Genomic DNA, 69,495 nt, shown 5'->3' with positions numbered 1-69,495 from the left:
GCTGGTTGATGGATTGAGATGAGGGAGGCAATATAGGGGGGTGCTGCGTTGTGGATGAGGGATACAATATAGGGGGGCGCTGCGCTGTGGAGGGCTTTGTGGATGAAGGTGGCGAGTTTAAATTGAATTCTGTATTTAACGGGCAGCCAGTGCAGTGACCGGCACAGGGCAGAGGCGTCCGAGTAGCGGCTGGACAGGAAGATGAGCCTGGCTGCCGCATTCAGGATGGATTGGAGAGGGTAGAGTCTGGTGCAGGGGAGGCCGATCAGCAACGAGTTGCAATAATCGAGCCGGGAGTGGATGAGGGCGACAATAAGCATTTTTAGTGTGTCCACAGTGAGAAAAGAGCAGATTCTTGCGATGTTCTTGAGGTGCAGCTGACATGTTCGGGCCAGAGATTGGATGTAGGGGGTAAAAGAGAGATCAGAATCAAATATGACTCCAAGGAAGCGGGCGTGTTGTCTAGAAGTTATGGTGCCACACACTGAGATGGAGATGTCAGGATGAGGGCGGTTAGTGGAGGGTGGAAATACCAGCAGGTCAGTTTTAGAGAGGTTTAGTTTTAGGTAGAGAGAGGACATAGTGTTAGAGACAGCGGACAGACAGTCGGTGATGTTTTGGAGTAAAGGTGCAGAGATGTCACGGGATGAGGTGTATAGTTGGGTGTCATCAGCATACAGGTGGTATTGGAGGCCAAATCTCCTGTTGGTTTGTCCAATAGGGGCTGTGTAAATAGAGAAAAGTAGTACAGACTGCAGCCTGAGAACGCTAAAGCTGTAATGGGGCTGCACGCCCGATATAAAAAAATAAATAAATGCAAAACTGCTACCAGCAGCCACAACAGTAATGCAGACGGTCAGATGCAGCTCTAAGAAGGACCGTTGGGGTTCTTGTACACAGGTTCCTACACTAAGGGCTCATGTCCACGGGGAAAATATGATTTAGGATCCTCAGCGGATCTCCCGCATGCGGATCCGCATCCCATAGGGATGCATTGACCACCCGCGGGTACATAAATACCCGCGGATCGTCAATAAAAGTGATTTAAAAAAAAATGGAGCATGAAAAAATCTGGACCATGCTCCATTTTCATGCGGGTCTCCCGCGGGGACGGCTCCCGCGGGCTTCTATTGAAGCCTATGGAAGCCGTCTGGATCCGCGGGAGACCTAAAATAGGAATTTAACCCCTTAATGACGCGGCCATTTTTCGTTTTCCATTTTCGTTTTTTCCTCCCCCCTTTAAAAAAATCATAACTCCTTTATTTATCCATCCACATCGCTGTCTGAGGGCTTGTTTTTTGCGGGACGAGTTGTATTTTTCAATGGTGCTATTTAAAGTACCATATAATGTACTGAAAAACTTTTAAAAAATTCTAAGTGGAGTAAAATGGAAAAAAAAACGACATTTTGTCATCTTTTAGTACGTCTTGCTTCTACGGCGCACAAATGGCAACAAAAACGACATGATAACTTTATTCTATGGGTCGGTACGATTACTACGATGCCAAACTTGTTTAGGTTTTTTTTTACTATACTCCTCTTTTTTTTTTTTAAAGACATAAAATTTTTTTCAATTATTTTCTGTCGTCATTTTGTGCGCGCGATAACTTTTTTAATTTTCCGTCGACGTAGTTGAGCAAGGTCTCATTTTTTGCGGGATGTCCTGTAGTTTCTGATAGTACCATTTTGGAATACATATGACTTTTTGATCGCTTTTTATTGCGTTTTTTATTGGAGACAGGGTAACTAAAAAAGTGCATTTCTGGCGTTCTTCATTTTTTGTTTCGGACGACGTTCACCGTGCGGGAAAAATTATGTGCTACTTTGATAGATCGGACTTTTACGGACGCGGCGATATCAAATACATATTTTTAATTTATTATTTAGATTTTTTAATAATAGATATGGCAAAAGGGGGGTGATTTAAACTTTTACAACTTTTTTTTTTTTCAATTAAAAAAAAACTTTATTGATTCTTTTTTTTACTTTACTTTGAAGTCCCCCTGGGGGACTTTAAGATGCGATGCTTTGATCGCTCCTGCAGTATGACGTAATGCTATAGCATTACGTCATACTGCTTTTTGACAGGCAGCCTATGAAGCCACCCCACGGGGACGGCTTGATAGGCAGTCTGCTAAGGCAGCCCTGGGGCCTTTCATTAGGCCCCCGGCTGCCATGATACGTGCAAGGCTCCCCCGATCTCACCGCGGGGGGGCCGCGCGGGACCCCCGAACATCGTTCGGGGGATTTAAATGCCGCTGTCAGAATTGACAGCGGCGTTTAAATGGTTAATAGCCGCGATCGGCCGCGCGGCCGCTCGCGGCTATTGCCCGCGGGTGTCAGCTGTTATAAACAGCTGACGCCCGCGCTGTATGAAGAGAGGTTGCCACGCAACCTCTCTTCATACATACCCCGACGCTCTATGACGTACCAGGTACGTCATTGGTCGTTAAGGGGTTAAAGCATTTACTCACCCGCAGCGGACCGGGAAGCTCTGCTCTTCCTCACGGCCGCATCTCCCTTGCTTCGGCTCGGCGGATGTGCCGGCGCATGCGCGCGGCACGTCGACGACGTGCCGGCGACGTGCCGCCGGCGTCAGGAATTCATCCGCCGGCCGAAAATGAAGATCCGGCCGTGAGGAACAGCTGATCTTCCCCGCCCGCGCCGGATAGGTAAATGCTTTTAAATTGCTATTTTCGGCGCTCATGTCCACGGGGCAGGAGGGACCCGCTGCAGATTCTACATTGAGAATCTGCAGCGGATCTGATTTTCCCCGTGGACATGAGGCCTAACACTCTCCCTATAGCAGCAGCAGCACTGCCCCTGATCTCTCTCAGTGTGTGACTGTGGCGAGCCGCAAGCGGACCCACTTTAAATACTCGGGGGTCACTTGATCTCGCCAGCCACTCACTGCAGGGGGGTGGGATAGGGCTGGAACGTCACAGGAGGAAGTTGTAATGCCTTCCCTGCATGTCTATTGGCCAGAAAATTGTGCTAACATTTCAGGGAAGGAAATTGAATTGCCTCGAGTACCGTGTGGTGCTCGTCTCGAGTAACGAGCATCCCGAGTGCCCTAATGCTCAAACGAGTATCAAGCTCAGACGAGTACGCTCGCTCATCTCTATTAGTTAGAATATTTAAAGCGGGCCCGCTCGCGGCTCGCCTCAGACACACACTGGGAGTGTATAGGGAAAGTGCTGCTGCTGCTACTATAGGGAGAGTGTTAGTGTAGGATCCTGTCCTCAATAACCCCAACGGTCCTTCTTAGGGCTACATCTGACCGTGTGGATTTTACCGGGTGGCTACTGGGAGTTGTAGTGCTTCCATTTTAGTATTATGCAGCTAGGCCTGTTTGCAGCCCTCCGTAATGTTTTTTTTTGTTTTTTTTTTCTTTTTTTTTTTTTTTTCTGGCCGGAGTGTGCGTAAAAATACCGCTCTCAGCGTGGAAGTGTACGCAAATAATTCCTTGCTTATTTATAGGGGTCTGTGTCTGCAGTAAATTAGACGCACAGCGTAGGGCCACAGCCACTTCTAGAGGGAAAGTGATATACACTATACGGCCTGTATCCTCTGCGCAAAAAAAAAAACCCAAAAGCTCCTTGTTGGGCTACATCTGACCGTGTGCATTTTACTGGGTGGCTGATGGGAGTTGTAGTGCTTCCATTTTAGTAATACGCAGCTAGGCCTGTTTGCAGCCTGCCGTGTTATTTTTTTTCTGGCTGGAGTGTGCAGTAAAATACCACTCTCACGATAAACAGTACTGTAATATCACCGGGCTATTGCGAAGCACTTCAGCTGAGCCGCTGTGCAGAGCGCCTCACAATACCCTTTCCTTGGTGGGGTTGAGATCGCCGCAGTTACCAGCACTCTCCACTGGCTTTACAGTCTTCTCCCACTCCACACAGCCTCTCTTATCTACAAGTCTCTGCGAGCAGTAAATTACCCCTAGGTATCAGCGCAAGACAGCGGGTTACTTTTTTCAAGCCACAGCATAGAGTCTCCGCTACCTACAAGTCTCTGTGTGCGGTGAATTAAGGCCAAGTCGTCAGTGCTGTACAGTGGGGTAATTTATTTAGACCCTGCTTTATTTGTAATCCGCCATGATAAGGAGTAGGTGTAAGGGTCAAGGAGGTGGACACGGATGTCCAAGTGAGGGTGTGGGCACAGGCCGAGTTCCTGGTCCAGGTGAATCACAGCCGGCTGCTGCGGGATTAGGAGAAAGGCAAGTTTCTGGGGTCCCCAGCTTCATATCACAATTTATGGGTCCACATGGTAGACCTTTATTACAAACAGAGCAGTGTGAGCAGGTCCTGTCGTAAATGGCAGAAAGTGCATCCAGCAATGTATCGACCACCCAGTTTTCTACACAGTCCACTACTCCCAGATAGGGACTGCAACTCTGATTCCTCTGGCTGCAACTCCTCCTTCCTCCCAGCCTCCTCACTCCATGAAAATGACATATTCTGAGCAGACAGACTCCCAGGAACTGTTCTCGGGCCCCTGCCATGAGTGGGAAAAAATGGTTCCTCTCTCACCTGAGGAGTTTGTCGTGACCGATGCCCAACCTTTGGAAAGTCCCCGGGGTCTGGATGATGAGGCTGGGGACTTCCGGCAACTGTCTCAAGAGTTTTCAGTGAGTGAGGAGGATGATGATGATGAGACACAGTTGTCTATCAGTGAGGTAGTAGTAAGGGCAGTAAGTCCGAGGGAGGAGCGCACAGAGGATTTGGAGGAAGAGCAGCTGGACGATGAGGTGACTGACCCTACCTGGATTGCTAAGCCTACTGAGGACAGGTCTTCAGAGGGGGAGGCAAGTGCAGCAGCAGGACAGGTTGGAAGAGGCAGTGGAGTGGCCAGGGGTAGAGGCAGGGCCAGGGCGAAGAATCCTCCAACTGTTTCCCAAAGCACCCCCTCGCGCTAAGCCTCCGTGCAGAGGGCTAGGTGTTCAAAGGTGTGGATGTTTTTCAGTGAGAGCGCAGACGACCGGTGAACAGTGGTGTGCAACCTGTGTCGCGCCAAGATCAGCCTGGGAGCCACCACGACCAGGCTATGGCATATGAGGGCCAAGCACCCCACAAGGTGGGACAAATGTCGTTCACCGCCTCCGGGTTACACCACTGCCTTGTCCCCTGTGCCCCAACCTGCCACTCAGATCCACCCACCCCCCCCCCCACCCCCGCTCAGGACACAGGCACGTGCGCCTCCCGGCCTGCACCCACACCCTCACCTCCAGTGTCGTCCACCCCATCCAGCAATGTCTCTCAGCACAGCGTCCAGCTGTCGCTAGCAGAAGAGTTGGAGCAAAAGCGCAAATACGCTACCACGCACCCACACGCACAAGCTGTAAATGTGCACATTGCAAAATTAATCAGCCTAGAGATGCTGCCGTACAGGCTTGAGGAAACGGAGGCTTTCAAAACACGATGGTGATGGCAGCGCCGCGCTACTCGGTCCCCAGTCGCCACTATTTTTCCCGGTGTGCCGTCCCAGCCCTACACCAGCACGTCTCCCGCAACATAAATTGTGCCCTCACCAACGCGGTTACTGGTAATGTCCACTTAACCACGGACACGTGGACAAGTACTGACGGGCAGGGGCACTATATCTCCCTGACGGCACATTGGGTGAATTTGGTGGAGGCTGGGACCGAGTCAGAGCCTGGGACCGCTCACGTCTTACCCATACCCAGAATAGCGGGTCCTACCTAAGTGCTGGTATCTGCTTTGCACTATGTCACCTACTCTAAACCCTCCCCCTCCTCCTCCTACGCAACCTCTACCTCTCATTTAAGAAGTGTGAGCAGCACGTCACCAGCAGTCGGTGTGGCGCGACGCGGCAGTACAGTGGTGGGCAAGCGTCAGCAGGCCGTGCTAAAACTGCTCAGCCTTGGTGACAAGCGGCACACGGCCCACGAACTGTTACAGGGTCTGACAGAGCAGACCGACCTCTGGCTTTCGCCGCTGAGCCTCCAACCGGGCATGGTCGTGTATGACAACGGCCGTAACCTGGTGGAGGCTCTGCAGCTCGACAGCCTCACACACGTCCCATGCCTGGCCCACGTCTTCAATCTGGTGGTTCAGCGGTTTCTTAAAAACTACCCTCACTTGCCTGACCTGCTCGGCAAGGTGTGCCGGCTCAGCGCACATTTCCGCAAGTCCAAGACGGACGCTGCCACCCTGCGCACCCTGCAACATCGGTTTAATCTGCCAGTGCACCGACTGCTGTGTGACGTGCCCACACGGTGGAACTCTACGCTCCACATGTTGGCCAGGCTCTATGAGCAGCGTAGAGCTATAGTGGAATACCAACTCCAACATGGTTGGAGTCAACCTCCTTGATTCTTTACAGAAGAGTGGGCCTGGTTGGCAGACATCTGCCAGGTCCTTGGAAACTTTGAGGAGTCTACCCAGATGGTGAGCGGCGATGCTGCAATCATTAGCATCACCATTCCTCTGCTATGCCTCTTGAGAAGTTCCCTGCAAGGCATAAAGGCAGACGCTTTGCGCTCGGAAACGTAGCCGGGGAAAGACAGTATGTCGCTGGATAGTCAGAGCACCCTCCTGTCTATATCTCAGCTTGTTGAGGAGGAGGAGGTGGAGGGGGGCAGGAGGAGGAGGGGGAAGAGACAGCTTGGCCCACTGCTGAGGGTACCCATGCTGCTTGCCTGTCATCCTTTCAGCGTGTATGGCCTGAGGAGGAGGAGGAGGATCCTGAAAGTGATCTTCCTAGTGAGGACAGCCGAGTGTTGTGTACAGGTACCCTGGCACACATGGCTGACTTCATGTTAGGATGCCTTTCTTGTGACCCTCGCGTTACACGCATTCTGGCCACTACGGATTACTGGGTGTACACACTGCTCGATCCACGGTATAAGGAGAACCTTTCCACTCTCATACCCGAAGAGGAAAGGGGTTTGAGAGTGATGCTATACCACAGGACCCTGGCGGACAAACTGATGGTAAAATTCCCATCCGACAGCGCTAGTGGAAGAAGGCGCAGTTCCGAGGGCCAGATAGCAGGGGAGGCGCGGAGATCAGGCAGCATGTACAGCGTATGCAGGGGAACACTCTCCAAGGCCTTTGCCAGCTTTATGGCTCCCCAGCAAGACTGTGTCACCGCTCCCCAGTCAAGGCTGAGTCGGCGGGAGCACTGTAAAAGGATGGTGATGGAGTACGTAGCCGATCGCACGACCGTCCTCCGTGACGCCTCTGCCCCCTACAACTACTGGGTGTCGAAGCTGGACACGTGGCCTGAACTAGGGTGTTTAGTGAGGCTGGGGGAATCGTCACGGACAAGCGTACTCGCCTGTCAACCGACAGTGCCGACAGGCTTACACTCATAAAGATGAACAAAGCCTGGATTTCCCCAACCTTCTCTTCTCCACCAGCGGACAGCAGCGATACCTAAGCAATACGTAGGCTGCACCCGCGGATGGAAGCATCGTTCTCTATCACCATCTAAAACGGGGACCTTTTAGCTTCATCAATCTGTGTATAATATTCCTCCTCCTCCTCCTGCTCCTCCTCCTGAAACCTCACGTAATCACGCCGAACGGGCATTTTTTCTTAGGCCCACAAGGCTCACTCATATAACTTTTGTAAACAATGTTTATACGTTTCAATGCTCATTAAAGCGTTGAAACTTTCACCTCAACAATTTTTATTTTAACTGGGCTGCCTACAGGCCTAGTAACAAATTAAGCCACATTAACCAAAGCGATTAATGGGTTTCACCTGCCCTCTTGGTTGGGCATGGGCAATTTTTCTGAGGTACATTAGAACTGTTGGTACACCAATTTTTTTGGACCCTCGCCTACAGTGTAATCCTAGTAATTCTTATGGGCTTCGCCTGCACTCATGCTACAGCAAGGTGTGTGGGGTTGGCCTACACTTTTGCTACATAAATGTAACTGGGGCCTTGTCTATACTGCAACTACTGAAATGTGAAAGATACTGTTATCTTCCTAAACAGCTGCAACGGGAATGTTACGGTGGCCTGTCTTGACTGCTACTACTGAAATGGAACTAATACTGTGCTCCCCCTATACTGCTGCTTCAGAATTGTTAATGGGGCCTGTCTTGAGTGCTACTACTACTGAAATGGAACTAATACTGTGCTCCCCCTATACTGCTGCTTCGGAATTGTTACTGGGGCCTGTCTTGAGTGCTACTATTGCTGACATGGAACGAAGACTGCGCTCCCGCTATACTGCTGCTTCGGAATTGTTACTGGGGCCTGTCTTGAGTGCTACTATTGCTGACATGGAACGAAGACTGCGCTCCCGCTATACTGCTGCTTCGGAATTGTTACTGGGGCCTGTCTTGAGTGCTACTATTGCTGACATGGAACGAAGACTGCGCTCCCGCTATACTGCTGCTTCGGAATTGTTACTGGGGCCTGTCTTGAGTGCTACTATTGCTGACATGGAACGAAGACTGCGCTCCCGCTATACTGCTGCTTCAGAATTGTTACTGGGGCCTGTCTTGAGTGCTACTATTGCTGACATGGAACGAAGACTGCGCTCCCGCTATACTGCTGCTAGTGATATGTTAGTGGGGCCTGTCCTAATGCTACGGCTGAAATATTACGAATTCTGGCCTCTGCCTATACCGCTGCTAATGGTATGTCCCTGGGGTGTGGAAACAGAGGCTTCCCAAAGACATGATGGCGGCGAGGCCATTTCCCACCAACGCGGTTACTGTAAAGGTGCATATAACCACGGACACGTGGAGAGGACACGTAGTGCCTCAAAAACATCCCCCTCCTCCTCCAACAGGGAAAACATTCTTGGCAAATGTCTTTGCATTGGTTCGTCTGGTGGCAGTCCAAGAATTTCACCTTTACCGACACAACGAGAGCCCCCACACCATCCCCCCGCCACGGCCCACTTAATCCTGGCCGCATTCCGAAAACCAACAAAATACAACCGTGCTACTAGGTCCGCAGTCACCACCACATTACCACCAACGCGGTTACTGTAAAGGTGCATATAACCACGGACACGTGGAGAGGACACGTAGTGCCTCAAAAACATCCCCCTCCTCCTCCAACAGGGAAAACATTCTTGGCAAATGTCTTTGCATTGGTTCGTCTGGTGGCAGTCCAAGAATTTCACCTTTACCGACACAACGAGAGCCCCCACACCATCCCCCCGCCACGGCCCACTTAATCCTGGCCGCATTCCGAAAACCAACAAAATACAACCGTGCTACTAGGTCCTCAGTCACCACCACATTACCACCAACGCAGTTACTGTTAAGGTACATATTACCAGTCTGACTGGGGCATGCAGACACCTTGACAGAATGAATAGTGTGTGGCACATAGGTTCCCCATTGCTATGCCCACGTGTGCAGCTCCTGATGGCGGTGGCACAGGATTCTATTTCTCATTGCTTCTGTACAGCATTGTGGGCTATCGCCCCGCCCCTTTTAAAGAGGGCCACTGCCTAGCCATGCCAACCCTCTGCAGTGTGTGCCTGCGGTTCCTCCTCATGGCAGACGCACTTCTAAATAGACATGAGTGTGGCGTGGCAAGAGGGCAGCTGAAGGCTGCGCAGGGACACTTTGGTGTGCGCTGTGGGGGGGAGGGGGGGGGCGGTTGGTCAGCATGTAACCCAGGAGAAGTGGCAGCGGAGTGTCATACAGGCAGTGATTGTGCTTTGTTGTAGCTAGTGTGGTGCTTAGCAAAGGTATGCCATGCTAATGAGGGCTTTTCAGAAGTAAAAGTTGTTGGGAGGGGGGGGCACTCTTGCCGGTATTGTGGCTTAATAGTGGGACCTGTGAACTTGAGATGCAGCCCAACATGTAGCCCCTCGCCTGCCCTATCCGTTTCTGTGTCATTCCCATCACTTTCTTGAATTGCCCAGATTTTCACACATGAAAACCTTAGCGAGCATCGGCGAAATACAAAAATGCTCTGGTCGCCCATTGACTTCAATGGGGTTCGTTGTTCGAAACGAACCCTCGAGCATCGCGGGAAGTTCGTTCCGAATAACGAACACCCGAACATTTTGGTGTTCGCTCATCTCTAGTGTTTAGCCCTCCGAAAAAAAACAAAAAAAAAACAATAGTTTTTAGAGAGCCGTTTGGCCTGTAGAAAAATTGGCTGCTCAGTGTGATGTCATGCTGGTTTAGGAGAAGGTGGAAGAGGAGGAAGATCAGAGAAGGATAGGCCAAGCTACTTCCCTCCATTTTTGGGGGTGATATAGGATGCATGGTTCTTTAGTTCCAGCTTAAATAATCTTTATGCTCGGCTGCTCCCCATCAGTGGATAAGAGAAGTCAGGGTAAATCCAGCCTTTGTTCATCTTAATGAGTGTAAGCCTGTTGGCGCTCTCAGTCGACAGGCGGGTACGCTTATCCGTGATAATCCCTCCAACAGCACTAAACACCCTCTCTGATAATATGCTAGCGGCAGGGTAGGCCAGCACCTCCAGGGCGTACAGCACCAGTTTGTGCCACGTGTCTATTGAACCAGTGTAAAGCACTGACATCTAGGCCTAATTCACCGCCCACAGAGACTGGTAGATATGAGAGGCTCAATGCAGTGCTAGAAAAAAATTAAAGCAGTGTAAAGCACTGAAATCTATTCCTAATACACCGCCCACAGAGACTCGTAAATTTGAGAGGCTTTGAGCAGAGCCAGAAAAAAAACAAAAAGCAACTAGTGTATAGCGCTGAGAAGCAGGGCTTATTCACCACCCACAGAGACTTGTAGACTTGAGAGGCTTTGAGCAAGGCCAGAAAAAAATGAACCAGTGTAAAGCGATGATACCTAGTAGTAATTTACCGTACACAGAGACTTGGAGATTTGAGAGACTCTGTTCAGGGACAGAAAATCAGTTACGGTTCATTTCATCACTCCAAAGACTGGATGAACCACAAAGAAATTCCACAGGCCAAGCTTGGCACAGTTGCCATCACCCAGGACCTTGGCCTCTCCACCCACCCTCAACAAACGCGGGCATAAAGTGGACTCAAATGCTAGTACTTCTGTGAAAGTCTCATTAAATCAGTTATGGTTCCTTTCATCGCTCCAAAGACAACATGAAACATGAAGAAATTTTAATGGGCAAAGCAGGGCAATTCAATCTGTGTATGTGTCAGATTGCTGAACACCATGCTGGGAAACCGTTGTGTAACAAGAGTTTAGATGAACCACTGGAAAATTGGTGGACCAAGAGTACAGGCGAACACCTGGAAACATTTGTTTAGCAAGACTATAGGTGAAGCCCGAAAAAAGAAAATAGTTTGCTAAGAGTAAAGGTGTAGGCCTGAAAAAATAGTGTACCAAGAGTACAGGTGTACCCCTGAAAAATGTGTTTAGCCCTCCGAAAAAAAAACCAAAAAAAAAACCAATAGTTTTTACAGAGCCGTTTGGCCTGTAGAAAAATTGGCTGCTCAGTGTGATGTCATGCTGGTTTAGGAGAAGGTGGAAGAGGAGGAAGATCAGAGAAAGATAGACCAAGCTACTTCCCTCCATTTTGGGGGGTGATATAGGATGCATGGTTCTTTAGTTCCAGCTTAAATAATCTTTATGCTCGGCTGCTCCCCATCAGTGGATAAGAGAAGTCAGGGTAAATCCAGCCTTTGTTCATCTTAATGAGTGTAAGCCTGTTGGCGCTCTCAGTCGACAGGCGGGTACGCTTATCCGTGATAATCCCTCCAACAGCACTAAACACCCTCTCTGATAATATGCTAGCGGCAGGGTAGGCCAGCACCTCCAGGGCGTACAGCACCAGTTTGTGCCACGTGTCTATTGAACCAGTGTAAAGCACTGACATCTAGGCCTAATTCACCGCCCACAGAGACTGGTAGATATGAGAGGCTCAATGCAGTGCTAGAAAAAAATTAAAGCAGTGTAAAGCACTGAAATCTATTCCTAATACACCGCCCACAGAGACTCGTAAATTTGAGAGGCCTTGAGCTGGGCCAGAAAAAAATAACCCACTGTATAGCGCTGAGAACTAGGGCTAATTCAAAGCACACATAGACTGGTAGATACAGTATGCTCCAATACAGCAACAGCACTTAGAGCCTCCCAAAAACTAAATATAAAACCCTAGTAGTACACAGCATAAAACCTCTAACAGTGGGCAGAATACAGCTGGGATGCTTGGGGGGAAAAATGGTGCACTACTGGTCCCAGCCAGCCAAAATGCTAAAGCACACACTAAGAGTAGTCCAAGAAAGGACTGTTGGGTTCATGTAGTCAGGATCCCTGCTTAATTGCTACCTAATCCCTACAGTAACACTTTCTCTATCTGCTGTAGATGTGCACAGGGTTGGAAAGTCTCAGCAGGAAGTGGCAATGCCGCCCCTGCGTGTTTAGTGGCTAAAATAAAAATGGCACTAAACATGTAGGAGGGGACATTAAAGTTTTTCGAGGAAAGGAAGGGAAATCTTTGTGTGGTGGAAAGTGGGCCAGGTCCCACAATTAAGCCACAATGGGGACAAGAGCCTGCCCCCCCCCCCCCCCCCCACACACACACACACTCATTAGCAAGGCACACCTTAGCTAAGCACAACACTACCTGCAACCAAGGACAACCACTGCCTGCAGGTGACACTGCTGCCTCTTCTCCTGGGTTACATGCTGCCCAATCCAACGCACACTGCACTCCTGCGTCCACAGCACACACAAAAGTTTCCCTGTGCAGCATTTAGCTGCCCTCATGCCACACGCTCGCTGCATAGCTACACCTCCCTCATGCCTATTTATAAGTGCGTCTGAGATGATGAGGAACCGGGGGCACACACTGCAGAGGGTTGGCAGGGTCAGGCAGCAACCCTTTTTGAATTCCAATCCTGTGCCACCTCTGTCGCAAAATTGTCAAGAGTCGCAAACGTGGGCATAAAGGGGACTCAGGTGCCAGCCCAGCACTTCTACTCATTTCCACAATGCAGCAATACTCTGCGTGGGAAGTATGTGAGCGGGCCCTGGGTCAGGCTTGGTCCCAGCCTCCATTTTGTGTGACCCAAGGTACCGCCAATGACATAGCAGTGGGGACTCCATGTGTCCACACACTACTCCTTGTGTTTGGGTGTCGGGTACCTCATCGACAACGTAAGGGGAAAGCCATCTGCACTCTGCAGCCTACCCAAGTCAGTCAGTGTCTTTGTGCCAGACAGGTAAATCACCGCTATGGGAAGTCTGTGTGCACCCAAAGCATAGGTGAGTCCAAGGAATCCCAAGGCATGAACCATGAAGAAATCAGAGTGCCCAAACATGGCAGACTTTCACTGCACCAAGGACATAGGCCTCTGCACAAACCCTCAGCAATCGTGGGCATAGAGCTGACTCCGATGCTAGTACAGCAGTGAACGTCTCATTTAATTTGTTGCGGTTGCTTTCACCGTTCCAAAGACTGGAATAACCAGGGCCAAGTTCCACGGGCCCAACCTGGTGCAGTTGCATTTCCATCATGAACTAGGCCTCTGCACAAACCCTCAGCAATGGCGGGCATAGAGCGGACTTCAATGCTAGTGCAGCTGTGAACATCTTATTTGTGCAGTATCGCTCCTCTTGTTTGGCCCAAACCAGTCCCGCTTATAACTGTGGTAACGCGAGAGAAAATACATGTTGGCCTCAGCCCACAATTCATGCCCTAGTCAGTCAGTGTTTTTGGGCCAGATAGGTAAAACACTGTGATGGGAAGACTTTGTGCACCAATAGTATAGACAGACCCCTGTAACATTCCAGTAGCAAAAGTATGGGCAGACCCCTGTAACATTTCTGTAGCAGCAGTATAGGCAGACCCCTGTAACATTTCTGTAGCAGCAGTATAGGCAGATCCCAGTAACATTTCTGTAGCAGAAGTATAGGCGAACCCCTGAAACATTGGTGTACCATTAGTGTAGGCGAAGTCCGGGAAAAAAAGTTAGATCATAGAGATGAGCGAGCACCAAAATGCTCGGGTGCTCGTTACTCGAGTCGAAATTTCTGCGATGTTCGAGGGCTCGTTTCGAGTAATGAACCCCATTGAAGTCAATGGGCGACCCGAGCATTTTTGTATATCGCCGATGCTCGCTAAGGATTTCATTTGTGAAAATCTGGGAAATTCAAGAAAGTGATGGGAACGACACAGAAACGGATAGGGCAGGCGACAGACTACATGTTGGGCTGCATCTCAAGTTCCCAGATCCCACTATTAAGCCACAATAGCGTCAAGAGTGTGCCCCCCCCTCCCAACAATTTTTACTTCTGAAACACCCTCATTAACAAGGCATACCTTAGCTGAGCACCACACTACCTCCAACAAAGCACAATCACTGCCTGCATGACACCCCAATGCCACTTCTCCTGGGTTACATGCTGCCCCCCCCCCCCCCGCACGACCCAGTGTCCACAGCGCACACCAAAGTGTCCCTGTGCAGCCTTCAGCTGCCCTCATGCCACACGCTGGCCTCATAGCCACACCACCCTCATGTCTATTTATAAGTGTGTCTGCCATGAGGAGGAACTGCAGGCACACACTGCAGAGGGTTGGCACGGCCAGGCAGCGACCCTCTTTAAAAGGGGCGGGGCAATAGCCCACAATGCTGTACAGAAGCAATGAGAAATCCAATCCTGTGCCACCTCCATCAGGAGCTACACACATGGGCATAGCAATGGGGAACCCATGTGCCACACATTATTCATTCTGTCAAGGTGTCTGCATGCCCCAGTCAGACCAGGGTTTTTTTTATTAATAGTCACAGGCAGGTACAACTCCGCAATGGGAATTCCGTGTGCACCCACAGCATGGGTGGCTCCCTGGAACCCACCGGCTGTACATAAATGTATCCCATTGCAGTGCCCTGGACAGCAGAGCTAACGTCAGATTAAATGCAGGTGGGCTTCAGCCCACACTGCATGCCTCAGTCAGACTGGGGTTCTTTATAAGTGGGCACATGCAGTTACAACTCTGTGTGGACCGACAGCATGGATGGCTCCCTGGAACCCATCGGCGGTACATAAATAGATCCCATTGCAGTGCCCAGCACAGCTGAGGTAACGTCAGGTTTAATGCAGGTGGGCTTCGGCCCACACTGCATGCCCCAACCTGACCGGGGTTTTTAATTCATAGACACAGGCATGTACAAATCCCCAATGTGAAGTCCCTGTGGACCCACATCATGGGTGGCTCCCTGGAACCCACCGGCGGTACATTAATACATCCCATTGCAGTGCCCAGCACAGCTGAGGTAACGTCAGGTGTAATGTAGGTGGGCTTCGGCCCACACTGCATGCCCCAATCAGACTAGGGTTCTTTAGAAGTGGACACATGCAGTTACAACTCTGTGTGGACCGACAGCATGGGTGGCTCCCTGGAACCCACCGGCGGTACGAAAATAAATCCCATTGCAGTGCCCAGCACAGCTGAGGTAACATCAGGTTTAATGCAGGTGGGCTTCGGCCCACACTGCATGCCCCAGTCAGACTGGGGTTCTTTATAAGTAGACACATGCAGTTACAACTCCGTGTGGACCGACAGCATAGGTGGGTCCCAGGAAGCCACCGGCGGTACATAAATATATCCCATTGCATTGCCCAGCACAGCTGAGGTAACATCCCATTAAATGCAGGTGGTCTTTGGCCCACACTGCATGCCCCAGTCTGACCGGGGTTTTTAATACATAGACACTGGCAGGTACAAATCCCTAATGTGAAGTCCCTGTGGACCCACAGCATGGGTGGCTCCCTGGAACCCATCGGCGGTACATAAATGTATCCCATTGCAGTGCCCTGCTCAGCAGAGCTAACCTCACATACAATACAGGTGTGCTTCGGCCCACAGTGCATGCCCCAGTCAGAGTGGTAATATGTACCTTAACAGTAACCGCGTTGGTGGGAATGTGGTGGCGACTGCGGACCTAGTAGCACAGTTTTATTTAGTTGGTTTTTGAATGTGGCCAGGATTAAGTGGGCCGTGGCGGGGGGAAGCCTCTGTTTCCACACCCCAGTGACATAGCATTTCACTATAAGCACCCCTGTAAAGTAAGTAATACTTATTACTATATAAACCATAATCTCTAACACAAACTTCTGCATCTTCTGATTGTCATCTTCGGATACACCGGAGCGCTGGTTTATTTTTTTATCTTCTATTGATTAGCATTAGCAGCGGTATAGGCAGAGCCCAGAATTAGTAACATTTCAGCAGTAGCATTAGGGACAGGCCCCAGTAACATATCACTAGCAGCATTATAGGGGGAGCACAGTATTAGTTCAATTTCAGTAGTAGTAGCAGTCCAGACAGGCCCCAGTAACAATTCCGAAGCAGCAGTATAGGGGGAGCACAGTCTTAGTTCCATTTCAGTAGTAGTAGCACTCAAGACAGGCCCCATTAACAATTCTGAAGCAGCAGTATAGGGGGAGCACAGTATTAGTTCCATTTCAGTAGTAGCAGTCAAGACAGGCCACCGTAACATTCCCGTTGCAGCTGTTTAGGAAGATAACAGTATCTTTCACATTTCAGTAGTTGCAGTATAGACAAGGCCCCAGTTACATTTATGTAGCAAAAGTGTAGGCCAACCCCACACACCTTGCTGTAGCATGAGTGCAGGCGAAGCCCATAAGAATTACTAGGATTACACTGTAGGCGAGGGTCCAAAAAAATTGGTGTACCAACAGTTCTAATGTACCTCAGAAAAATTGCCCATGCCCAACCAAGAGGGCAGGTGAAACCCATTAATCGCTTTGGTTAATGTGGCTTAATTTGTTACTAGGCCTGTAGGCAGCCCAGTTAAAATAAAAATTGTTGAGGTGAAAGTTTCAACGCTTTAATGAGCATTGAAACGTATAAACATTGTTTACAAAAGTTATATGAGTGAACCTTGTGGGCCTAAGAAAAAATGCCCGTTCGGCGTGATTACGTGAGGTTTCAGGAGGAGGAGCAGGAGGAGGAGGAGGAATATTATACACAGATTGATGAAGCTAAAAGGTCCCCGTTTTAGATGGTGATAGAGAACGATGCTTCCATCCGCGGGTGCAGCCTACGTATTGCTTAGGTATCGCTGCTGTCCGCTGGTGGAGAAGAGAAGGTTGGGGAAATCCAGGCTTTGTTCATCTTTATGAGTGTAAGCCTGTCGGCACTGTCGGTTGACAGGCGAGTACGCTTGTCCGTGACGATTCCCCCAGCCTCACTAAACACCCTAGTTCAGGCCACGTGTCCAGCTTCGACACCCAGTAGTTGTAGGGGGCAGAGGCGTCACGGAGGACGGTCGTGCGATCGGCTACGTACTCCATCACCATCCTTTTACAGTGCTCCCGCCGACTCAGCCTTGACTGGGGAGCGGTGACACAGTCTTGCTGGGGAGCCATAAAGCTGGCAAAGGCCTTGGAGAGTGTTCCCCTGCATACGCTGTACATGCTGCCTGATCTCCGCGCCTCCCCTGCTATCTGGCCCTCGGAACTGCGCCTTCTTCCACTAGCGCTGTCGGATGGGAATTTTACCATCAGTTTGTCCGCCAGGGTCCTGTGGTATAGCATCACTCTCAAACCCCTTTCCTCTTCGGGTATGAGAGTGGAAAGGTTCTCCTTATACCGTGGATCGAGCAGTGTGTACACCCAGTAATCCGTAGTGGCCAGAATGCGTGTAACGCGAGGGTCACAAGAAAGGCATCCTAACATGAAGTCAGCCATGTGTGCCAGGGTACCTGTACACAACACTCGGCTGTCCTCACTAGGAAGATCACTTTCAGGATCCTCCTCCTCCTCCTCAGGCCATACACGCTGAAAGGATGACAGGCAAGCAGCATGGGTACCCTCAGCAGTGGGCTAAGCTGTCTCTTCCCCCTCCTCCTCCTGCCCCCCTCCACCTCCTCCTCCTCAACAAGCTGAGATATAGACAGGAGGGTGCTCTGACTATCCAGCGACATACTGTCTTTCCCCGGCTACGTTTCCGAGCGCAAAGCGTCTGCCTTTATGCCTTGCAGGGAACTTCTCAAGAGGCATAGCAGAGGAATGGTGATGCTAATGATTGCAGCATCGCCGCTCACCATCTGGGTAGACTCCTCAAAGTTTCCAAGGACCTGGCAGATGTCTGCCAACCAGGCCCACTCTTCTGTAAAGAATCAAGGAGGTTGACTCCAACCATGTTGGAGTTGGTATTCCACTATAGCTCTACGCTGCTCATAGAGCCTGGCCAACATGTGGAGCGTAGAGTTCCACCGTGTGGGCACGTCACACAGCAGTCGGTGCACTGGCAGATTAAACCGATGTTGCAGGGTGCGCAGGGTGGCAGCGTCCGTCTTGGACTTGCGGAAATGTGCGCTGAGCCGGCACACCTTGCCGAGCAGGTCAGGCAAGTGAGGGTAGTTTTTAAGAAACCGCTGAACCACCAGATTGAAGACGTGGGCCAGGCATGGGACGTGTGTGAGGCTGTCGAGCTGCAGAGCCTCCACCAGGTTACGGCCGTTGTCATACACGACCATGCCCGGTTGGAGGCTCAGCGGCGAAAGCCAGAGGTCGGTCTGCTCTGTCAGACCCTGTAACAGTTCGTGGGCCGTGTGCCGCTTGTCACCAAGGCTGAGCAGTTTTAGCACGGCCTGCTGACGCTTGCCCACCACTGTACTGCCGCGTCGCGCCACACCGACTGCTGGTGACGTGCTGCTCACACTTCTTAAATGAGAGGTAGAGGTTGCGTAGGAGGAGGAGGGGGAGGGTTTAGAGTAGGTGACATAGTGCAAAGCAGATACCAGCACTTAGGTAGGACCCGCTATTCTGGGTATGGGTAAGACGTGAGCGGTCCCAGGCTCTGACTCGGTCCCAGCCTCCACCAAATTCACCCAATGTGCCGTCAGGGAGATATAGTGCCCCTGCCCGTCAGTACTTGTCCACGTGTCCGTGGTTAAGTGGACATTACCAGTAACCGCGTTGGTGAGGGCACAATTTATGTTGCGGGAGACGTGCTGGTGTAGGGCTGGGACGGCACACCGGGAAAAATAGTGGCGACTGGGGACCGAGTAGCGCGGCGCTGCCATCACCATCGTGTTTTGAAAGCCTCCGTTTCCTCAAGCCTGTACGGCAGCATCTCTAGGCTGATTAATTTTGCAATGTGCACATTTACAGCTTGTGCGTGTGGGTGCGTGGTAGCGTATTTGCGCTTTTGCTCCAACTCTTCTGCTAGCGACAGCTGGACGCTGTGCTGAGAGACATTGCTGGATGGGGTGGACGACACTGGAGGTGAGGGTGTGGGTGCAGGCCGGGAGGCGCACGTGCCTGTGTCCTGAGCGGGGGTGGGGGGGGGGGGGGGGGTGGGTGGATCTGAGTGGCAGGTTGGGGCACAGGGGACAAGGCAGTGGTGTAACCCGGAGGCGGTGAACGACATTTGTCCCACCTTGTGGGGTGCTTGGCCCTCATATGCCATAGCCTGGTCGTGGTGGCTCCCAGGCTGATCTTGGCGCGACACAGGTTGCACACCACTGTTCACCGGTCGTCTGCGCTCTCACTGAAAAACATCCACACCTTTGAACACCTAGCCCTCTGCACGGAGGCTTAGCGCGAGGGGGTGCTTTGGGAAACAGTTGGAGGATTCTTCGCCCTGGCCCTGCCTCTACCCCTGGCCACTCCACTGCCTCTTCCAACCTGTCCTGCTGCTGCACTTGCCTCCCCCTCTGAAGACCTGTCCTCAGTAGGCTTAGCAATCCAGGTAGGGTCAGTCACCTCATCGTCCAGCTGCTCTTCCTCCAAATCCTCTGTGCGCTCCTCCCTCGGACTTACTGCCCTTACTACTACCTCACTGATAGACAACTGTGTCTCATCATCATCATCCTCCTCACTCACTGAAAACTCTTGAGACAGTTGCCGGAAGTCCCCAGCCTCATCATCCAGACCCCGGGGACTTTCCAAAGGTTGGGCATCGGTCACGACAAACTCCTCAGGTGAGAGAGGAACCATTTTTTCCCACTCATGGCAGGGGCCCGAGAACAGTTCCTGGGAGTCTGTCTGCTCAGAATATGTCATTTTCATGGAGTGAGGAGGCTGGGAGGAAGGAGGAGTTGCAGCCAGAGGAATCAGAGTTGCAGTCCCTATCTGGGAGTAGTGGACTGTGTAGAAAACTGGGTGGTCGATACATTGCTGGATGCACTTTCTGCCATTTACGACAGGACCTGCTCACACTGCTCTGTTTGTAATAAAGGTCTACCATGTGGACCCATAAATTGTGATATGAAGCTGGGGACCCCAGAAACTTGCCTTTCTCCTAATCCCGCAGCAGCCGGCTGTGATTCACCTGGACCAGGAACTCGGCCTGTGCCCACACCCTCACTTGGACATCCGTGTCCACCTCCTTGACCCTTACACCTACTCCTTATCATGGCGGATTACAAATAAAGCAGGGTCTAAATAAATTACCCCACTGTACAGCACTGACGACTTGGCCTTAATTCACCGCACACAGAGACTTGTAGGTAGCGGAGACTCTATGCTGTGGCTTGAAAAAAGTAACCCGCTGTCTTGCTCTGATACCTAGGGGTAATTTACTGCTCGCAGAGACTTGTAGATAAGAGAGGCTGTGTGGAGTGGGAGAAGACTGTAAAGCCAGTGGAGAGTGCTGGTAACTGCGGCGATCTCAACCCCACCAAGGAAAGGGTATTGTGAGGCGCTCTGCACAGCGGCTCAGCTGAAGTGCTTCGCAATAGCCCGGTGATATTACAGTACTGTTTATCGTGAGAGTGGTATTTTACTGCACACTCCAGCCAGAAAAAAAATAACACGGCAGGCTGCAAACAGGCCTAGCTGCGTATTACTAAAATGGAAGCACTACAACTCCCATCAGCCACCCAGTAAAATGCACACGGTCAGATGTAGCCCAACAAGGAGCTTTTGGGTTTTTTTTTTTGCGCAGAGGATACAGGCCGTATAGTGTATATCACTTTCCCTCTAGAAGTGGCTGTGGCCCTACGCTGTGCGTCTAATTTACTGCAGACACAGACCCCTATAAATAAGCAAGGAATTATTTGCGTACACTTCCACGCTGAGAGCGGTATTTTTACGCACACTCCGGCCAGAAAAAAAAAAAAAAAAGAAAAAAAAAACAAAAAAAAACATTACGGAGGGCTGCAAACAGGCCTAGCTGCATAATACTAAAATGGAAGCACTACAACTCCCAGTAGCCACCCGGTAAAATCCACACGGTCAGATGTAGCCCTAAGAAGGACCGTTGGGGTTATTGAGGACAGGATCCTACACTAACACTCTCCCTATAGTAGCAGCAGCAGCACTTTCCCTATACACTCCCAGTGTGTGTCTGAGGCGAGCCGCGAGCGGGCCCGCTTTAAATATTCTAACTAATAGAGATGAGCGAGCGTACTCGTCTGAGCTTGATACTCGTTTGAGCATTAGGGCACTCGGGATGCTCGTTACTCGAGACGAGCACCACACGGTACTCGAGGCAATTCAATTTCCTTCCCTGAAATGTTAGCACAATTTTCTGGCCAATAGACATGCAGGGAAGGCATTACAACTTCCTCCTGTGACGTTCCAGCCCTATCCCACCCCCCTGCAGTGAGTGGCTGGCGAGATCAAGTGACCCCCGAGTATTTAAAGTGGGTCCGCTTGCGGCTCGCCACAGTCACACACTGAGAGAGATCAGGGGCAGTGCTGCTGCTGCTATAGGGAGAGTGTTAGGCCTCATGTCCACGGGGAAAATCAGATCCGCTGCAGATTCTCAATGTAGAATCTGCAGCGGGTCCCTCCTGCCCCGTGGACATGAGCGCCGAAAATAGCAATTTAAAAGCATTTACCTATCCGGCGCGGGCGGGGAAGATCAGCTGTTCCTCACGGCCGGATCTTCATTTTCGGCCGGCGGATGAATTCCTGACGCCGGCGGCACGTCGCCGGCACGTCGTCGACGTGCCGCGCGCATGCGCCGGCACATCCGCCGAGCCGAAGCAAGGGAGATGCGGCCGTGAGGAAGAGCAGAGCTTCCCGGTCCGCTGCGGGTGAGTAAATGCTTTAACCCCTTAACGACCAATGACGTACCTGGTACGTCATAGAGCGTCGGGGTATGTATGAAGAGAGGTTGCGTGGCAACCTCTCTTCATACAGCGCGGGCGTCAGCTGTTTATAACAGCTGACACCCGCGGGCAATAGCCGCGAGCGGCCGCGCGGCCGATCGCGGCTATTAACCATTTAAACGCCGCTGTCAATTCTGACAGCGGCATTTAAATCCCCCGAACGATGTTCGGGGGTCCCGCGCGGCCCCCCCGCGGTGAGATCGGGGGAGCCTTGCACGTATCATGGCAGCCGGGGGCCTAATGAAAGGCCCCAGGGCTGCCTTAGCAGACTGCCTATCAAGCCGTCCCCGTGGGGTGGCTTCATAGGCTGCCTGTCAAAAAGCAGTATGACGTAATGCTATAGCATTACGTCATACTGCAGGAGCGATCAAAGCATCGCATCTTAAAGTCCCCCAGGGGGACTTCAAAGTAAAGTAAAAAAAAGAATCAATAAAGTTTTTTTTTAATTGAAAAAAAAAAAAAGTTGTAAAAGTTTAAATCACCCCCCTTTTGCCATATCTATTATTAAAAAATCTAAATAATAAATTAAAAATATGTATTTGATATCGCCGCGTCCGTAAAAGTCCGATCTATCAAAGTAGCACATAATTTTTCCCGCACGGTGAACGTCGTCCGAAACAAAAAATGAAGAACGCCAGAAATGCACTTTTTTAGTTACCCTGTCTCCAATAAAAAACGCAATAAAAAGCGATCAAAAAGTCATATGTATTCCAAAATGGTACTATCAGAAACTACAGGACATCCCGCAAAAAATGAGACCTTGCTCAACTACGTCGACGGAAAATTAAAAAAGTTATCGCGCGCACAAAATGACGACAGAAAATAATTGAAAAAAATTTTATGTCTTTAAAAAAAAAAAAGAGGAGTATAGTAAAAAAAAACCTAAACAAGTTTGGCATCGTAGTAATCGTACCGACCCATAGAATAAAGTTATCATGTCGTTTTTGTTGCCATTTGTGCGCCGTAGAAGCAAGACGTACTAAAAGATGACAAAATGTCGTTTTTTTTCCATTTTACTCCACTTAGAATTTTTTAAAAGTTTTTCAGTACATTATATGGTACTTTAAATAGCACCATTGAAAAATACAACTCGTCCCGCAAAAAACAAGCCCTCAGACAGCGATGTGGATGGATAAATAAAGGAGTTATGATTTTTTTAAAGGGGGGAGGAAAAAACGAAAATGGAAAACGAAAAATGGCCGCGTCATTAAGGGGTTAAATTCCTATTTTAGGTCTCCCGCGGATCCAGACGGCTTCCATAGGCTTCAATAGAAGCCCGCGGGAGCCGTCCCCACGGGAGACCCGCATGAAAATGGAGCATGGTCCAGATTTTTTCATGCTCCATTTTTTTTTAAATCACTTTTATTGACGATCCGCGGGTATTTATGTACCCGCGGGTGGTCAATGCATCCCTATGGGATGCGGATCCGCATGCGGGAGATCCGCTGAGGATCCTAAATCATATTTTCCCCGTGGACATGAGCCCTTAGTGTAGGAACCTGTGTACAAGAACCCCAACGGTCCTTCTTAGAGCTGCATCTGACCGTCTGCATTACTGTTGTGGCTGCTGGTAGCAGTTTTGCATTTATTTATTTTTTTATATCGGGCGTGCAGCCCCATTACAGCTTTAGCGTTCTCAGGCTGCAGTCTGTACTACTTTTCTCTATTTACACAGCCCCTATTGGACAAACCAACAGGAGATTTGGCCTCCAATACCACCTGTATGCTGATGACACCCAACTATACACCTCATCCCGTGACATCTCTGCACCTTTACTCCAAAACATCACCGACTGTCTGTCCGCTGTCTCTAACACTATGTCCTCTCTCTACCTAAAACTAAACCTCTCTAAAACTGACCTGCTGGTATTTCCACCCTCCACTAACCGCCCTCATCCTGACATCTCCATCTCAGTGTGTGGCACCATAACTTCTAGACAACACGCCCGCTTCCTTGGAGTCATATTTGATTCTGATCTCTCTTTTACCCCCTACATCCAATCTCTGGCCCGAACATGTCAGCTGCACCTCAAGAACATCGCAAGAATCTGCTCTTTTCTCACTGTGGACACACTAAAAATGCTTATTGTCGCCCTCATCCACTCCCGGCTCGATTATTGCAACTCGTTGCTGATCGGCCTCCCCTGCACCAGACTCTACCCTCTCCAATCCATCCTGAATGCGGCAGCCAGGCTCATCTTCCTGTCCAGCCGCTACTCGGACGCCTCTGCCCTGTGCCGGTCACTGCACTGGCTGCCCGTTAAATACAGAATTCAATTTAAACTCGCCACCTTCATCCACAAAGCCCTCCACAGCGCAGCGCCCCCCTATATTGTATCCCTCATCCACAACGCAGCACCCCCCTATATTGCCTCCCTCATCTCAATCCATCAACCAGCCCGGGCTCTCCGCTCTGCTAACGAAACCAGATTGAGCTCGCCTTTAATTGGAACTTCTCATTCCCGCCTCCAAGACTTCTCCAGAGCAGCACCGGTCCTCTGGAACGCACTACCAAAGGCTACCCGAGCAATCCAGGACTCGCAGAACTTCAGGCGTGCTCTAAAAATGCACCTCTTCAGGGAGGCATACCGCATTCCCTAAACAAACCCCTCTGCACTCCGCCTGATAACATGCTCCCTGACCTACTGACTGCAATCCCTGCTAGCCATCATAAACCGCTCCTGCAGTCATACCGATTCTGCTGTCACACGGCTAAATGTCTGACCATTGTCTATGTGTATAGCATCCCTCACTCTCCACCTCGCCATACCGTACACATCTCCAGCCCCTTTACCCTCTGTATCACCCCATTACTTGTAGTATGTAAGCTCGTTGGAGCAGGACCCTCACCCCTATTGTTTCCATCAATTGATTACTATGTAACCGTGGTTCTGTAATGTTTGTACTTTTGTCTTTCTGTATCCCCTGTCTATGTAAGCGCTGCGGAATATGTTGGCGCTATACACATAAAGTTGTTTATTATTATTAGTAGTAGTAGTAGTAGTAGTAGTAGTAGTAGTAGTAGTAGTAGTAGTAGTAGTATAGGGACAGCGTTGCTGAGATATGGAGAGTGGTAGTGTAGCATCCTGTGTACAAGAACCCCAACGGTCCTTCTTAGGACTACCTGTGACCGTGTGCATTTTACAGGTTGTCTGATGGGAGTTGTAGTCCATCACTATTGCACTTAGGCCTGTTTGCGGCCTTCCTGACTATATTTGTTTTCTGCCTGGAGTTTGCCTTACTAGACCGCTCTCAGTGACAAAGTCTAGGCACATAATTCCAAGATCATTTACACCGGGCTGTGTCTGCAGTGAATTAGAGACGCACAACATACGGCCACAGCGACTGATAGAGGGAAAGTGATATACACACTATATAGCCTGTATTCATTGACCAAAAAAAACCCCCAACAAGCTCCTACTTAGGGCTACCGCTGAGCGTCTGCATTTTACTGGCTGCCTGGCGGGAGTTCTGGTGCATCACTATTGCATTGCTTCCATTTTTTCTGCCTGGAGTTAGTGTTACGATTCCGCTCTCTGCGTGAAAGTGTACGCATATGATTCCATAATTATTTACAGCAGTCGGTGTCTGCTCTATTCGTAATCCACCATGCTGAGGGGTAGGGGTAGGGGTAGAGGATGTGGACGTGAGCGAGGATGCAGAGTTCCAAGTGAGGGTGTGGGCACAGGCCAAGTTCCTGGTCCAGGTGTATCCCAGCCGGCTGCTGCAGGATTAGGAGAGAGGCAAGTTTCTGGGGTCCCCAGCTTCATATCACAATTTGTGGGTCCACGTGGTAGACCTTTATTGCAAACAGAGCAGTGTGAGCAGGTCCGGTCGTGGATGGCAGAAAATGCATCCAGCAATGTATCAGGCACCCAGTCTTCTACGCCACCCACTGCTGAAACTCTGAATCCTCTGGCTGCTGCTCCTCCTTCCTCACAGCCTATATTGCTGCTACAAAAATGGTACTGGGGTCTGCATAAGCTTCTACTACATAAATGTTACAGGGGTCTGCGTATATTGCTGCTAGAGAAATGTTACTGGGGTCTGCCTATACTTCCACTACAGAAATGGTACTGGGGTCTGTGTATATTGCTGCTAGAGAAATGGTACTGGGGTCTGCATACGCTTCTGCTACATAAATGTTACAGGGGTCTGCTGCTACAGAAATGTTACAGGGGTCTGCGTATATTGCTGCTAGAGAAATGTTACTGGGGTCTGCCTATACTTCCACTACAGAAATGGTACTGGGGTCTGCCTATACTGCTGCTTCAAAAATGGTACTGGGGTCGGTCTATACTTCTGCTACACAAATGTTACAGGGGTTTGCCTATACTGCTGCTACAGAAATGTTCCTGGGGTGAGTATATACCTCTGCTACAGGAATGTTACAGCGGTCTGTCTATACTATGGGTGCACTAAGTCTTCCCATCGCGGTGTTTTACCTAATTGGCACAAATAGTACAGTGGCTGACTAGGCCTGAATTGCTGTCCGAGGCCAAGTGGCTTGGCGGGGCAAAACTCTCCCATGGTTGGGCACTCCAATTTCTTCCTGTGTAATACCATCTTTGTGCACTTACAGCATAGGCTAGGCCAAGGAACACAAAGACTGCCTCTTCCAGTGTTGAGCTATCTATGGTGCAACACATGGATTTCTTGTTGCTATGTAACTCAGGGCACCTTGGGTCACAAAGGTGGAGGCTTGGAACCGAGCCTGACCCTGGGCCCGCTAGCATGCTTCCAACACAGACTATAGCGGGTCCTGGTCATGGTGTCTTGGCCTTGTAATGCCACCTCCTCCCGCTTGGGGTCAGGGGATCAGCAATGCACATCATGTGCTTTCTCCTGTGTTACCACAGTTATCGGAGAAACTTGTTTGGGCCAAAGGAGAGGAGTGTAACTGCATTAACGTTACAGGGGCCTGCCTATACTTCAGCTGCAGAAATGTTACAGGGATCTGCCAATACTGCTGCTACATAAATGTTTCTGGGGTCTGTGTATACTTCTGCAACTAAAATGTTGTTGTGGTCTGTCTATACTGTTACTACTGAAATGTACCTAATACTCGGCTCTACCTATACTGCTGCTACGGAAATGTTACAGGGGTCTGTCTATACTGTTACTACTGAAAAATTACTAATATTAGGCTCTGCCTATACTGCTGCTACAGAAATGTCACTGGGGTCTGTCTATACTGTTACTACTGAAATGTTACTAATACTGGGCTCTGCCTATACTGCCGCTACGGAAATGTTACTAGGGTCTGTCTATAATGCTGCTACTGAAATGTTACTAATACTGGGCTCTGCCTATACTGCTGTTACTGAAATGTTACTGGGCTCTGCCTATTCTGCAGCTACTGAAATGTTACTGGGATCCGTCTATACTATTACTACAGAAGTGTTAATAGGGTCTCCCTGGACTTCTGCAGCATAACTGTTAGTGGGGTCAGCTTATACCTTTGCTACAGGAATATTACAGGGGTCTGTGTATAGTATGGGTGCACTAAGTGTTCCCATCGCAGTGTTCTACGTATCTGACCCCCCAAAAAACCCAGACTGACTAGGGCATGCAGTGTGGGCCGAAGCAAACCTGTACTTTATCTCACGTTAGCTCAGCTATCTGGGGGCACTGCAATGGGATTTATTTGTGTACTTCCTGGGACCCACCCATGCTGTAGGTCAACCCTGACTTCCCATAGCGGAGTTTTACCTGCCTGTTACTATGAAAAAAGGCCAGACTGACTAGCATGCAGTGTGGGCCGAAGCCAACCTGTATTTTATCTCACGTTACCTCAGCTATCCGGGGCGCTGCATTGGGACAAACAAGAGGAGCAATACAGCGCTAATGAGACGTTCACAGCTACGCTAGCATGGGAGTCCGCTCTAGGCGCACGATTGCTGAGGGTTTGTGCAGAGGCCTATGTACTGGGTGCAGTGAAAGTCCGCTTCCTGCCTATGAATGCTGAAGCTGTTGGCCGAGGACTATGTCCCGGGGGAACTGCAACTGCGCCAGGTTGGGGCTGTGCAACTTTTCCCTGCTAATCCAGTCATTGGAGCGGTGAAAGGAAAGCTAACTGATTTGATGAGCCCGTCGCAGATGAACTAGCATCGAAGTCCGCTTCATGCCTACGATTGCTGAAGCTGTGCGCCGAGGCCTATGTCGTTGGCGCGGTCCAAGTCTGCCATGTTTGGCCGCTCTGATTTATTTATTGTTCATGTCTTGGGTTGCCTAGGAACCACCCAAGCTGTTGGTGCAAACTTAGTTCCCATCGCAGTGTTTGACCTGTCTGGCACAAAGACACTGGCTGACTTGGGTAGAGGGCAGAGTGCAGATGGCTTTCCCCTTGCTGTGTCGATTGAGCTATGCGACACCTAGACAGAATGAATACTGTGTGGGCACATGGATTCCCCATTGCTATGTAACGCATGCCCACGTTTGCAGCTCCTGACGGAGGTGGCACAGGATTGGAATGAAGATCAAACGTCAATGTCTCACTTTTGTGTGCGCTGCAGACGCAGGGTGGGGGTTGGGCAGCATGTGACCCAGGAGAAGAGGCAGCGGTGTGTCCCGCAGGCAGTGCTTGTGCTTGGTTGGAGGTAGTGTGGTGCTTAGCTAAAGTGTGCCTTGCTAATGAGGGTTTGTCCGCAGTTTGTCCGAATCTACACAATGCTGCAACATCAGCAGCGAGAGGCATTTTCTGCTCAGCCATCGTGGTAACTTCCCGGAAAACCTTGGTGCCCTCAGCCATGAGCAAGGTGGACGATCCCACCAAGATGTGAAGGTCATGGAGGCAGGGTATCAGGGTAGACGGGGTGCATATATCAGGGCCGACTATTATTGGGGCATCAGAACGGATTGCCAAAGATTGAACAACACTCCGTGACAAGATATCAGCCTAAAGGTTGCCCTTTGCCGCTGCTACTTGCACACAATGTGACACAAGAACACTAGACCCTTTGTACGGACACGGTGACCTTTACATAAACATTACATTCAGAACTCATTTATTGTATTGTTCTCCATTGTATGTCCATGTTGGTCATTGTGAGCAGATTATTGACCCGCCGGCCGCACTGTGTACTGCGGCTACTGCCTTTACATGTATGACTGCGGGTAGATACAGTGACCGGAGGCTAGTGGGTTAAGGGTTAAATGTACATAGCTAGGCCGGTGTCCCGTGGGAAGTCACGCATGGGGCAGCCCGGACAGGGAGCTGTCTTCCGTGAAGCTTCTTGATGGCACCCGATGGTATTTATTATCCTCTCCTCCCCACAGAGGCATCACATAGGCATAGAACAAGAGCAGCGTCCGAGGCAGCTAGGAGAGCCCGTCCTAGAGAGCGCTGCCCCCTCCCCTCACACCTGCCCGGAGGAGGGTTCATGGGAGGGCATGAGGTGCAGCAAAGCCGGAGTGACCCTACTGTACTGAGAAGGAAGCTGGAGGCCGGCCGGGAAACGGAGCTCAGCTACAGGTGTACTGATGCCGTACCATCTGCGTTGCTCCTATTCACTTACAGCTGAGCGGCCCTGGTGCATTATGTCTCCCGCGGATGTAAGGGTGGAAACATGGGTTGGGAGCCCTGAGTTAGATGGTACGTCTAGGCGAGGGGCACGACGGTGGACCGGCTGCCGCACACACACCTCCCCACATGTACCGCCCATTCCCCTGGCAAGCTCACATATCTCCGCTCCCGTACACCGATGGCACTAGCGCCGCTGCCACGGCGAACCCCGCTCTCGCTGTCCATGGCGCCGCTGGTGGCCAGCTCTGCCGATGACTGTGCGCTGCTTTTGTTCGGTCGGAGCAGCGGCTTGCCTACAAGAGCTCCACTAGCTGCCCCTGCACTGCTCTTTTTCTGGGTAGCCTCATTGGGCGCTAAATAGAAGAGCTGATTAGCGATCTGGAGGGGTATATGGGACGGGGTTGTGGGAGAAGCGGGGGGTCTCACAGTACCGATGGTCCTTCAGGGTCTGTGAAAGCTTTCTGGACCAACACGCTCTGCCATAGGAATCCCAGCGGACACTGTACAACATCTGCTGCCCCGGGGATCTACAGTAGAACCCTCCCTGCGGGTTCTGTACGATGTCACCGACTGCGGCACTGGATCTGGCGCTGAGAGTCCCGCTGTATTACTGCTCCGCTCGGGCATCAGTGACTGACAGGCCATCGCCGGCTGCAGGAGAACCGCGGGTAGAAGGCTTTGTTCAGGCGTCATTTCTTGGCGATCTCCATCCCGATTAGAGCGTTGTTAGATGCCACCGCTCTTCAGCAGAATCCCAAGTTCCATCTTCACCGTCAACGATTGATGGGAACTACAGAGCCGATGCAATGGCCGTCACGTCCAGCACATGATATCCCTGGGATGATATAGAACGGGCAGCAGCCCATGGGAGATGAACCTGCAGAGAAGAATAATCGCTTCTTCTTGTGGACAACCACACCCATCATGTCCGGGGTATTAAAGGGACGATAACGTGTGGCATTCCCGATCGTCTGAGTGTACAGGGGGGTACTGGGTTTCCTCATCTTACATTGCGCCGCAGTATAGAGAAGTCTGCAGTATATACAGTATACATTCAGCACCCGGGAGCTGGCAGTGAGCGGAGGCGCCGCCTGTGCTACACCTCTGGGCTCTCGGCAGCTCCAGGTCGTCCTCACATTGTGCAATCAGCTTCTGCACGATGGAGATTGTGGAGTAGATCCCGGGGATGGTGACAAGGGCCGGGAATAGAGGGAAGGCGCTCCCGCAGCGGTTTTATCTCCGCAGATAGGCGGTGATGTGCAGATCGGGAGAACTATGGCGAAGATCTCGTGGCCTCCTCTCCGCTCCTCCCCGGAACCTCCGCCAGCGGCGGCTGTAAACGGTTGCATGAGATGTCAGAGAGTGAGGAGTCACGTTGAAAGCGAGCTCTCCTGTCCGGTTCTGACCGGTAACGGACTCTTATCCCGGGCAGGGAAGCACAAGAGGAGAACGGAGCGGAGAGGAGGCCCGGATGGGATAAGGCACTAGCTGTGCTCAGTGTCAGCCAATAGCAGCTCAGGACGGGCCTGCTCACGAGCCAATCAGAGCGCGGCCGCTGTACATATAAGAGGCGCCACCAGCGCCGCTCTCAGAGTTTCTCTTCCAGGAGAGTTTTACTATTTGATTTCCGCAGCACACAATGGCAGAAACCGCGCCAGCCGCCGCTCCTCCTGCCGCCGAGCCGGCTGCCAAATCCAAGAAGCAGCCGAAGAAATCCGCCGCAGGGGGCGCCAAGAAAAGCAAGAAGTCCTCCGGTCCCGGCGTGTCGGAGCTGATCGTCAGAGCCGTGTCCGCCTCTAAAGAGCGCAGCGGGGTGTCTCTAGCCGCCCTGAAGAAGGCTCTGGCTGCCGGAGGGTACGATGTAGAGAAGAATAACAGCCGCCTGAAGCTGGCCGTCAAGTCTCTGGTCACCAAGGGCAGCCTGCTCCAGGTGAAAGGCAGCGGCGCCTCGGGCTCCTTCAAGCTGAACAAGAAGCAGGAGACTAAGGACAAGCCGGCCAAAAAGAAGCCAGCGTCTGCGGCCAAGCCCAAGAAGCCCGCTGGAGCCAAGAAAGCGGCGAAATCTCCTAAGAAGCCCAAGAAGGCTCCGGCCAAAAGCCCGAAAAAAGCAAAGAAACCTGCAGCGGCCGCCGCCAAGAAAGTGGCCAAGAGCCCGAAGAAAGCCTCAAAGCCGAAGGCCGCCCCAAAGCCCAAGAAGGTGACGAAGAGTCCGGCTAAGAAGGCGGCCAAACCCAAAGCTGCCAAGAGTCCAGCTAAGAAGGCTGTTAAAGCCAAGAGGAGTGCGGCTAAGAAATAAGCTGAAGCCGCCCGTGCATTTACCCCACAAAGGCTCTTTTCAGAGCCGCCACCTTCTCACCGCAGAGCTGTATTATCACTGTCTCGAATTCTGTTCTAGATAGCAGCGCCCTCATAGCGGCTACAGGGGACTTCATATCAGTTGGGAGTCTAGGGAGCGAGGGGGAGGCTGTAGAGGGGGAGTAATACGAGACATTGTCGCCGCATCATCCCCGTTACTGTTGGGCACTGTGACCTATACAACGTGTGTATGGATGCCGGGCTGAGTGTGAAGAGGGAGGGGACTCGCCGACCTAATGCATTTCCCATAAAAGCAGCACAGCTTCTAATGGGGGAGACTGCCGTGCAGCGTGGAGTGTGTGTTTCTGCGGACATATCAATGCAGGGAAGCAGCTGAGAACATGATTTCACAGACACCCGTACGTATCATGCTGAGGTAGGGCAAGCCTCTGCCGAACGCTGATTGGTCGCAGGCATCAAGCGTTTTGGCGGGCTAGTGGTTTGTTCGAAAAAGCCAATGAGACGTAGGGGGCGTTCTTTCTAAGAGCCAATAGGGAAGAGCAAGTAGGGTATAAAGGCTCTGCTCTTTCTACGGCTCCCATCATATCACATCTATGTGCATCTCTACAGTAGAGCTATGGCCAGAACCAAGCAGACCGCTCGTAAATCCACCGGAGGGAAAGCTCCCCGCAAGCAGCTGGCTACGAAGGCCGCCAGGAAGAGCGCTCCTGCCACCGGCGGAGTGAAGAAGCCTCACCGCTACCGTCCAGGTACAGTGGCTCTCCGTGAAATCCGTCGCTACCAGAAGTCCACCGAGCTGCTGATCCGTAAGCTTCCCTTCCAGCGCCTGGTGAGAGAGATCGCCCAGGACTTCAAGACTGACCTGCGCTTCCAGAGCTCAGCGGTCATGGCCCTGCAGGAGGCCAGCGAGGCTTACCTGGTAGGACTGTTCGAGGACACCAATCTGTGCGCCATCCACGCCAAGCGGGTCACCATCATGCCCAAAGACATCCAGCTGGCCCGCAGGATTCGCGGAGAGAGGGCTTAGATCTGCTCTGGGCACCGCATGGAACACAAAGGCTCTTTTCAGAGCCACCAAATCCTCCTCAAACGAGCTGCATCCTGTCCTCCGCTGTCATTCTTCCGATTCCCTCCCCATTTGGGTTCACAGCCAGCCTGTCCGCAATAATGTGTCGTCAGCAGGAGGTGGTCTGTTAACCCCTTCAGTGACCTAGTCAGTACCTCGGGTAATTTATGCCATTTTCTCATATTTCCATATTGTAGAAAGAGACAAAGCGATGAAGTTGTCAGTGAGAGGCATCTATCGGTTCCTGTAGTCCGCCGGGAGGGAAGGGATTAGTGTTGAGGATGTATTTTATATGTGGATGTTATCTCATTGTACCAAGGAGAAAGAAAGCCATACAAAAACAACAATACTACACAATGACATGAGGCACCTAGCCAGGAGGCTTTTGAGAGTTGTAGAGGAAGCGGGTAAATTCCAAATTTCAAACGGTTCTGTGCTAAACCAATCAGCAAGGAAGGGGAGTGGCCAACATGTAATTGCCCCATTAGGAAGGCCTTAAACTTGCGTCATTTATTATTGTTTTCTAATTCTGCTCTTTCACCATAACACAAAGGCTCTTCTCAGAGCCGCTCACATCTTCCAAGAAAAGGCTGTAATCCAACTCCTTGTGGGGGGTTGCCGCTGATTCTGTCTGATTGCCAGTCTGATAATTGGAATGTCCCAGGTGAAGGAAGAGCTTCCTGGCCCGCGCGTACTTCAGGCTCTAGTCCCTTTTCCCTCCTACCGATAGAGAGGAGGAAGCAGGCTGCGGCGCACTGATTGTATGTCCTCCTTGCACTAAAGCATACGGCCTGCCCGCTAATCCGTGTAGTGCTACCATATTGGAGGCGTCCTGCACGGCCGTCCTCTCATATAGAAGTGCTGCAATTGCACCAAGATCTCCGAAGGACCCGCGGAGCCATTATTTTATATAGAGTTGTGGTCATAGCACCCAGCTCTCCCAGAATACTGCACTGACATCGTGTTGCAGGACTCTGGGAGAGCTGAATGATATAGCCGCAGCACTAAACCTAGGCAAGAGGGTGGCCCTGCAGATCTCTGAGAGATACAGTCTGCGCCTCTATGTGAGGGGATGACCGTGTCCGCCTCTAAAGAGCGCAGCGGGGTGTCTCTAGCCGCCCTGAAGAAGGCTCTGGCTGCCGGAGGGTACGATGTAGAGAAGAATAAGGCTGTTGGCTCCAGGCTATCTTGGCTCCCATTCCCACTGCTGCTGCTACTCTGGTCCCTGCACCGCTCTCGTTCCCTTTGCGGCCGCTGGAGTAAAAGGAGTCAAGAGGCGCCTGGACACCTCTACATGCGGAGCTGGGGAGTGTGAGGCTCTTCTCGTCATGCTCCTCCTCCCCTTTCCTGGCGCTTCAAGCCTCTCATTGTCAGGCATCCCGAGTTGCCTCCGCTACCCCCTTGTACCCACTACAATGCACTACAGCCCCCAGCATGTCATCCTTGGACAACTATGTCGTCTGCCTCCGACCCTTTGTGCACCCCACTGCTTCGGTCACACACACTCCATGTAACCCGTGTAATCACTGACGGGGCATCTGATAGAGCGGCGATCAGGGCTGCCGGTATCTGATCAGCAGGGGATACACTGTGCTCAGATTACCGCGAGCAGCAACAGTCGCCGATTATCTGATGGCTTTATTGTCCGGTGCGGCGCCACTAAATCTAGGTAGAGCGCCGCACAGTGCCCACCAGTATGGAGGCGTCCGCGGGTGCTCTAGAGTGACGGCTCTTCTGCCCGCGGGTCCCCCGGATGGTTTAGAGATCTGCCTATTCCCAGGACACAAGCTCCAGGTCCGCTCACTATCAGCTCCCCGGCCCGGCTGTCACGTATTCACCATTTCTGAGAGAACAGTTGGGGTTATCAGCGAGCTGCCGGGACGGGTACATATCGGGAGAAGCATGCGGCCGGCGCTGTACACTCCACCGATCACACTCGGTTAATATCCCGAACTCCCGCGCTGGGTTTCTAAATATTCCCTAAAGTGTGCTGGAACTGCACCTTGTGTCGGCGATCCTCCTAGTTGCTCTTTACCATCCGCAGCTTTCTTCTAATTCATCCCAGCTGCATTACTGGCGATATAAACCACGGGTTCTGAGCAGTCCGTCAGGGCCTCGTCCATAACAATGCTGCGGCCGCTTTGTCCTCACACCGGGAGCAATGCATCAACACCCGGCAGCCGCGCCGACATAACGGCGGTCTATCCCCACCTACTGCCAGCAGGAGACATGATTGCTATTGCTGGAAGGCAATAGGACAGAGCCCCCCCGAGCGCTTGTGGACACGGGGAAGAAAACGGAGCCCCAAACCGCAGCAGGCGGTGGAGTCTGAGATGATCATCTGTGTTCCGCTGCTGCCTCCCCCAATAATGCCATTTATACTGCACGATGCAGAAGAGACACCAGAGAGAACTAGCACACAATCTGGTTATCATTCACTCTACAGCAACGTATTACAATAACCTACACACCGACTAGGAGGTGGCAGCTCTGCTGTAGACGGGGTGGGTGGCTCTTAGAAGAGCCTTTGGGGTGATCGTGCACGGCGGGCCACTAGACAGATTACTTGGCGCTGGTGTACTTGGTGACGGCCTTGGTGCCCTCGGACACGGCGTGCTTGGCCAGCTCCCCGGGCAGCAGCAGGCGCACGGCGGTCTGGATCTCCCGGGAGGTGATGGTGGAGCGCTTGTTGTAGTGAGCCAGGCGGGAGGCTTCCCCTGCGATGCGCTCGAAGATGTCGTTGACGAAGGAGTTCATGATGCCCATGGCCTTGGAGGAGATGCCGGTGTCGGGGTGGACCTGCTTCAGCACCTTGTACACGTAGATGGCATAGCTCTCCTTCCTGGTCTTCCTACGCTTCTTGCCGTCCTTCTTCTGAGTCTTGGTCACGGCTTTCTTGGAGCCCTTCTTGGGCGCTGGAGCAGACTTGGCGGGATCAGGCATGATAACGTAGAGATACTTTCCTCACTAGAGAGAACAGTGTTCCTGCACCTCCCAGCGCTGCGGTATTTATAGCGGGGCCATGCAAATGAGGACCGCCGTCTGCTTGCCGTTCTACTGGAGCGACATGTGGCCTCTGTGAGCGTCTTTAGCCACGCCCAGTGCAGCTCATTGGTTCTTCCTCAAGTCTGGCCTCTATTGCGTGTTTGCAATCTACCCAATTAGAAGAGAGGAGGGCGGAGCAGCAGGTTATAAAAATCAACAGAACTGCGCCTTCTCGTTATCACAACTTTCAAGGTGTTTTATCCTAATTCTGCTTTCCTGTGCTAGAAGATGTCTGGACGCGGCAAACAAGGAGGCAAAGTCCGTGCTAAGGCCAAGACTCGCTCATCCCGGGCAGGACTGCAGTTCCCTGTCGGCCGTGTACACAGGCTTCTCCGCAAGGGCAACTACGCTGAGAGGGTGGGTGCCGGCGCTCCGGTCTATCTGGCAGCAGTGCTAGAGTATCTGACCGCTGAGATCCTGGAATTGGCTGGCAATGCCGCCCGGGACAACAAGAAGACCCGCATCATCCCCCGTCACCTCCAGCTGGCTGTGCGCAACGACGAGGAGCTGAACAAGCTGCTCGGTGGGGTGACCATCGCCCAGGGAGGCGTCCTGCCCAACATTCAAGCCGTGCTGCTGCCCAAGAAGACCGAGAGCAGCAAGACGAGCAAGAGCAAGTGATCGTGCCGATCCCTCCATAGAACCAAAGGCTCTTCTAAGAGCCACCCACATGCTCCTTATAACAGAGCTTCGCCGCTTCTATGCTGTGATACTCGGTGGCCGGTACGCCGGCTGCACCAGGAAACTGTATAAATGTAGTACAGGACTTTCCACAAGGAGGCAGAGGTTGGGGCGGATGCCAATGTGGCCATCCCTGTCACCGGCAGAAGCGGACAATCGTCCTGCTCTAGGTGACCTCATGTCCAGAGGACGGGCGGCTGTAGGGGTTAACAGAGTCCTCTGTTTGGTCACGTATATACAAGAATCGGAACGCTTCCGTTGTGTTTCGGATAGAACACCCAGCTTTCTCAGGGTCCTGCGTGGGCCGTATGCTTACAAAGCGTTGCAGCCGCATCATCCAGCCCTCTCAGAGCTCTGCACGGTCGCCCCCTTAGAAGTGCGCTCATCATGTCACCCAGTTCACCACGGCCATGCCCCTTTTATGGAGGTGTAGCTATATCACCCAGCTTTCCCAGAGCCCTGCACGGCACAGGCTGGTTTTGGATTATAGTAAACCTACAGGGATTAGACGTCCTCTTGCGTTACGGGTGGAGCAGGTAGAGGATTCCACCGCCCGTCGTAGGGCTGGGATTAGGGGGTGTATCTGAGGGTTCTTTACCTCCAGCCCCGAGCGCCTCTATATCAGACGGCCTGGTCACTGATTACACGTGTTACATGGATGAATGGAGGACAGGAAGAGCGGGAGACGCGATCAACTGAGCGGGAAGTTCAAAATCTCCGGGGATCAGCCAATGAGCGGGAAGAATCTGACTATAGCCCCGCCCATAGGCGGCACTAAAACCACCCGACCTCCAACGGCAGGTCTGTTAACCCTTCACCGCACTCATTAATTCAGGCCCAGCTCCTCGCGTATTATAAACATAACCTGCCTGCCCTAAACAGGTTAAGGGGTTTAAAAGCGTGCCGTGACCGCAGCCTGAAGCGCACCCTGACGGGGAGGCTGCTACACCCCGGCTGTATCATGTCAGAGCGCATAGACTATCACCGCTGCTGACGACCCCACAAGGAGTTGGATTACAGCCTTTCCTTGGAAGAGGTGGGCGGCTCTGAGAAGAGCCTTTGTGTTATGGAGAAAAAGCAGAATTATTAACCTCCGAAGCCGTAGAGAGTGCGGCCCTGGCGCTTGAGCGCGTACACCACGTCCATAGCAGTGACGGTCTTGCGCTTGGCGTGCTCGGTGTAGGTGACGGCGTCGCGGATCACGTTCTCCAGGAAGACTTTCAGGACGCCGCGAGTCTCTTCATAGATGAGGCCGGAGATACGCTTGACGCCACCCCTGCGAGCTAGACGGCGGATGGCAGGCTTGGTGATGCCCTGGATGTTATCACGGAGCACCTTCCTGTGCCGCTTGGCGCCGCCCTTCCCAAGACCTTTCCCTCCTTTACCGCGACCAGACATCTTCCACGTTGTCAGTAGAAAGCAATAAGTGCTCAGCGCAGAGCCCTACTCTATATAGACAGCGAGCGGACCAGAGAGGGAACTACTGATCAGGGCCGTCATTGCGGGGCGTTTCTTTTAGTTGTCTAGCGTAAAGGCCCATCCCCTCTCCCTGCTGATTGGCTGAATACAAGAGCCCTAGCCATCTTGTGCAGCCGACTGGCCTGTCAGCTCCTGAAGCAGTGGGAGAGAAGACGGAGGAGGGGTGACGGAGACAAGGGCCATGCAGCAGAGAGCCGCTGGAGCGTGAATCCCTCCTGTAAAGCGAGCAGTGCAGCTGCTGCCACAAACACGTGGGGGCGAGGGGAGAGCGCGCAGGGAGGCTTCGGTGAAGGGGAGTACTAGAGCTCTGCTGCATCAGCGCTCCCCTGCCGGAGCAGAGAGACACTCAGGAGCCACAACAGACAGCTGTGGGCGGCAGGAACATCAGGGCACTGTGTATAACAAGGAGGCCCCATAACCTGTGACAGTCCCCGGCACAGGGCATACCGTGGCACTTCTACTGCCACCCCAAGAAGCGCCAGGATTACTCCTCCTCTGCTGTGGCCACCATGCTGTGCAACACTCTGCAGATTCTCAAGACCCGGAGTCCCCCTTTACAGTCATCAATGAAGTGCAAACCAAACGACTTCCCTGTGTGACTGCTGCCAGACACTGCTGTATACTCCTTATGTCTTAGGGGCCTTTACAGGTCTACTTAAGGAGCTTTAAGCAATTTGCAAAATCCCCTACAAAGGCAAGAAACGCAGAAGTGGTTCTGCTATGGGACCCACTAGACAGAACTCTCCCAGTGATAAACTAAAGATGTTTGCGAGGGGGGAACCCCCCGACACGGAGCCTACTACATCATCTGCATCAGGAGACGTGGCCTCTGCACCAACCGCCTGTTTGAGTTCGCTTGCTGGGTTGGTTCAGACTTTGCAATGACTGTCCGATCGGCTCTTATCAGCGATGCAGACAGCTACTGTGAATCTAAGAGACCGCGTCACTAGTACAGAGGACAGGATCTCTGTGCTGGATGATACCGTATCCCCGACGGCAGCTACTGTGCGAGAGCTTACGGCAAAAGCAGAAATCTGGAAACAAAAGGCGGGCGGCTTGGGAAATGGTTCACGGCGGTATAAACTGTGTTGTGGGCCTGCCAGAACGCACTGAGGGGCAGAGACCGCAGGGGATCATGGAACGGTGACTACCTGAATGCTTCCCTGTCACACAGGTCTTTGTGGTGGAGCGCGCACACTGAGTACCCATGAAACCACCTATACCAGGCGGGCGCTCCTCCTAGACCCCTGTTGGCAAAGCTGCTCAACTCCTGGGATAGAGAGGTGATCCTACAAGCTGCCAGAACAGGAGGCCCTCTTAGATGCAACAATGCTGCAAAATCCATCTTCCCGGACTTCTCGGCAGATCTACAAAAGCAGAGAGCGCCCATCTTTGGGATCAAAAGGCAACTCTGAGATCTCCAGCTGCCATACTCCATGGCATATCCTGTGCGACTGCGAGTGGTGGATGGGGACCGCACAAGTTTCTTCTCTTCGTCGTCTGAGGCTGAGGAATGGCTGTCTAACAGGCATCAACCAGAGTGACTGAAATGTACACTTATCTAAGGAAAAGACTTGGGTATACTAATAGATCATAGACTGAACATGAGTCAACAATGTGATGGAGCAGCCAAAAAGGCAAACAGAATTCTGGGATGTATTAAGAGAAGCACAGAGTCTAGCTCACGTGAGGTCATTACCCCCCTCTACTCTTCCTTAGTCAGACCTCATCTGGAATACTGGGTCCAGTTCTGGGCACCCCACTTTAAAAAAAAGACCGACAAACTGGAGCAAGTTCAGGCAAGAGTTATCAAGATGGAGAGCAGTCTGCAAAGCATGTCCTATGAGGAACGGTTAAGGGATCTGGGAATGTTTACCTTGTAGAGAAGAAGGCTGAGAGGAGACTTAATAGCTGCCAACTAGAGATGAGCGAACGCGTTCGTCCGAGCTTGATATTCGTGCGAATATTAGGGTGTTCGGGATGTTCGTTATTCGTGACGAACACCATGCGGTGTTCTGGTTACTTTCACTTCCTTCCCTGAGACGTTAGCGCGCTTTTCTGGCCAATTGAAAGACAGGGAAGGCATTACAACTTCCCCCTGCAACGTTTAAGCCCTATACCACCCCCCTGCTGTGAGTGGTTGGCGAGATCAGGTGTTCGCCTAATATAAAAGTCGGCCCCTCCCGCGGCTCGCCTCAGATGCGGTGTGAGTTAGATGAGGGACAGTGCTGTTTATACCGGAGCTGCTGTAGGGAAAGAATTGGTAGTTAGTGTAGGCTTCAAGACCCCCCAAAGGTCCTTATTAGGGCCACTGATAGCTGTGTGTTGGCTGCTGTTAGCAGTGGGATTTTTTTTTTTTTCTCAAAATCGCCTCTGCAGAGCGTTGCACCTGGCATTAGGGACAGAAGTGCTGCATAGGCAGGGAGAGTGTTAGGAGTGAGTGTAGCCTTCAAGAACCTCAACGGTCCTTTCTAGGGCCATATTTATCCGTGTGCAGTACTGTCCAGGCTGCTGTTAGCTGTGCTGCATTTTTTTTTGCTTCTCAAAATCGCCTCTGCAGAGCATTCCACCCTCCATTGATACTGCAGGGAAAGAATTGTATAGGCAGGGCCACAACACAGTTATTATTCATAGAATATACGCAGTGCTGCCTGTTGGTGGGAAAAAACTGAAAACAAATCTATTTGTCCAGCCTGTGTCCGTCCTTACGCCTGTGGAGACGTGTGAGCTGCGTGAAAAACATTGCTAAATCATACGCAGCCAGCTACGCTTTACTGCTGGCTTCGCCATTTGCTTTCCTTAATTGGGAAAAAAAATACCTGCTCTCCAAGAGTTATAATAACTCTGCTACCCTCACGTTCTGTGACACATAAGCAGGGACACAGCACAGTTATTAAACTTCTCATGTTCATAGAATATACGCAGTGCTGCCTTTTGGTGGGAAAAAACTGAAAACAAATCTATTTGTCCAGCCTCTGTCCGTCCTTACGGGCGGTGGAGACGTGTGAGCTGCGTGAAGAACAGTGCTAAATCATACGCACCCAGCTACGCTTTACTGCTGGCTTCGCCATTTGCTTTCCTTAATTGGGAAAAAAAATACCTACTCTGCCAGAGTTATAATAACTCTGCTACCCTCACGTTCTGTGACACATAAGCAGGGACACAGCACAGTTATTAAACTTAGATAATTCATTCACTAGAGGCAGTGGGGCTTTCGTTTTCCAAAAAGGGCAAAAATTATATTTGGCCTGCAGTCTTGCGCCAATTTATTTCCTGCCTGTGAAATCAAATCACTGGTAATACAGCATGCTGAGGGGTAGGGGTAGGCCTAGAGGACGTGGACGCGGCCGAGGACGCGGAGGGCCAAGTCAGGGTGTGGGCACAGGCCAAGCTCCTGATCCAGGTGTGTCGCAGCCGACTGCTGCGCGATTAGGAGAGAGGCACGTTTCTGGCGTCCCCACATTCATCGCCCAATTAATGGGTCCACGCGGGAGACGGTTATTAGAAAATGAGCAGTGTGAGCAGGTCCTGTCCTGGATGGCAGAAAGTGCTTCGAGCAACCTATCGTCTACCCGCAGTTCTGCGCCGTCCACTGCTGCCAATCCGAATCCTCTGTCTGCTGCTCCTCCTTCCTCCCAGCCTCCTCACTCCACTACAATAACACCTGCTCAGGAGCGGGAGCACTCCCAGGAACTGTTCTCGGGCCCCTGCTTAGATTGGGCAGCAGCGGTTCCTCTCCCACCAGAGGAGTTTATCGTCACTGATGCCCAACCATTCGAAAGTTCCCGGGGTCCGGGGGAAGAGGCTGGGGACTTCCGCCAACTGTCTCAACAAATTTCTGTGGGTGAGGAGGACGATGACGATCAGACACAGTTGTCTTGCAGTGAGGTAGTAGTAAGGGCAGTAAGTCCCAGGGAGCAGCGCACAGAGGATTCGGAGGAAGAGCAGCAGGACGATGAGGTGACTGACCCCACCTGGTGTGCAACGCTTACTCAGGAGGACAGGTCTTCAGAGGGGGAGTCAAGGGCATCAGCAGGGCAGGTTGCAAGAGGCAGTGCAGTGGCCAGGGGTAGAGGCAGGGCCAGACCGAATAATCCACCAAGTGTTTCCCAAAGCGCCCCCTCGCGCCATGCCACCCTGCGGAGGCCGAGGTGCTCTAAGGTCTGGCAGTTTTTCACAGAGACGCCTGACGACCGACGAACAGTGGTGTGCAACCTTTGTCGCGCAAAGCTCAGCCGGGGAGCCAACACCAACAGCCTCACCACCACCACCATGCGCAGACATATGATGGCCAAGCACCCCGCAAGGTGGGACAAAGGCCGTTCACCGCCTCCGGTTTGCACCCCTGCCTCTCCCCCTGTGCCCCAACCTGCCACTGAGATGCAACCCCCCTCTCAGGACACAGGCACTACCGCCTCATGGCCTGCACCCACACCCTCATCTCCGCTGTCCTCGGCCCCATCCAGCAGTGTAGTTCAGCGCACCGTTCAGCCGTCGCTTGCGCAAGTGTTCGAGCGCAAGCGCAAGTACGCCGCCACGCACCCGCACGCTCAAACGTTAACCGTCCGCATCGCAAAATTCATCAGCCTTGAGATGCTGCCGTATAGGGTTGTGGAAACGGAGTCCTTCAAAAGTATCATGGAGGCGGCGGCCCCGCGCTACTCAGTTCCCAGTCGCCACTACTTTTCCCGATGTGCCGTCCCAGCCCTGCACGACCACGTCTCCCGCAACATTGTGCGCGCCCTCACCAACGCGGTTACTGCCACGGTCCACTTAACTACGGACACGTGGACAAGCACAGGCGGGCAGGGCCACTACATCTCCCTGACGGCACATTGGGTGAATTTAGTGGAGGCTGGGACAGAGTCAGAGCCTGGGACCGCTCACGTCCTACCCACCCCCAGAATTGCGGGCCCCAGCTCGGTGCTGGTATCTGCGGAGGTGTATGCTTCCTCCACTAAAGCACCCTCCTCCTCCTCCTCCTCCTCCTCTGTCTCACAATCAAGATGTGTTAGCAGCAGCATGTCGCCAGCAGTCGGTGTCGCGCGGTGTGGCAGCACAGCGGTGGGCAAGCGTCAGCAGGCCGTGCTGAAACTACTCAGCTTAGGCGATAAGAGGCACACGGCCCACGAACTGCTGCAGGGTCTGACAGAGCAGACCGACCGCTGGCTTTCGCCGCTGAGCCTCCAACCGGGCATGGTCGTGTGTGACAACGGCCGTAACCTGGTGGCGGCTCTGCAGCTCGGCAGCCTCACGCACGTGCCATGCCTGGCCCACGTCTTTAATTTGGTGGTTCAGCGGTTTCTGAAAAGCTACCCACGCTTGTCAGACCTGCTCGTAAAGGCGCGCCGGCTCTGCGCACATTTCCGCAAGTCCCACACGGACGCTGCCACCCTGCGCACCCTGCAACATCACTTTAAGCTGCCAGTGCACCGACTGCTGTGCGACGTGCCCACACGGTGGAACTCTACGCTCCACATGTTGGCCAGGCTCTATGAACAGCGTAGAGCTATAGTCGAATACCAACTCCAACATGGGCGGCGCAGTGGGAGTCAGCCTCCTCAATTCCTTTCAGAAGAGTGGGCCTGGTTGGCAGACATCTGCCATGTCCTTGGTAATTTTGAGGAGTCTACCCAGGTGGTGAGCGGCGATGCTACAATCATTAGCGTCACCATTCCTCTGCTATGCATCTTGAGAAATTCCCTGCAAACCATAAAGGCAGCTGCTTTGCGCTCGGAAACGGGGGCGGGGGAAGACAGTATGCCGCTGGATAGTCAGGGCACCCTCCTGTCTATTTCTCAGCGCGTACAGGAGGAGGAGGAGGAGCATGAGGAGGATGAGGAGGAGGGGGAAGAGACAGCTTGGCCCGCTGCTGACGGTACACCGGCTGATTGCCTGTCATCCTTTCAGCGTGTATGGCCTGAGGAGGAGGAGGAGGAGGAGGAGGATCCTGATAGTGATCTTCCTAGTGAAGACAGCCATGTGTTGCGTACAGGTACCCTGGCACACATGGCTGACTTCATGTTAGGATGCCTTTCTCGTGACCCTCGCGTTGCACGCATTCTGGCCACGACGGATTACTGGGTGTACACACTGCTCGATCCACGGTATAAGGAGAACCTGCCCACTCTGATTCCCGAAGAGGAAAGGGGTTCGAGAGTGTTGCTATACCACAGGACCCTTGCGGACAAGCTGATGGTAAAATTCCCAGCCGACAGCGCTAGTGGCAGAAGGCGCAGTACCGAGGGCCAGGTAGCAGGGGATGTGCGTAGATCGAGCAGCATGTACATCCCAGGCAGTGCAACAGTCTTTAAGGGCCTGGCCAGCTTTATGGCTCCCCACCAAGACTGTGTCACCGCTCCCCAGTCACGGCTGAGTCGGCGGGAGCACTGTAAAAGGATGGTGAGGGAGTACGTAGCGGATCGCACGACCATCCTTGGTGACGCCTCTGCCCCCTACAACTACTGGGTGTCGAAGCTGGACACGTGGCCTGAACTCGCGCTGTATGCCCTGGAGGTGCTTGCTTGTCCTGCGGCTAGCGTCTTGTCGGAGAGGGTGTTTAGTGCGGCTGGGGGAATCATCACAGATAAGCGTAGCCGCTTGTCAACCGACAGTGCCGACAGGCTAACACTCATCAAGATGAACAAAGGCTGGATTTCCCCAGACTTCTGTTCTCCACCAGCGGACAGCAGCGATACGTAAGCAATACGTAGGCTGCACCCGCGGATGGAAGCTACGTTCTCTCTCACCATCCAAAACGGGGACATTTACTCCTGCTCCTCCTCCTGAAACCTCACGTAATCACGCTGAACGGGCAATTTTTCTTAGGGCCACAAGGCTCACTCAAATAATTTTTCAGAACAATTTTTATAAGTTTCAATGCGCTTAAAAGCATTGGAACTTTCACTTGAACCAATTTTTCGTTACACTGGGCTGCCTCCAGGCCTAGTTACCACTTAAGCCACATTAACCAAAGCGATTAATGGGTTTCACCTGCCCTCTTGGCTGGCCATGGCCAATTTTTGGGATGTACATTAGTACTGTTGATACAGCAATTTTTGGGGGCCCTCGCCTACAGTGTAATCAAATTAATTTTTAGCCCACCTGCATTAAGCACGACATTACTACCTCAGCTGTGTTGGGCAATGCAATGGGATATTTTTATGTACCGCCGGTGGGTTCCAGGGAGCCACCCATGCTGTAGGTGCACACTGAGTTTTTAATACATCTGTACACTTCTAAAGAACCCGTCTGACTGGGCCATGCAGTGTGGGCCGAAGCCCACCTGTATTACGCACGACATTACTACCTCAGCTGTGTTGGGCAATGCAATGGGATATTTCTATGTACCGCCGGTGGCTTCCTGGCACCCACCTAGGCAGTGGGTCCACAGGGAGTTTAACCTACATGTGTCCACTTGTAAAGAACCCCAGTCTGACTGGGGCATGCAGTGTGGGCCGAAACCCACCTGCATTAACCCTTTCCAGTCCACTGTGTGACCTGTGAAGACATTAGGGTTTAAGGCTGTACAGCTCCGTTGTTGGTAGACGTCCGTCGGGGTTCTCTTACTGTATATTGCCAGCCTCTCTGCTGTCGGAGCCTATCCTACGTGTCACCTCATGCAGTACTGGCTTTAGCCAGCATATAACGCCGTTGTATAACGGCAGAAAAAGAGTAAGCCCCCTAGGAAAACCATATACAAATTGGATTGGAAAGGGTTAAGCACAACATTACTACCTCAGCTGTGTTGGGCAATGCAATGGGATATTTCTGTGTACCGCCGGTGGGTTCCAGGGAGCCACCCATGCTGTGGGTCGACAGGGACTTCACAATAGGGAGTTGTACCTGCCTGTGTCTATGAATTAAAAAGCCCGGTCTGACTGGGGCATGCAGACACCTTGACAGAATGAATAGTGTGTGGCACATAGGTTCCCCATTGCTATGCCCACGTGTGCAGCTCCTGATGGCGGTGGCACAGGATTCTATTTCTCATTGCTTCTGTACAGCATTGTGGGCTATCGCTCCGCCACTTTTAAAGAGGGTCGCTGCCTAGCCGTGCCAACCTCTGCAGTGTGTGCCTGCGGTCCCTCGTCATGGCAGACGCAATTCTAAATAGACATGAGCGTGGTGTGGCATGAGGGCAGCTGAAGGCTGCCCAGGGACACTTTGGTGTGCGCTGTGGGGGGGGGGAGGGGGGGCGGTTGGGCAGCATGTAACTCAGGAGAAGTGGCAGTGGAGTGTCATGCAGGCAGTGATTGTGCTTTGTTGGAGGTAGTGTGGTGCTTAGCAAAGGTATGCCATGCTAATGAGCGCTTTTCAGAAGTAAAAGTTGTTGGGAGGGGGGGGGGGGGCCACTCTTGCCGCTATTGTGGCTTAATAGTGGGACCTGTGAACTTAGGATGCAGCCCAACATGTAGCCCCTCGCCTGCCCTATCCGTCACTGTGTCATTCCCATCACTTTCCTGAATTGCCCAGATTTTCACACATGAAAACCTTAGCGAGCATCGGCGAAATACAAAAATGTTCTGGTCGCCCATTGACTTCAATGGGGTTCGTTGTTCGAAACGAACCCTCGAGCATCACGGGAAGTTCGTTACGAATAACGAACACCCGAACATTTTGGTGTTCGCTCATCTCTACTGCCAACATATATGTGAAGGGCTGTCACAGAGCAGAGGGATCAGCCCTATTCTCATCTGCACAAGGAAAGACTAGAAGCAATGGGATGAACCTGAAAGGGAGGAGACACAGATTAGATATTAGACAGTGAGGGGGATCAATGATTGGAACAGGTTTTCACGGGAGGTGGGGAATTTTATTTCAATGGAAGTCTTCAGAGGCCGGACAACCATCTATCTGGGATGTTTTAGTGATCCTGCACTGAGCGGGGGGTTGGACCCGATGACCCTGGGGGTCCTTTTAACTCTACCATTCTATGAATCTATGACTACCTTCTTTCAGGCAGAGAGCCTATTATCTGCTGAGTGGGCCCACTTCCAAATTACCCTGCTTCGCCTCAGAGGCCCTATGATTAGCATATTTAATGTGCATTCAACTTCAGGTTAGCAGGCCCAGGATATATATGTGCATTTAAATGATAGGAGCCTGGAGGCATAGAGATAAAAGCTTTCCTCTATGTATTCAGTATGTGCCCATTATAACAAGAAAAATACAAACGTCTCCGGACGTACCGCCTAGGATCGAGCGGTATGGATGAGAGACTGCTTTCTTCATGCAGAAAAGAGGACACAGCAAGACATATAAGACGGGAGCTAACATAACCTGCTACATAGGTGAGATCATTACCATTGTCAGGATATATATGGTTGCCCATGGATCGCCGTGTTCCTGACTGCTGCGGGCGTGACGCCCCAATGGTTCACAAGCACTACGCTCAGCACCGGCTCAGGGTGATGTTCACAACTACTCTGGTAGATAGATATGCACCGAAGAGCAGTGTGCACCACAACTGAAATGCATAACCCTGATGAAAAGCCTGTGCGACACCAGGGTACCACACTCAGCACGGCGACAGGGAACGCATGCGCTGTAGGAAGAGCCGCACACCATGCTATGCTGAATGGTAGCACCGCTCCAGGGAGGATGAAGCCTGGCCCTAACCTAGTAAGTGGGGTGAGGGGGCCCTGCCTTAAAGAAGAGTAGTAGTCTTGATAGAGACAGCCCCACGGTCTTCCTCCTGGGCCCTGTCTGTCCCTGAAAGGACCCCTGGAGAGATGAACCGAACAGCAAAGCAACACAGAAATGAAAAACAGAAATGCAACTGAAACAGAACCCACAGCGACTTATCTGCAAGTAGAAAAATACCCAGCACAGAAGAGCTCCAAACTCCAGGGACTCCACTATGGAACATAATAAGCAGCACTGAGCAAAGGGAGGCGTGATAATATATAGCCACTATGCACATGGGAACTGGCAGAGTGAATGGGAAACCACACAACATCACCCTACTCCCAGGCATGACTAATCCAGCATGCATCAAAGACAGGCAGCACCAGCAGTCTCTCCACATGGTGCATTAACCCCTGTCCTCCATAACACGGCAACAGGTCTTGACCTGCGTCCAGACCACCATGCCCCAACAGCATCAGGGTACAATAGTACCCTTCACTCCTAACCGTTGAAGAGGATGGACTCCAACTACACCTCAATCACTCGCATTTATAGAAGGCAGACTTCTTGTGACGGTACAGATATTGGTACTTTTGTAGACATATCCCAGCCACTTTCAGACATTAGCCCCTTACATGCTGCAGCTGTGCAATGCATACAACATAGTACTAGACCCTTACACGGGCACTGCCCCCCCCCCCCCCCCCCCAGCAAGCAGACATGTTTCAATGTTTCAATAAAGGCCCATTTAGCTAGCTGAAAGACAACGATGAGCCTTATCCATGCTGCATGCTGCATTCTCAGCGGGATGCCACTGATACTATTGTTTTAGCTGGTATCCTGCTTGGGGAACACAGCCGGAATATGAAGAAGACAAGCGCTCCAGCTGTGTTCTGCATACCCCACTAGGAGTGCTTAGCGGGATATCAGCTGAGCGCTCCGAGAAGACAACAGCTGTATGGAGAAGATAGCGGTCCCGCTTGTATTCTGCATACAGCGTGAGTCTTCATTTACACGCTTATGCAAAGCGAACGCTCAAAACTGCCCCATGAACTGCCGTGTGCGTGGATTTTGAGTGATAATCGTTGTGTCTAAATGGGCCTTTAGAATTCTCTTCATTAAACACCGGGAGATACTTAAAAGTGATATTTACCTAATAGATACCATAACCCCCAGGCCCAATATAGTATTCTGTAAGGACACATCAAAAACATAGGGGCAATTTATCTACCCTACCGGCAGGATCCTATAAGTGCCAGCATGGAAGATGCACACGCTGCAACAATATAGCACACCGCATGCAGCAAGCAGAGATATGACCGGGCACATTTACGACAATACAATACTGTTTAATCTGTAACCCGTCCGAAGTGGAGACTGACTTCAGATGGCCACCAAGCTCCAGTATTCATCATTCTATACGGCCCGTGTCACACCAGATTGATAACATCACAATGCACAGTCAACTGCCAGACAGACGGGCTCATTAGCATGCAATGTGTTTGTATGTCTGTCTGTCTATCTTTAGATATACTATGTAATCAATATAAATGATAGAATCCACATTGATATAATTAAGGTAATAACGAGAGATGAGCGAGCACACTCACCCGAGCATTAGGGGACTGGAGACGAACACCACGCGGTACTCCAGTCAATTCCATGTCCTTCCCTGCATGTTTAGCGCCATTTTCTAGCCAATAGACATGCGGGGAAGGCATTACCACTTCCTGCTGTGACACGCCAGCCCTATCCCACCCCCCAGCAGTGAGTGGCTGGCGAGATCAGGTGACCGCCGAGTACCTAAAGCGGTCCCGCCCGTGCCTCGCCTAAGACACACGCTGGGAGAGTATAGGGACAGTGCTGCTGCTGATATAGGGTTAGCATAGGTTCTTGTCTACAAGAACCCCAACTGTCCTCCTTAGGGCCACATCTGACCGTGTGCATTACTGTTGTGGCTGGCAGGGAGCAGTAGTGCCCCCCCCCCCCCCCCCCCATCTCGGGCTGTGCAGGCCATTACAGCTATAGCGTTCTAAGTCTGCAGTGTATTATACAGAGTATAGGGAAAGAGCTGCTGATATAGGGAAAGTGTTAGAGTAGGATCCTGTCTACAAAAACCCCAAAGCTCCTCCATTGGGCTGCATCTGACCGTGTACATTATACTTGTGGCCTGCTGGGAGTTGTAGTGCATCCATTTTTGTATTACGCATCTAGGCCTGTTCCCAGCCTTTCAGTAATAGGCGTTCTCAGGCTGCAGTGCCGTACAACCGGCTCTCACCATGAAACTGCACTCAAATATTTCCTAGCCTACTGCAAACGACTTCAGTTATACCGTTCTGTGTCTGCAGTGTATTAGACAGCGGTCTCACCGCTAAACAGTACCGTAATATTACCGGGGCCACTGCAAAGTATTTCAGCTCTGCCGCTGTGCAGAGCGTCCCACTATACCCTTTCCTTTGTGGGGTTGAGATCGCCGCAGTTACCAGCACTATCCACTGGCGTTAGACTCTTCTCCCCCTCCACACAGCCTCTATTATCTACAAGTCTCTGCGAGCAGTAAATTACCCCTAGGTATCAGCGCAAGACACAAGTCACAGCATAGAGCCTCCGCTATCTACAAGTCTCTGTGTGCGGTGAATTAAGGCCCAGTTGTCAGTGCTGTACAGTGGGGTAATTTATTTGGGCCCTGCTCTATTCTTAATCCGCCATGATGAGGAGTAGGGGTAAGGGTCGAGGACGCGGAGGTCCAAGTGAGGGTGTGGGCACAGGACGAGTTCCTGGTCCAGGTGAATTGCAGCCGGCTGCTGCGGGATTAGGAGAGAGGAAAGTTTCTGGGGTCCCCAGCTTCATATCACAATTTTTGGGTCCACTTAATAGACCTTTATTACAAACAGAGCAGTGTGATCAGGTCCTGTCGTGGATGGCAGAAAATGCATCCAGCAATCTATCGACCACCCAGTCTTCTACGCAGTCCATTACAGCAACTCTGAATCCTCTGGCTGCTGCTCCTCCTTCCTCCCAGCCTCCTCACTCCATGAAAATGACACATTCTGAGGAGCAGGCAGACTCCCAGGAACTGTTCTGGGGCCCCTGCCTTGATTGGGAAATAATAGTTCCTCTCTCACCTCAGGAGTTTGTCGTGACCCATGCCCAATCTTTGAAAAGTTCCCGGGGTCCGGGTGATGAGGCCGGGGACTTCCGGCAACTGTCTCAAGAGCTTTCAGTGGGTGAGGAGGTCGATGATGATGAGACACAGTTGTCTATCAGTGAGGTAGTAGTAAGAGCAGTAAGTCCGAGGGAGCAGAGCACAGAGGATTCGGAGGAAGAACCGCTGGACGATGAGGTGACTGATCCCACCTGGTTCGCTAAGCCAACTGAGAAGAGTTCTTCAGAGGGGGAGGCAGTGTACCAGCAGGACAGGTCTTCAGAGGGGGAGGCAAGTGCAGCAGCAGGACAGGTTGGAAAAGGCAGTGGAGTGGCCGGGGGTAGAGGCAGGTGCCAGAGCGAAGACCCCCCCCCAACTGTTTCCCAAAGCACCCCCTCACGCCTAGCCACCGTGCAGAGGTCTAGGTCTTCAAAGGTGTGGACGTTTTTCAGTGAGAGCACAGACGACCGACGGACAGTGGTGTGCAACCTGTGTCGCGCCAAGATCAGCCGGGGAGCCACCACTACCAGCCTCCCCACCACCAGCATGCGCAGGCATATGATGGCCAAGCACCCCACAAGGTGGGACAAAGGCCGTTCACCACCTCCAGCACACCACCTCCCCCTGTGTCCCAACCTGCCACTCAGATCCACCCCCCCCCCCCCCCCCGCTCACAACACAGGCACGTGCGCCTCCCGGCCTGCACCCACACCCTCACCTCCACTGTCCTCCACTCCACCCAGCAATGTCTCTCAGCGCAGCGTTCAGCTGTCGCCAACACAAGCGTTTGAGCAAAAGCGCAAAAACGCCACCACGCACCCATACGCACAAGCTGTAAATGTGCACATTGCAAAATTAATCAGCCTAGAGATGCTGCCGTACAGGCTTGTGGAAACGGAAGCTTTCAAAAACATGATGGCAGCAGCGGTCCCGCGCTACTCGGTCCCAGTCACCACTATTTTTCCCGGTATGCCGTCCCGTCACCTACACCGAGCACGCCAAGCGCAAGACCGTCACCGCTATGGACGTGGTGTACGCGCTCAAGCGCCAGGGCCGCACTCTCTACGGCTTCGGAGGTTAATAATTCTGCTCTTTCACCATAACACAAAGGCTCTTCTCAGAGCCGCCCACCTCTTCCAAGGAAAGGCTGTAATCCAACTCCTTGTGGGGTCGTCGTCAGCAGCGGTGATGGTCTATGCGCTCTGACATGATACAGCCGGGGTGTAGCAGCCTCCCCGTCAGGGTGCGCTTCAGGCTGCGGTCACGGCACGCTTTTAAACCCCTTAACCTGTTTAGGGCAGGCAGGTTATGTTTATAATACGCGAGGAGCTGGGCCTGAATTAATGAGTGCGGTGAAGGGTTAACAGACCTGCCGTTGGAGGTCGGGTGGTTTTAGTGCCGCCTATGGGCGGGGCTATAGTCAGATTCTTCCCGCTCATTGGCTGATCCCCGGAGATTTTGAACTTCCCGCTCAGTTGATCGCGTCTCCCGCTCTTCCTGTCCTCCATTCATCCATGTAACACGTGTAATCAGTGACCAGGCCGTCTGATATAGAGGCGCTCGGGGCTGGAGGTAAAGAACCCTCAGATACACCCCCTAATCCCAGCCCTACGACGGGCGGTGGGATCCTCTACCTGCTCCACCCGTAACGCAAGAGGACGTCTAATCCCTGTAGGTTTACTATAATCCAAAACCAGCCTGTGCCGTGCAGGGCTCTGGGAAAGCTGGGTGATATAGCTACACCTCCATAAAAGGGGCATGGCCGTGGTGAACTGGGTGACATGATGAGCGCACTTCTAAGGGGGCGACCGTGCAGAGCTCTGAGAGGGCTGGATGATGCGGCTGCAACGCTTTGTAAGCATACGGCCCACGCAGGACCCTGAGAAAGCTGGGTGTTCTATCCGAAACACAACGGAAGCGTTCCGATTCTTGTATATACGTGACCAAACAGAGGACTCTGTTAACCCCTACAGCCGCCCGTCCTCTGGACATGAGGTCACCTAGAGCAGGACGATTGTCCGCTTCTGCCGGTGACAGGGATGGCCACATTGGCATCCGCCCCAACCTCTGCCTCCTTGTGGAAAGTCCTGTACTACATTTATACAGTTTCCTGGTGCAGCCGGCGTACCGGCCACCGAGTATCACAGCATAGAAGCGGCGAAGCTCTGTTATAAGGAGCATGTGGGTGGCTCTTAGAAGAGCCTTTGGTTCTATGGAGGGATCGGCACGATCACTTGCTCTTGCTCGTCTTGCTGCTCTCGGTCTTCTTGGGCAGCAGCACGGCCTGGATGTTGGGCAGGACGCCTCCCTGGGCGATGGTCACCCCACCGAGCAGCTTGTTCAGCTCCTCGTCGTTGCGCACAGCCAGCTGGAGGTGACGGGGGATGATGCGGGTCTTCTTGTTGTCCCGGGCGGCATTGCCAGCCAATTCCAGGATCTCAGCGGTCAGATACTCTAGCACTGCTGCCAGATAGACCGGAGCGCCGGCACCCACCCTCTCAGCGTAGTTGCCCTTGCGGAGAAGCCTGTGTACACGGCCGACAGGGAACTGCAGTCCTGCCCGGGATGAGCGAGTCTTGGCCTTAGCACGGACTTTGCCTCCTTGTTTGCCGCGTCCAGACATCTTCTAGCACAGGAAAGCAGAATTAAAATAAAACACCTTGAAAGTTGTGATAACGAGAAGGCGCAGTTCTGTTGATTTTTATAACCTGCTGCTCCGCCCTCCTCTCTTCTAATTGGGTAGATTGCATACACGCAATAGAGGCCAGACTTGAGGAAGAACCAATGAGCTGCACTGGGCGTGGCTAAAGACGCTCACAGAGGCCACATGTCGCTCCAGTAGAACGGCAAGCAAACGGCGGTCCTCATTTGCATGGCCCCGCTATAAATACCGCAGCGCTGGGAGGTGCAGGAACACTGTTCTCTCTAGTGAGGAAAGTATCTCTACGTTATCATGCCTGATCCCGCCAAGTCTGCTCCAGCGCCCAAGAAGGGCTCCAAGAAAGCCGTGACCAAGACTCAGAAGAAGGACGGCAAGAAGCGTAGGAAGACCAGGAAGGAGAGCTATGCCATCTACGTGTACAAGGTGCTGAAGCAGGTCCACCCCGACACCGGCATCTCCTCCAAGGCCATGGGCATCATGAACTCCTTCGTCAACGACATCTTCGAGCGCATCGCAGGGGAAGCCTCCCGCCTGGCTCACTACAACAAGCGCTCCACCATCACCTCCCGGGAGATCCAGACCGCCGTGCGCCTGCTGCTGCCCGGGGAGCTGGCCAAGCACGCCGTGTCCGAGGGCACCAAGGCCGTCACCAAGTACACCAGCGCCAAGTAATCTGTCTAGTGGCCCGCCGTGCACGATCACCCCAAAGGCTCTTCTAAGAGCCACCCACCCCGTCTACAGCAGAGCTGCCACCTCCTAGTCGGTGTGTAGGTTATTGTAATACGTTGCTGTAGAGTGAATGATAACCAGATTGTGTGCTAGTTCTCTCTGGTGTCTCTTCTGCATCGTGCAGTATAAATGGCATTATTGGGGGAGGCAGCAGCGGAACACAGATGATCATCTCAGACTCCACCGCCTGCTGCGGTTTGGGGCTCCGTTTTCTTCCCCGTGTCCACAAGCGCTCGGGGGGGCTCTGTCCTATTGCCTTCCAGCAATAGCAATCATGTCTCCTGCTGGCAGTAGGTGGGGATAGACCGCCGTTATGTCGGCGCGGCTGCAGGGTGTTGATGCATTGCTCCCGGTGTGAGGACAAAGCGGCCGCAGCATTGTTATGGACGATGCCCTGACGGACTGCTCAGAACCCGTGGTTTATATCGCCAGTAATGCAGCTGGGATGAATTAGAAGAAAGCTGCGGATGGTAAAGAGCAACTAGGAGGATCGCCGACACAAGGTGCAGTTCCAGCACACTTTAGGGAATATTTAGAAACCCAGCGCGGGAGTTCGGGATATTAACCGAGTGTGATCGGTGGAGTGTACAGCGCCGGCCGCATGCTTCTCCCGATATGTACCCGTCCCGGCAGCTCGCTGATAACCCCAACTGTTCTCTCAGAAATGGTGAATACGTGACAGCCGGGCCGGGGAGCTGATAGTGAGCGGACCTGGAGCTTGTGTCCTGGGAATAGGCAGATCTCTAAACCATCCGGGGGACCCGCGGGCAGAAGAGCCGTCACTCTAGAGCACCCGCGGACGCCTCCATACTGGTGGGCACTGTGCGGCGCTCTACCTAGATTTAGTGGCGCCGCACCGGACAATAAAGCCATCAGATAATCGGCGACTGTTGCTGCTCGCGGTAATCTGAGCACAGTGTATCCCCTGCTGATCAGATACCGGCAGCCCTGATCGCCGCTCTATCAGATGCCCCGTCAGTGATTACACGGGTTACATGGAGTGTGTGTGACCGAAGCAGTGGGGTGCACAAAGGGTCGGAGGCAGACGACATAGTTGTCCAAGGATGACATGCTGGGGGCTGTAGTGCATTGTAGTGGGTACAAGGGGGTAGCGGAGGCAACTCGGGATGCCTGACAATGAGAGGCTTGAAGCGCCAGGAAAGGGGAGGAGGAGCATGACGAGAAGAGCCTCACACTCCCCAGCTCCGCATGTAGAGGTGTCCAGGCGCCTCTTGACTCCTTTTACTCCAGCGGCCGCAAAGGGAACGAGAGCGGTGCAGGGACCAGAGTAGCAGCAGCAGTGGGAATGGGAGCCAAGATAGCCTGGCGGGGACCAGAGTGACAGCGGTCATCCCCTCACATAGAGGCGCAGACTGTATCTCTCAGAGATCTGCAGGGCCACCCTCTTGCCTAGGTTTAGTGCTGCGGCTATATCATTCAGCTCTCCCAGAGTCCTGCAACACGATGTCAGTGCAGTATTCTGGGAGAGCTGGGTGCTATGACCACAACTCTATATAAAATAATGGCTCCGCGGGTCCTTCGGAGATCTTGGTGCAATTGCAGCACTTCTATATGAGAGGACGGCCGTGCAGGACGCCTCCAATATGGTAGCACTACACGGATTAGCGGGCAGGCCGTATGCTTTAGTGCAAGGAGGACATACAATCAGTGCGCCGCAGCCTGCTTCCTCCTCTCTATCGGTAGGAGGGAAAAGGGACTAGAGCCTGAAGTACGCGCGGGCCAGGAAGCTCTTCCTTCACCTGGGACATTCCAATTATCAGACTGGCAATCAGACAGAATCAGCGGCAACCCCCCACAAGGAGTTGGATTACAGCCTTTTCTTGGAAGATGTGAGCGGCTCTGAGAAGAGCCTTTGTGTTATGGTGAAAGAGCAGAATTAGAAAACAATAATAAATGACGCAAGTTTAAGGCCTTCCTAATGGGGCAATTACATGTTGGCCACTCCCCTTCCTTGCTGATTGGTTTAGCACAGAACCGTTTGAAATTTGGAATTTACCCGCTTCCTCTACAACTCTCAAAAGCCTCCTGGCTAGGTGCCTCATGTCATTGTGTAGTATTATTGTTGTTTTTGTATGGCTTTCTTTCTCCTTGGTACAATGAGATAACATCCACATATAAAATACATCCTCAACACTAATCCCTTCCCTCCCGGCGGACTACAGGAACCGATAGATGCCTCTCACTGACAACTTCATCGCTTTGTCTCTTTCTACAATATGGAAATATGAGAAAATGGCATAAATTACCCGAGGTACTGACTAGGTCACTGAAGGGGTTAACAGACCACCTCCTGCTGACGACACATTATTGCGGACAGGCTGGCTGTGAACCCAAATGGGGAGGGAATCGGAAGAATGACAGCGGAGGACAGGATGCAGCTCGTTTGAGGAGGATTTGGTGGCTCTGAAAAGAGCCTTTGTGTTCCATGCGGTGCCCAGAGCAGATCTAAGCCCTCTCTCCGCGAATCCTGCGGGCCAGCTGGATGTCTTTGGGCATGATGGTGACCCGCTTGGCGTGGATGGCGCACAGATTGGTGTCCTCGAACAGTCCTACCAGGTAAGCCTCGCTGGCCTCCTGCAGGGCCATGACCGCTGAGCTCTGGAAGCGCAGGTCAGTCTTGAAGTCCTGGGCGATCTCTCTCACCAGGCGCTGGAAGGGAAGCTTACGGATCAGCAGCTCGGTGGACTTCTGGTAGCGACGGATTTCACGGAGAGCCACTGTACCTGGACGGTAGCGGTGAGGCTTCTTCACTCCGCCGGTGGCAGGAGCGCTCTTCCTGGCGGCCTTCGTAGCCAGCTGCTTGCGGGGAGCTTTCCCTCCGGTGGATTTACGAGCGGTCTGCTTGGTTCTGGCCATAGCTCTACTGTAGAGATGCACATAGATGTGATATGATGGGAGCCGTAGAAAGAGCAGAGCCTTTATACCCTACTTGCTCTTCCCTATTGGCTCTTAGAAAGAACGCCCCCTACGTCTCATTGGCTTTTTCGAACAAACCACTAGCCCGCCAAAACGCTTGATGCCTGCGACCAATCAGCGTTCGGCAGAGGCTTGCCCTACCTCAGCATGATACGTACGGGTGTCTGTGAAATCATGTTCTCAGCTGCTTCCCTGCATTGATATGTCCGCAGAAACACACACTCCACGCTGCACGGCAGTCTCCCCCATTAGAAGCTGTGCTGCTTTTATGGGAAATGCATTAGGTCGGCGAGTCCCCTCCCTCTTCACACTCAGCCCGGCATCCATACACACGTTGTATAGGTCACAGTGCCCAACAGTAACGGGGATGATGCGGCGACAATGTCTCGTATTACTCCCCCTCTACAGCCTCCCCCTCGCTCCCTAGACTCCCAACTGATATGAAGTCCCCTGTAGCCGCTATGAGGGCGCTGCTATCTAGAACAGAATTCGAGACAGTGATAATACAGCTCTGCGGTGAGAAGGTGGCGGCTCTGAAAAGAGCCTTTGTGGGGTAAATGCACGGGCGGCTTCAGCTTATTTCTTAGCCGCACTCCTCTTGGCTTTAACAGCCTTCTTAGCTGGACTCTTGGCAGCTTTGGGTTTGGCCGCCTTCTTAGCCGGACTCTTCGTCACCTTCTTGGGCTTTGGGGCGGCCTTCGGCTTTGAGGCTTTCTTCGGGCTCTTGGCCACTTTCTTGGCGGCGGCCGCTGCAGGTTTCTTTGCTTTTTTCGGGCTTTTGGCCGGAGCCTTCTTGGGCTTCTTAGGAGATTTCGCCGCTTTCTTGGCTCCAGCGGGCTTCTTGGGCTTGGCCGCAGACGCTGGCTTCTTTTTGGCCGGCTTGTCCTTAGTCTCCTGCTTCTTGTTCAGCTTGAAGGAGCCCGAGGCGCCGCTGCCTTTCACCTGGAGCAGGCTGCCCTTGGTGACCAGAGACTTGACGGCCAGCTTCAGGCGGCTGTTATTCTTCTCTACATCGTACCCTCCGGCAGCCAGAGCCTTCTTCAGGGCGGCTAGAGACACCCCGCTGCGCTCTTTAGAGGCGGACACGGCTCTGACGATCAGCTCCGACACGCCGGGACCGGAGGACTTCTTGCTTTTCTTGGCGCCCCCTGCGGCGGATTTCTTCGGCTGCTTCTTGGATTTGGCAGCCGGCTCGGCGGCAGGAGGAGCGGCGGCTGGCGCGGTTTCTGCCATTGTGTGCTGCGGAAATCAAATAGTAAAACTCTCCTGGAAGAGAAACTCTGAGAGCGGCGCTGGTGGCGCCTCTTATATGTACAGCGGCCGCGCTCTGATTGGCTCGTGAGCAGGCCCGTCCTGAGCTGCTATTGGCTGACACTGAGCACAGCTAGTGCCTTATCCCATCCGGGCCTCCTCTCCGCTCCGTTCTCCTCTTGTGCTTCCCTGCCCGGGATAAGAGTCCGTTACCGGTCAGAACCGGACAGGAGAGCTCGCTTTCAACGTGACTCCTCACTCTCTGACATCTCATGCAACCGTTTACAGCCGCCGCTGGCGGAGGTTCCGGGGAGGAGCGGAGAGGAGGCCACGAGATCTTCGCCATAGTTCTCCCGATCTGCACATCACCGCCTATCTGCGGAGATAAAACCGCTGCGGGAGCGCCTTCCCTCTATTCCCGGCCCTTGTCACCATCCCCGGGATCTACTCCACAATCTCCATCGTGCAGAAGCTGATTGCACAATGTGAGGACGACCTGGAGCTGCCGAGAGCCCAGAGGTGTAGCACAGGCGGCGCCTCCGCTCACTGCCAGCTCCCGGGTGCTGAATGTATACTGTATATACTGCAGACTTCTCTATACTGCGGCGCAATGTAAGATGAGGAAACCCAGTACCCCCCCTGTACACTCAGACGATCGGGAATGCCACACGTTATCGTCCCTTTAATACCCCGGACATGATGGGTGTGGTTGTCCACAAGAAGAAGCGATTATTCTTCTCTGCAGGTTCATCTCCTCCCGCGGGCTGCTGCCCGTTCTATATCATCCCAGGGATATCATGTGCTGGACGTGACGGCCATTGCATCGGCTCTGTAGTTCCCATCAATCGTTGACGGTGAAGATGGAACTTGGGATTCTGCTGAAGAGCGGTGGCATCTAACAACGCTCTAATCGGGATGTAGATCGCCAAAAAATGACGCCTGAACAAAGCCTTCTACCCGCGGTTCTCCTGCAGCCGGCGATGGCCTGTCAGTCACTGATGCCCGAGCGGAGCAGTAATACAGCGGGACTCTCAGCGCCAGATCCAGTGCCGCAGTCGGTGACATCGTACAGAACCCGCAGGGAGGGTTCTACTGTAGATCCCCGGGGCAGCAGATGTTGTACAGTGTCCGCTGGGATTCCTATGGCAGAGCGTGTTGGTCCAGAAAGCTTTCACAGACCCTGAAGGACCATCGGTACTGTGAGACCCCCCGCTTCTCCCACAACCCCGTCCCATATACCCCTCCAGATCGCTAATCAGCTCTTCTATTTAGCGCCCAATGAGGCTACCCAGAAAAAGAGCAGTGCAGGGGCAGCTAGTGGAGCTCTTGTAGGCAAGCCGCTGCTCCGACCGAACAAAAGCAGCGCACAGTCATCGGCAGAGCTGGCCACCAGCGGCGCCATGGACAGCGAGAGCGGGGTTCGCCGTGGCAGCGGCGCTAGTGCCATCGGTGTACGGGAGCTGAGATATGTGAGCTTGCCAGGGGAATGGGCGGTACATGTGGGGAGGTGTGTGTGCGGCAGCCGGTCCACCGTCGTGCCCCTCGCCTAGACGTACCATCTAACTCAGGGCTCCCAACCCATGTTTCCACCCTTACATCCGCGGGAGACATAATGCACCAGGGCCGCTCAGCTGTAAGTGAATAGGAGCAACGCAGATGGTACGGCATCAGTACACCTGTAGCTGAGCTCCGTCTCCCGGCCGGCCTCCAGCTTCCTTCTCAGTACAGTAGGGTCACTCCGGCTTTGCTGCACCTCATGCCCTCCCATGAACCCTCCTCCGGGCAGGTGTGAGGGGAGGGGGCAGCGCTCTCTAGGACGGGCTCTCCTAGCTGCCTCGGACGCTGCTCTTGTTCTATGTCTACGTGATGCCCCCGTGGGGAGGAGAGGATAATAAATACCATCGGGTGCCATCAAGAAGCTTCACGGAAGACAGCTCCCTGTCCGGGCTGCCCCATGCGTGACTTCCCACGGGACACCGGCCTAGCTATGTACATTTAACCCTTAACCCACTAGCCTCCGGTCACTGTACCTACCTGCAGTCATACATGTAAAGGCAGTAGCCGCAGTACACAGTGCGGCCGGCGGGTCAATAATCTGCTCACAATGACCAACATGGACATACAATGGAGAACAATACAATAAATGAGTTCTGAATGTAATGTTTATGTAAAGGTCGCCGTGTCCGTACAAAGGGTCTAGTGTTCTTGTGTCACATTGTGTGCAAGTAGTAGCGGCAAAGGGAAACCTTTAGGCTGATATCTTGTCACGGAGTGTTGTTCAATCTTTGGCAATCCGGACTGATGCCCCAATAATAGTCGGCCCTGATATATGCACCCCGTCTACCCTGATACCCTGCCTCCATGACCTTCACATCTTGGTGGGATCGTCCACCTTGCTCATGGCTGAGGGCACCAAGGTTTTCCGGGAAGTTACCACGATGGCTGAGCAGAAAATGCCTCTCGCTGCTGATGTTGCAGCATTGTGTAGATTCGGACAAACTGCGGACAAACCCTCATTAGCAAGGCACACTTTAGCTAAGCACCACACTACCTCCAACCAAGCACAAGCACTGCCTGCGGGACACACCGCTGCCTCTTCTCCTGGGTCACATGCTGCCCAACCCCCACCCTGCGTCTGCAGCGCACACAAAAGTGAGACATTGACGTTTGATCTTCATTCCAATCCTGTGCCACCTCCGTCAGGAGCTGCAAACGTGGGCATGCGTTACATAGCAATGGGGAATCCATGTGCCCACACAGTATTCATTCTGTCTAGGTGTCGCATAGCTCAATCGACACAGCAAGGGGAAAGCCATCTGCACTCTGCCCTCTACCCAAGTCAGCCAGTGTCTTTGTGCCAGACAGGTCAAACACTGCGATGGGAACTAAGTTTGCACCAACAGCTTGGGTGGTTCCTAGGCAACCCAAGACATGAACAATAAATAAATCAGAGCGGCCAAACATGGCAGACTTGCACCGCACCGGCGACATAGGCCTCGGCGCACAGCTTCAGCAATCGTAGGCATGAAGCGGACTTCGATGCTAGTTCATCTGCGACGGGCTCATCAAATCAGTTAGCTTTCCTTTCACCGCTCCAATGACTGGATTAGCAGGGAAAAGTTGCACAGCCCCAACCTGGCGCAGTTGCAGTTCCCCCGGGACATAGTCCTCGGCCAACAGCTTCAGCATTCATAGGCAGGAAGCGGACTTTCACTGCACCCAGTACATAGGCCTCTGCACAAACCCTCAGCAATCGTGCGCCTAGAGCGGACTCCCATGCTAGCATAGCTGTGAACGTCTCATTAGCGCTGTATTGCTCCTCTTGTTTGTCCCAATGCAGCGCCCCGGATAGCTGAGGTAACGTGAGATAAAATACAGGTTGGCTTCGGCCCACACTGCATGCTAGTCAGTCTGGCCTTTTTTCATAGTAACAGGCAGGTAAAACTCCGCTATGGGAAGTCAGGGTTGACCTACAGCATGGGTGGGTCCCAGGAAGTACACAAATAAATCCCATTGCAGTGCCCCCAGATAGCTGAGCTAACGTGAGATAAAGTACAGGTTTGCTTCGGCCCACACTGCATGCCCTAGTCAGTCTGGGTTTTTTGGGGGGTCAGATACGTAGAACACTGCGATGGGAACACTTAGTGCACCCATACTATACACAGACCCCTGTAATATTCCTGTAGCAAAGGTATAAGCTGACCCCACTAACAGTTATGCTGCAGAAGTCCAGGGAGACCCTATTAACACTTCTGTAGTAATAGTATAGACGGATCCCAGTAACATTTCAGTAGCTGCAGAATAGGCAGAGCCCAGTAACATTTCAGTAACAGCAGTATAGGCAGAGCCCAGTATTAGTAACATTTCAGTAGCAGCATTATAGACAGACCCTAGTAACATTTCCGTAGCGGCAGTATAGGCAGAGCCCAGTATTAGTAACATTTCAGTAGTAACAGTATAGACAGACCCCAGTGACATTTCTGTAGCAGCAGTATAGGCAGAGCCTAATATTAGTAATTTTTCAGTAGTAACAGTATAGACAGACCCCTGTAACATTTCCGTAGCAGCAGTATAGGTAGAGCCGAGTATTAGGTACATTTCAGTAGTAACAGTATAGACAGACCACAACAACATTTTAGTTGCAGAAGTATACACAGACCCCAGAAACATTTATGTAGCAGCAGTATTGGCAGATCCCTGTAACATTTCTGCAGCTGAAGTATAGGCAGGCCCCTGTAACGTTAATGCAGTTACACTCCTCTCCTTTGGCCCAAACAAGTTTCTCCGATAACTGTGGTAACACAGGAGAAAGCACATGATGTGCATTGCTGATCCCCTGACCCCAAGCGGGAGGAGGTGGCATTACAAGGCCAAGACACCATGACCAGGACCCGCTATAGTCTGTGTTGGAAGCATGCTAGCGGGCCCAGGGTCAGGCTCGGTTCCAAGCCTCCACCTTTGTGACCCAAGGTGCCCTGAGTTACATAGCAACAAGAAATCCATGTGTTGCACCATAGATAGCTCAACACTGGAAGAGGCAGTCTTTGTGTTCCTTGGCCTAGCCTATGCTGTAAGTGCACAAAGATGGTATTACACAGGAAGAAATTGGAGTGCCCAACCATGGGAGAGTTTTGCCCCGCCAAGCCACTTGGCCTCGGACAGCAATTCAGGCCTAGTCAGCCACTGTACTATTTGTGCCAATTAGGTAAAACACCGCGATGGGAAGACTTAGTGCACCCATAGTATAGACAGACCGCTGTAACATTCCTGTAGCAGAGGTATATACTCACCCCAGGAACATTTCTGTAGCAGCAGTATAGGCAAACCCCTGTAACATTTGTGTAGCAGAAGTATAGACCGACCCCAGTACCATTTTTGAAGCAGCAGTATAGGCAGACCCCAGTACCATTTCTGTAGTGGAAGTATAGGCAGACCCCAGTAACATTTCTCTAGCAGCAATATACGCAGACCCCTGTAACATTTCTGTAGCAGCAGACCCCTGTAACATTTATGTAGCAGAAGCGTATGCAGACCCCAGTACCATTTCTCTAGCAGCAATATACACAGACCCCAGTACCATTTCTGTAGTGGAAGTATAGGCAGACCCCAGTAACATTTCTCTAGCAGCAATATACGCAGACCCCTGTAACATTTATGTAGTAGAAGCTTATGCAGACCCCAGTACCATTTTTGTAGCAGCAGTATAGGCTGTGAGGAAGGAGGAGCAGCAGCCAGAGGATTCAGAGTTTCAGCAGTGGGTGGCGTAGAAGACTGGGTGCCTGATACATTGCTGGATGCATTTTCTGCCATCCACGACCGGACCTGCTCACACTGCTCTGTTTGCAATAAAGGTCTACCACGTGGACCCACAAATTGTGATATGAAGCTGGGGACCCCAGAAACTTGCCTCTCTCCTAATCCTGCAGCAGCCGGCTGGGATACACCTGGACCAGGAACTTGGCCTGTGCCCACACCCTCACTTGGAACTCTGCATCCTCGCTCACGTCCACATCCTCTACCCCTACCCCTACCCCTCAGCATGGTGGATTACGAATAGAGCAGACACCGACTGCTGTAAATAATTATGGAATCATATGCGTACACTTTCACGCAGAGAGCGGAATCGTAACACTAACTCCAGGCAGAAAAAATGGAAGCAATGCAATAGTGATGCACCAGAACTCCCGCCAGGCAGCCAGTAAAATGCAGACGCTCAGCGGTAGCCCTAAGTAGGAGCTTGTTGGGGGTTTTTTTTGGTCAATGAATACAGGCTATATAGTGTGTATATCACTTTCCCTCTATCAGTCGCTGTGGCCGTATGTTGTGCGTCTCTAATTCACTGCAGACACAGCCCGGTGTAAATGATCTTGGAATTATGTGCCTAGACTTTGTCACTGAGAGCGGTCTAGTAAGGCAAACTCCAGGCAGAAAACAAATATAGTCAGGAAGGCCGCAAACAGGCCTAAGTGCAATAGTGATGGACTACAACTCCCATCAGACAACCTGTAAAATGCACACGGTCACAGGTAGTCCTAAGAAGGACCGTTGGGGTTCTTGTACACAGGATGCTACACTACCACTCTCCATATCTCAGCAACGCTGTCCCTATACTACTACTACTACTACTACTACTACTACTACTACTACTACTACTACTACTACTACTACTACTACTACTAATAATAATAAACAACTTTATGTGTATAGCGCCAACATATTCCGCAGCGCTTACATAGACAGGGGATACAGAAAGACAAAAGTACAAACATTACAGAACCACGGTTACATAGTAATCAATTGATGGAAACAATAGGGGTGAGGGTCCTGCTCCAACGAGCTTACATACTACAAGTAATGGGGTGATACAGAGGGTAAAGGGGCTGGAGATGTGTACGGTATGGCGAGGTGGAGAGTGAGGGATGCTATACACATAGACAATGGTCAGACATTTAGCCGTGTGACAGCAGAATCGGTATGACTGCAGGAGCGGTTTATGATGGCTAGCAGGGATTGCAGTCAGTAGGTCAGGGAGCATGTTATCAGGCGGAGTGCAGAGGGGTTTGTTTAGGGAATGCGGTATGCCTCCCTGAAGAGGTGCATTTTTAGAGCACGCCTGAAGTTCTGCGAGTCCTGGATTGCTCGGGTAGCCTTTGGTAGTGCGTTCCAGAGGACCGGTGCTGCTCTGGAGAAGTCTTGGAGGCGGGAATGAGAAGTTCCAATTAAAGGCGAGCTCAATCTGGTTTCGTTAGCAGAGCGGAGAGCCCGGGCTGGTTGATGGATTGAGATGAGGGAGGCAATATAGGGGGGTGCTGCGTTGTGGATGAGGGATACAATATAGGGGGGCGCTGCGCTGTGGAGGGCTTTGTGGATGAAGGTGGCGAGTTTAAATTGAATTCTGTATTTAACGGGCAGCCAGTGCAGTGACCGGCACAGGGCAGAGGCGTCCGAGTAGCGGCTGGACAGGAAGATGAGCCTGGCTGCCGCATTCAGGATGGATTGGAGAGGGTAGAGTCTGGTGCAGGGGAGGCCGATCAGCAACGAGTTGCAATAATCGAGCCGGGAGTGGATGAGGGCGACAATAAGCATTTTTAGTGTGTCCACAGTGAGAAAAGAGCAGATTCTTGCGATGTTCTTGAGGTGCAGCTGACATGTTCGGGCCAGAGATTGGATGTAGGGGGTAAAAGAGAGATCAGAATCAAATATGACTCCAAGGAAGCGGGCGTGTTGTCTAGAAGTTATGGTGCCACACACTGAGATGGAGATGTCAGGATGAGGGCGGTTAGTGGAGGGTGGAAATACCAGCAGGTCAGTTTTAGAGAGGTTTAGTTTTAGGTAGAGAGAGGACATAGTGTTAGAGACAGCGGACAGACAGTCGGTGATGTTTTGGAGTAAAGGTGCAGAGATGTCACGGGATGAGGTGTATAGTTGGGTGTCATCAGCATACAGGTGGTATTGGAGGCCAAATCTCCTGTTGGTTTGTCCAATAGGGGCTGTGTAAATAGAGAAAAGTAGTACAGACTGCAGCCTGAGAACGCTAAAGCTGTAATGGGGCTGCACGCCCGATATAAAAAAATAAATAAATGCAAAACTGCTACCAGCAGCCACAACAGTAATGCAGACGGTCAGATGCAGCTCTAAGAAGGACCGTTGGGGTTCTTGTACACAGGTTCCTACACTAAGGGCTCATGTCCACGGGGAAAATATGATTTAGGATCCTCAGCGGATCTCCCGCATGCGGATCCGCATCCCATAGGGATGCATTGACCACCCGCGGGTACATAAATACCCGCGGATCGTCAATAAAAGTGATTTAAAAAAAAATGGAGCATGAAAAAATCTGGACCATGCTCCATTTTCATGCGGGTCTCCCGCGGGGACGGCTCCCGCGGGCTTCTATTGAAGCCTATGGAAGCCGTCTGGATCCGCGGGAGACCTAAAATAGGAATTTAACCCCTTAATGACGCGGCCATTTTTCGTTTTCCATTTTCGTTTTTTCCTCCCCCCTTTAAAAAAATCATAACTCCTTTATTTATCCATCCACATCGCTGTCTGAGGGCTTGTTTTTTGCGGGACGAGTTGTATTTTTCAATGGTGCTATTTAAAGTACCATATAATGTACTGAAAAACTTTTAAAAAATTCTAAGTGGAGTAAAATGGAAAAAAAAACGACATTTTGTCATCTTTTAGTACGTCTTGCTTCTACGGCGCACAAATGGCAACAAAAACGACATGATAACTTTATTCTATGGGTCGGTACGATTACTACGATGCCAAACTTGTTTAGGTTTTTTTTTACTATACTCCTCTTTTTTTTTTTTAAAGACATAAAATTTTTTTCAATTATTTTCTGTCGTCATTTTGTGCGCGCGATAACTTTTTTAATTTTCCGTCGACGTAGTTGAGCAAGGTCTCATTTTTTGCGGGATGTCCTGTAGTTTCTGATAGTACCATTTTGGAATACATATGACTTTTTGATCGCTTTTTATTGCGTTTTTTATTGGAGACAGGGTAACTAAAAAAGTGCATTTCTGGCGTTCTTCATTTTTTGTTTCGGACGACGTTCACCGTGCGGGAAAAATTATGTGCTACTTTGATAGATCGGACTTTTACGGACGCGGCGATATCAAATACATATTTTTAATTTATTATTTAGATTTTTTAATAATAGATATGGCAAAAGGGGGGTGATTTAAACTTTTACAACTTTTTTTTTTTTCAATTAAAAAAAAACTTTATTGATTCTTTTTTTTACTTTACTTTGAAGTCCCCCTGGGGGACTTTAAGATGCGATGCTTTGATCGCTCCTGCAGTATGACGTAATGCTATAGCATTACGTCATACTGCTTTTTGACAGGCAGCCTATGAAGCCACCCCACGGGGACGGCTTGATAGGCAGTCTGCTAAGGCAGCCCTGGGGCCTTTCATTAGGCCCCCGGCTGCCATGATACGTGCAAGGCTCCCCCGATCTCACCGCGGGGGGGCCGCGCGGGACCCCCGAACATCGTTCGGGGGATTTAAATGCCGCTGTCAGAATTGACAGCGGCGTTTAAATGGTTAATAGCCGCGATCGGCCGCGCGGCCGCTCGCGGCTATTGCCCGCGGGTGTCAGCTGTTATAAACAGCTGACGCCCGCGCTGTATGAAGAGAGGTTGCCACGCAACCTCTCTTCATACATACCCCGACGCTCTATGACGTACCAGGTACGTCATTGGTCGTTAAGGGGTTAAAGCATTTACTCACCCGCAGCGGACCGGGAAGCTCTGCTCTTCCTCACGGCCGCATCTCCCTTGCTTCGGCTCGGCGGATGTGCCGGCGCATGCGCGCGGCACGTCGACGACGTGCCGGCGACGTGCCGCCGGCGTCAGGAATTCATCCGCCGGCCGAAAATGAAGATCCGGCCGTGAGGAACAGCTGATCTTCCCCGCCCGCGCCGGATAGGTAAATGCTTTTAAATTGCTATTTTCGGCGCTCATGTCCACGGGGCAGGAGGGACCCGCTGCAGATTCTACATTGAGAATCTGCAGCGGATCTGATTTTCCCCGTGGACATGAGGCCTAACACTCTCCCTATAGCAGCAGCAGCACTGCCCCTGATCTCTCTCAGTGTGTGACTGTGGCGAGCCGCAAGCGGACCCACTTTAAATACTCGGGGGTCACTTGATCTCGCCAGCCACTCACTGCAGGGGGGTGGGATAGGGCTGGAACGTCACAGGAGGAAGTTGTAATGCCTTCCCTGCATGTCTATTGGCCAGAAAATTGTGCTAACATTTCAGGGAAGGAAATTGAATTGCCTCGAGTACCGTGTGGTGCTCGTCTCGAGTAACGAGCATCCCGAGTGCCCTAATGCTCAAACGAGTATCAAGCTCAGACGAGTACGCTCGCTCATCTCTATTAGTTAGAATATTTAAAGCGGGCCCGCTCGCGGCTCGCCTCAGACACACACTGGGAGTGTATAGGGAAAGTGCTGCTGCTGCTACTATAGGGAGAGTGTTAGTGTAGGATCCTGTCCTCAATAACCCCAACGGTCCTTCTTAGGGCTACATCTGACCGTGTGGATTTTACCGGGTGGCTACTGGGAGTTGTAGTGCTTCCATTTTAGTATTATGCAGCTAGGCCTGTTTGCAGCCCTCCGTAATGTTTTTTTTTGTTTTTTTTTTCTTTTTTTTTTTTTTTTCTGGCCGGAGTGTGCGTAAAAATACCGCTCTCAGCGTGGAAGTGTACGCAAATAATTCCTTGCTTATTTATAGGGGTCTGTGTCTGCAGTAAATTAGACGCACAGCGTAGGGCCACAGCCACTTCTAGAGGGAAAGTGATATACACTATACGGCCTGTATCCTCTGCGCAAAAAAAAAAACCCAAAAGCTCCTTGTTGGGCTACATCTGACCGTGTGCATTTTACTGGGTGGCTGATGGGAGTTGTAGTGCTTCCATTTTAGTAATACGCAGCTAGGCCTGTTTGCAGCCTGCCGTGTTATTTTTTTTCTGGCTGGAGTGTGCAGTAAAATACCACTCTCACGATAAACAGTACTGTAATATCACCGGGCTATTGCGAAGCACTTCAGCTGAGCCGCTGTGCAGAGCGCCTCACAATACCCTTTCCTTGGTGGGGTTGAGATCGCCGCAGTTACCAGCACTCTCCACTGGCTTTACAGTCTTCTCCCACTCCACACAGCCTCTCTTATCTACAAGTCTCTGCGAGCAGTAAATTACCCCTAGGTATCAGCGCAAGACAGCGGGTTACTTTTTTCAAGCCACAGCATAGAGTCTCCGCTACCTACAAGTCTCTGTGTGCGGTGAATTAAGGCCAAGTCGTCAGTGCTGTACAGTGGGGTAATTTATTTAGACCCTGCTTTATTTGTAATCCGCCATGATAAGGAGTAGGTGTAAGGGTCAAGGAGGTGGACACGGATGTCCAAGTGAGGGTGTGGGCACAGGCCGAGTTCCTGGTCCAGGTGAATCACAGCCGGCTGCTGCGGGATTAGGAGAAAGGCAAGTTTCTGGGGTCCCCAGCTTCATATCACAATTTA

At 52.0% G+C, this 69,495-nt stretch overlaps 9 protein-coding genes across 9 annotated transcripts; 4 read left to right on the top strand and 5 right to left on the bottom strand.

The window, feature by feature from the left end:
• The first annotated feature begins 31,152 nt into the window (after nt 1-31,152).
• LOC136598367 (histone H1B-like) lies at nt 31,153-31,824 on the top strand. The gene has a single exon (XM_066588727.1). The coding sequence runs from the start codon at nt 31,168-31,170 to the stop codon at nt 31,822-31,824; it is 657 nt and encodes a 218-aa protein (XP_066444824.1). The 5' UTR covers nt 31,153-31,167.
• A 636-nt stretch (nt 31,825-32,460) lies between these two features.
• LOC136598363 (histone H3) lies at nt 32,461-32,897 on the top strand. The gene has a single exon (XM_066588724.1). The coding sequence runs from the start codon at nt 32,461-32,463 to the stop codon at nt 32,869-32,871; it is 411 nt and encodes a 136-aa protein (XP_066444821.1). The 3' UTR covers nt 32,872-32,897.
• A 2,549-nt stretch (nt 32,898-35,446) lies between these two features.
• LOC136598361 (histone H2B 1.1) lies at nt 35,447-35,868 on the bottom strand. Its single transcript, XM_066588722.1, has one exon. It carries the CDS (start codon nt 35,851-35,853, stop codon nt 35,473-35,475), a length of 381 nt encoding a protein of 126 aa, XP_066444819.1. The 5' UTR covers nt 35,854-35,868; the 3' UTR covers nt 35,447-35,472.
• A 309-nt stretch (nt 35,869-36,177) lies between these two features.
• LOC136598359 (histone H2A type 1) lies at nt 36,178-36,576 on the top strand. The gene has a single exon (XM_066588720.1). It carries the CDS (start codon nt 36,184-36,186, stop codon nt 36,574-36,576), a length of 393 nt encoding a protein of 130 aa, XP_066444817.1. The 5' UTR covers nt 36,178-36,183.
• A 1,146-nt stretch (nt 36,577-37,722) lies between these two features.
• Nucleotides 37,723-38,034, bottom strand: LOC136598364 (histone H4). The gene has a single exon (XM_066588725.1). It carries the CDS (start codon nt 38,032-38,034, stop codon nt 37,723-37,725), a length of 312 nt encoding a protein of 103 aa, XP_066444822.1.
• A 15,086-nt stretch (nt 38,035-53,120) lies between these two features.
• Nucleotides 53,121-53,513, bottom strand: LOC136598358 (histone H2A type 1). Its single transcript, XM_066588719.1, has one exon. The coding sequence runs from the start codon at nt 53,511-53,513 to the stop codon at nt 53,121-53,123; it is 393 nt and encodes a 130-aa protein (XP_066444816.1).
• A 315-nt stretch (nt 53,514-53,828) lies between these two features.
• Nucleotides 53,829-54,250, top strand: LOC136598360 (histone H2B 1.1). The gene has a single exon (XM_066588721.1). It carries the CDS (start codon nt 53,844-53,846, stop codon nt 54,222-54,224), a length of 381 nt encoding a protein of 126 aa, XP_066444818.1. The 5' UTR covers nt 53,829-53,843; the 3' UTR covers nt 54,225-54,250.
• A 2,471-nt stretch (nt 54,251-56,721) lies between these two features.
• Nucleotides 56,722-57,158, bottom strand: LOC136598362 (histone H3). The gene has a single exon (XM_066588723.1). It carries the CDS (start codon nt 57,156-57,158, stop codon nt 56,748-56,750), a length of 411 nt encoding a protein of 136 aa, XP_066444820.1. The 3' UTR covers nt 56,722-56,747.
• Nucleotides 57,159-57,794: 636 nt separating this feature from the next.
• Nucleotides 57,795-58,466, bottom strand: LOC136598366 (histone H1B-like). Its single transcript, XM_066588726.1, has one exon. It carries the CDS (start codon nt 58,449-58,451, stop codon nt 57,795-57,797), a length of 657 nt encoding a protein of 218 aa, XP_066444823.1. The 5' UTR covers nt 58,452-58,466.
• Nucleotides 58,467-69,495: the final 11,029 nt, after the last annotated feature.

This window comes from Eleutherodactylus coqui, unplaced genomic scaffold (assembly GCF_035609145.1).
Source record: "Eleutherodactylus coqui strain aEleCoq1 unplaced genomic scaffold, aEleCoq1.hap1 HAP1_SCAFFOLD_457, whole genome shotgun sequence".
Classification (NCBI taxonomy): domain Eukaryota; kingdom Metazoa; phylum Chordata; class Amphibia; order Anura; family Eleutherodactylidae; genus Eleutherodactylus; species Eleutherodactylus coqui.
The sequence above is the reverse complement of the archived record's forward strand: the minus strand, read 5'-3'. Positions and strand labels throughout refer to the sequence as shown.

Bases quoted from the DNA above. Each gene is read 5' to 3' on its own strand.
- LOC136598367 (XM_066588727.1), top strand. From the start codon at position 31,168: ATGGCAGAAACCGCGCCAGCCGCCGCTCCTCCTGCCGCCGAGCCGGCT.
- LOC136598363 (XM_066588724.1), top strand. From the start codon at position 32,461: ATGGCCAGAACCAAGCAGACCGCTCGTAAATCCACCGGAGGGAAAGCT.
- LOC136598361 (XM_066588722.1), bottom strand. From the start codon at position 35,853: ATGCCTGATCCCGCCAAGTCTGCTCCAGCGCCCAAGAAGGGCTCCAAG.
- LOC136598359 (XM_066588720.1), top strand. From the start codon at position 36,184: ATGTCTGGACGCGGCAAACAAGGAGGCAAAGTCCGTGCTAAGGCCAAG.
- LOC136598364 (XM_066588725.1), bottom strand. From the start codon at position 38,034: ATGTCTGGTCGCGGTAAAGGAGGGAAAGGTCTTGGGAAGGGCGGCGCC.
- LOC136598358 (XM_066588719.1), bottom strand. From the start codon at position 53,513: ATGTCTGGACGCGGCAAACAAGGAGGCAAAGTCCGTGCTAAGGCCAAG.
- LOC136598360 (XM_066588721.1), top strand. From the start codon at position 53,844: ATGCCTGATCCCGCCAAGTCTGCTCCAGCGCCCAAGAAGGGCTCCAAG.
- LOC136598362 (XM_066588723.1), bottom strand. From the start codon at position 57,158: ATGGCCAGAACCAAGCAGACCGCTCGTAAATCCACCGGAGGGAAAGCT.
- LOC136598366 (XM_066588726.1), bottom strand. From the start codon at position 58,451: ATGGCAGAAACCGCGCCAGCCGCCGCTCCTCCTGCCGCCGAGCCGGCT.